Genomic DNA, 67,500 nt, shown 5'->3' with positions numbered 1-67,500 from the left:
GGCTTCTAAATGGCCATGGGTGAAGCTGTCACAGGGGCTTCTAAATGGCCATGGGTGAAGCTGTCACAGGGGCTTCTAAATGGCCATGGGTGAAGCATGGCCATGGGTGAAGCATGGCCATGGGTGAAGCATGGCCATGGGTGAAGCTGTAATGGTTCTAAATGGCCATGGGTGAAGCTGTCACAGGGGCTTCTAAATGGCCATGGGTGAAGCATGGCCATGGGTGAAGCATGGCCATGGGTGAAGCATGGCCATGGGTGAAGCTGTAATGGTGTCACAGGGGCTTCTAAATGGCCATGGGTGAAGCTGTAATGGTGGTGTCACAGGGGCTTCTAAATGGCCATGGGTGAAGCTGTAATGGTGGTGCGGCTGCAGCAAATGTATCCTGTCTGCACGACTCATTAGCAGACAGTGGGTAGAGGGAACTGCACTTAGAGAGGCCTGTGGTTGGTTGAGCAAAATCCTCTCTCTCTCTCTCTCTCTCTCTCTCTCTCTCTCTCCGTTTTTCCCATCAAGATGATCATTAGTCGGTGCATCAGGGAGAGGCTGCCGAAGCATTTGGGTTGCCATCCACCTCCCTGCACAGTACAGTACACAGTACAGTACACAGTACAGTACACAGTACAGTACACAGTGTTCTAAAGCATACTAGCCGCTCCAAGGAACAGGTTGTGTGTGTGTGTGTGTGTGTGTGTGTGTGTGTGTGTGTGTGTGTGTGTGTGTGCGTGTGCGTGTGCGAGACCCAATATGTTCCTCAACAATGATTTAGTGAATACGTGCAATGATTAAATGAGAAGATAGTTAGGGTTTTCCATCTGCATCTGCACACATCTGTCCGTCCGTCCGTCATTACGGGGGTCATTACAACCCTCATGCAAGTCAACAACTGTGCTTGACTCCTCATTGGGACACGTACACACGCACACGCGCGCACACACACACACACACACACACACACACACACACACACACACACACACACACACACACACACACACACACAGGTCAGGGAGGAGGGCCTTCTCTCGCTCGTACAATACAGTACAGTACAAGTAGTACCAGTAATACCGTACAGTACGTATAGTTGCTCACCGCGGTGGTTGGGAAAACTACAACATGACGTCACTGAGCCGCTCACTCTCTGTTTTTACTAACCGCCGCGGTGGTTGGGTTATCCCCTAAAAACTAGTATGCGCCCCGCTTAAGTCCTATTCATAGCGCAGTTTTCGGTGAAGAGGTGACCACCGATCGATCACCGGTCAGTAAAAACAGAGAGATGTGTTGTGTGAGCGGTGACCACCGCGGCGTGACGTCATGTTGTAGTTTTTGGTGGTCACCTCTTCACCGAGAACTGGACTATGAATAGGCCTTGAATGTGACTATATGAACGATATAGCTACAGTTGGAGGCCATCGATATTGTCCTTTTCTTTTTGCTGAGGTTTGTGTGATCTGCGCAAAAGGACAGTTAACCCATTTTGGGCGGGAACCCCTTTTGGTGTTTTAAACATTATGTTATAATTTAGCTATTGAAAAATAGCAGATCTACAAGCTCATAGCGCGCCACCGAGTGGCGCGCTATGAGCTTGTAGGTCTGCTATTTTTGAAAAATCGTGAAAATTTAGAAGGATTTTTTCAGGATTTAGAAGGATTTTTAAAAGTTTTGAGGTCAGGCCTAAATGGGTCAAATGATAAGGGACAATATCGGTGGCACCCAACTGTATACCTGAATTCTCTCTTGCAGCTTCAGGGTGTTTCTCTTGGTGTCGTCCAGCCTCTCCAGGTGAGTCTCCACCTCGTCCTCGGCCCTCTTCACTCTCTCTCGGAGTGCACTGTGCATCCCTTTCTTCTCCTCCTCCTCCCGCTCCTCCCACCTCCGCCTCTCTTCCCTGCGTTCCGCCTCCATCCTCTTCCTCATGTCCTCTTTCTCCTCGCTCAGCGCGCTCATCTTCTGCCCCCATTCCTCCCTCTCTCCTTTCACCGCCCTCCTCTTCTCCTCCTCGGCTCGGTCCTTGGCCTCCCTCAGAGCCCGCACCTCCTCTGACAGAGCCTTGACTCTCTCCAAGTCCTCCCTCTCCCCGGTCTTTCTTTCCTCGTCGCCCTTTTGCCTCTCCTCTTCCTCTCGCCTCCTCTCCTCCTCCCCTCGCCTCCTCTCCTCCTCGGCCGCGTTCCTTAGCTCCTCGCAGCGGGCCTGCGTCTGCTGGACCTGGTCCCCGGCCGTCTCCAGCTCCTTGCCCACCCGCAGGCTCTCCTTCTGGACGGCGTCCAGCTGGGATTTGGCCTCCTGGAGCTCCCCCTGTGCAGCCTGGAGCTGCTCCTCGAAGCTCTTCCTCAGCTCCGCCTCCGCCTCGCGGCCCCTCCCCTCCGTCTGCGCGCGGAAAATGTCAAAGTCTGCCTGCACCTGGAGACACAGAGGAACACGTTGTCTATAAACGGGGAAATTGTGCATTTATATAGTGCCTTTTTATCCAAAGCGCTTTTGCAATGCCCATTATATTCTCCAAGTCACACACACATTGACACACGGACACTTCCGGAAGGAACCATGCAAGGCACCACCAACCTGCTTATCGGGAGCAGCATCGCTTAGTCAGACGATCAAGAGATCTACTACGTACCATTCATATAGAAGCCTGGGAATGGAACCGGGAGCCTTCTGGTTCCCCCATGCGGCCGCTCTCCCTCCTGAGACCACTGCCACATGCAAAGTGTCCTCCAGACACAGACGGGTGGAGGCAGACGTACCTGCGCTCCAACTCTATGCTGCTCATCGAGAGACTCCTGGAGCTGTAGGAGGCGTGTCCTGAGCACCGACCCGTCCCCTTCGTGACACGTCTCCATGATGATTCGATGCAGCTCTTCCTGGTGGGCGTGGTTTACGGTTTGCAGGGCCGCCTCTTGCTCCTCGTTCTTAGTGTTCAGAGAATAAATCACCTGAGAGAGAGAGTTGTAACATTGTAATTTGTACAATAAAATAAATTGTACGATGTCACTCAGTCTATATATCTATAAATGCACAAAATCTCTCAGACAACGGGTATACAACAGGTAGGCCTACTACAGGTGTTGCATATACAAGACGGGCATGTGTTCCAGAACGGGCATCATTCCCATTGGGCAGGATCCTAGTTATAAAGATGATGACACATTTGAGCTCCATCGTTTAAAGCTACTGAAATAGTCACACTGGTCCTTTGGACAGCCCTTTTAACTATACTAAAATGTTCATATATCTGTAGCAATACATTAGGCTTATTACCAGTAAGACGCCTGATGTCCCAACCCATTTTGGGCGGGAACCCCTTTTGGTGTTTTAAACATTAGGTTATAATTTAGCTAAAAATAGCAGATCTACAAGCAGATCTACAAGCTCGTAGCGCGCCACTCTTGTAGGTCTGCTATTTTTGAAAAATCGTGAAAATGTGGCGCAAATTTGGAATATATTTTATTTCAGAGCGAACGTTTTTAACTCAAATCTTTGCTTCTGGGGATCCCTGGAACAACATATTTTCAGATGGGGTTCAGTGGCCTCTTACATACAAATGTTGGGGTCCTTGACATGAAATATTGAGCACCTCTGATACAGAAACATAGGTATTTCAGAAAACTGTCAGGATTTAGAAGAACATTTTTAAATTTAGACGTCAGGCCAAAATGGGTTAAGTGGGCATTTTGTCTTCTAGCTCAGCGGTAGAAGGTTTGGCCCTGGAGTGGGAGGGAGCCCATGCAGGGTTCGAATCCCAACGCAGGACATAAATCTTATACGCATCTTAAATAATCCCTGTAATGCCTTGGCTACAAAAATATACCATCCACTGTAACACAAGCTGGTTGACACAACATGGGCCAGGCTTCATGCAGCCAGGCCATAACTCTCCTGCCTGACGGCGTGTGTGAGGTCTGTGCACTCACTGCGTCCGTCGTTCCACGTATAGCATGTGACCAAACACGTGAAATGCACTGTTCCACTACACCACGTCTACAGTGTCATCATCTTCCCTTACCGATACTGACGTCTCACTTTATACCCCCTCGTAGGAGTACGTGACTGTGTGGGTGTATACATAGGACACACAGGGGCTCGTATTTTACCCAGACGCCCCACTGTCTGCGGCACACAGCTGGCACAGTACTGCTGGACATTCCCTGCGTGAGTACTGAGTGGTGTGTGCGTGTGTGTGGGCGCGGGGGGGGGGGGGGGGGGGGGGGGGGGTGTCACTGCTTCTCTCCTGATCCCATCGCAGCTCAGGCGACAACATTGCCTCCCCTTCAGTGTATTCCAAATAACCCCATCTCTGATAAGGATGATGAATGACAACACCCCAAATACCAACTGCACAGTCCCCCTCCCCCCTCTCTCTCTCCAGTCAGTCAAACACTTGCATGTCATACCAGACTATCCAATCACGTCATACAGTATAGCGGGTGAACTTTGGCCCATGAACCATGACGTATGACTCAGTGGAATGGAGAGGGACGCCAATTTGAGCACAGCCTTGAAGGCCAGCGTGTGTGCGTGTGTGCGTGCGTGGCTGCGTGCGTGCGTTTTGGTAAACCTGTCTGTTCTGCTCACTGAGAAGAGAAGGAGGGCCTGCAACCATAAAAGAAGGGAAAAGATTAACTGCTCCTGTAGACTGAGAGACAGACTGTGATTTAAAGATTAACTGCTCCTGTAGACTGAGAGACAGACTGTGATTTAAAGATGAACTACTCCTGTAGACTGAGAGACAGACTGTGATTTAAAGATGAACTGCTCCTGTAGACTGAGAGACAGACTGTGATTTTGTATCTAGTCTCACCCCAAACTCATGTTTCTTCACCTTACGGCTGGGCTGCAAAATCAGACATTTTAGAGGCCATATATATTCATGTCAAAAATATATTACTGTATTGTGGAACTATGGACGGTATGGAAGGTCAACTTTGGGCACAAACATGTTGTGTTATTACTTAATAACATAATATTGTATTTGTCATTAAAAAAAAGTGAAAATAATTTAAAATGACGATTTTTGAAAATATTTGCCTTTGTGGTTAAGGTCAGGAATGGATTTGGTGTAGATGGAGAAGGGAAAAAAAGATCCTGTGCAACCTGTAAAACCTGATTTATATGCTGTCTCTCTTGAAAATCTGTTATTTATGGCCAGGGCAGACGTACGACAAACTATAAATTAAGCTTTAATCCTATCTCTAGATTCCCTGTATCGATCTTGCAGGTCGATGATGTTATTCATTTTGCTTCACAGGACGGTAACCCTGCCTATTGACAATAACTTCACAGTCAGCAAAGCATAACATTTATATTCTGTCCACACTGAGAGAGCCCAAAACTGGGCTTTTGTGACAGGAGTGAGATGTTGAGGTATACACTATACAGGATGGACAGAGAGTTCTATAAGCTCACGCACACTCTCTTATGTGCAATGTATATTTGCACAAACAGTGCACACACACACACAGTCACACACACACGTGTGCGCACGCGGACACACACACACACACACACACACACACACACACACACACACACACACACACACACACACACACACACACACACACACACACACACACACACACACACACACACTTTTGTCTTTTCTGGTTTTAAAGTCTGCATTACACTCTTTTTGCTGTTCTATTGTTTCCCTTTACCCACTTAGTTGTCCTATTATATCCTATCCTATTATATATTAACGAAACCTCAGTCAGTCAGTCAGTCAGTCAGTCAGTCAGTCAGTCAGTCAGTCAGTCAGTCAGTCAGTCAGTCAGTCAGTCATTCCTGTCAGTGTCAGTGGGTTGAGCAATTGATCTGAACTTGAACTTGCACACGGGCATTGACCATTATTATTACAGTACACACACAGCCACAAAGCCCATTTTTCACTTTCCCCAAATGTATGCTGTTTATTAGCGAATAGCGTCTTTGAGATTCGGAGTCCGGGTTATGGCATCTGTTGTCACGGTTACGTTACATGGCTACACATGAGCAAGACACTTGCACTGCTCCCCCCTTCACTCACTTACTAAAATTGTAAATGCAGCCTTGCCCTCCTATGCCCTCAGTACCCGCATACCTGACTAACTATACCTAAAAGAAGTGAGCGACACCCACAGCCACAATACTAGAGGGAGCGAGAACAACGATCTGGTACCACACACTTTTAACCCATTTAGACCTGAGCACGATTCTACAAATGTCTTCTAAATCATGACAGTTTTCAGAAAAACCTCATGTTTCTATGTCAGTGGTTCTCAAACTATTTCATGTCAAGGACCTGAATGGGGGTCACCGACCCCCATCTGAAAATATGTTGTTCCAGGGACCCCCCAGAAGCGTGTGAATTCCGTTTGTGTCCGAGCATAGGCATGGTAACGCCCCGCCTGCCTGTGATTGGCCTACCGACACTGCCCGTCTTGACTGTCCACCGAGGTGGATATGCTGGATGCCTGATGTGAGGTTACTCTGTGGTGGGAAATAATACGTATGGTAGTATGGTATGATACAAGAGAACGCTAACTTGTAAGTTTTATTTTTGTAGAAGAGGCAAACTAATATTGTTTATGCCGTTTGCTTTGATGGAATAATTGATTGAACATGCATGCCATAATATGATTTGATTTGGGTGTGTTTTAAAATAAAGTGTTTGTGTTGAAAGTAAACATTAATGTACTAAAAAGGTCTATTTTCCCTTCATCTTTATCCTTTTTAGTGTAATAGTATTAGTTTACTATAATTAGATTAATACACGATAACACTAACACTTTATTTAGAACACACCCAAATCAAATCATAGTACAACATACGTGTTCAATCAATTATTCAATCAAAGCAAACGGCATAAACAATATGTTTGCCTTTTCTACAAAAATAAAACGTACAAGTTAGTTACAAGGCTGCATTCTGTCACTTGTGCCAAACTGTCATTCTCTTGTAGCCTATTATTGATTTCTCAATCTCACCACAGAGTAACCTGCGTCTCGGAGGACAGACAAGACGGGCAGTGTCAGTAGACCAATCACAGGCAGGCGGGGCGTTACCATGCCTCAGCCATGCCTATGCTCGGACACAAACGAGATTCACGCCCCAGAAGCAAAGCTTTGAGTTAAAAACGTTCGCTCTGAAAGAATATATATTCAAAGATTTGCGCCACATTTTCAAGATTTTTCAAAAATAGCAGATCTACAAGTTTGTGGCGCCGCACTCGGTGCCGCACTATGAGCTTGTAGATCTGCTATTTTTCAATAGCTAAAGCTATATATGCTTAAAACACCAAAAGGGGATCCCGTCCTGAATGAGTTAAAACAAACATGGGTAGATTGTCCTTCTACAGCACTGCCACCCAAGTGTTTTTTTAAACAGGCCTGAAAATCCACCTTTCAGCAAGGGGCCAAAGGAAGAGGAAATGATCACTCCTCCCTTAGTCAAGTTACTACCTAGTTAGTAGCAGTACTTGCGCGATCTGCTTGCGCACAAGTAGGCCATGATATGGCCTACTTGTGTGCAAGGCGCAAGTTGGCACCTCGACAGAGTGCATTTGTAGTTGTTATTGTGTATTAAGCGAGTCCACTATTGTCATCGTATTTATTCCTGGTGCTGTTTTTCCTCTGGGCTGTGATGTCACGTGAAGCTTGAACACTGTGGACCTATCTTACATCTTTATTCCCGGGCCCGTTTTCCTGCTGGGCTGTTACGCTGTGACTCGTGTGGGTTAACCAAAACACTGTTTCTTCAGGAACAGTATTTTCTAGTTATTTAGGAGTCAAGCAATATGGTAGAGGGCCGTGAGAATCCACTATCCATAACCACTCTCCTTGAAATCGCATTTCCATTCATGCGAATGGAGTCTGGAGACTACTACGGGACTACAGCGTTGACAGACAATTGGCTGAGCACGGAATGTGTATAAGAGCGCCCCTCAATTCACACGAGTGTGATTTTTGACTTAAATCGTCAATGTTTATATAGCTCATTGTGTATATTGCGTATATTTCTTTTTGGGCTTGACTCCGTCTTAGCTGCTTGCAGCTATATATTATTATTATTATTATTATTATTATTATTATTATTATTATTATTATTATTATTATTATTATTATTATTATTATTATTATTATTATTAACAGAGCTATGGGTAAAAGACCCAGAACAGGAAATGGGTATATCAGTATATGCCACCTTCAAGAGCCCTGGGACTATACAGTTATGCATAATATCGATAGAGCTATTTGGTCAACAATATAATTTGTGATATTTGATTTTGTCTATTTCACCCCGCTCAGAGGAATCAAGAGGTTTTTAATAAAGAAAAAAAAGGCAATACACGTCTCTCTCTCTCTCACACGCACGCACGCATGCACGGTCGCACGCACGGTCGCACGCACGCACGTACACATCAGGTAGAGTGTATAGTGTGCTGGATTAAGCAGAGAGCATTATCACAGTGCAAGCCAGATAAGCAGAGGGAATCACACGAGCACAGAACTGGACCTGACTGTCAAGCATCACACTTCAGCATAATACTCTCTATCCCTGCGTCTGTGTGTGTTAGTGGTGTGTGTATGTGGGTCTGTGTGAGCATTCGGAGCAGCCGGTCCGTTATGTGTGTCCGTGCAGTCCTCCTTTCTTCCCTTGGTTCGTCCGTTCCGCCATGTAAACACAATCCAGCATGCTACTGGTTTATCTTTAGCAGCAGCCTTCCACCAGGGCAGACCCCTCACAGACAGAGACCGAGGAGGGGTTAGTGGATCGTGCAAGTCGAGCACAAGTAGGGATATATAAGAATGGACGGAGAGAGAGAGAGAGAGAGAGAGAGAGAGAGAGAGAGAGAGAGAGAGAGAGAGAGAGAGAGAATTGAGTGTGTGTATGTCGGTGGGGTGGGGGGGGGTGGGGGGGGGGGGGTTGAAGGGGTGTATTAAGGATATGCCCATGCATTGCCCACATGTCTGTAGGCCTATATACTATATATATATACACACACACACACACACACACACACACACACACACACACACACACACACACACACACACACACACACACACACACACATATACTTGTGTTGTGTGTGCACTTGAGTGTGAGTGCATGTGTGGGAAGTGAAAGTGAGTGTTATTAAGTATATATAAGGTTACCACACTGACCCACTTCCACTCCCGCACCCCCCCCCCCCCCCCCCCAAAACCATTCCACATCCAATCCAAAACACTCAAATAAACCATGTGTCACATGGCCTGCAGCTCAGAGGATATATACTTAAAGTACATGGAGTAATCTGATTTGACCATGGGGGCTGCATCAGGGGTGTCAATGTTATTTAAATGGTCGCTCCAGTGCAGGAGAGAGAGAGAGCTCATGGGTTTTTGGGTGAAGTTTTTTTTATTGCTTTATTTGGTGGATCCCCATTAAAGGACCACTTCACTTCACTTTTCAACCTATCTTCGTATAATTGGTCATGATAAAATCATGATAAAATACCACATTTTCTTCTACTCTTTCTGTGTCTCATACTAGGTAAGGTAAACAGCCCTCCTATGAGACTCTCATAGGAGGGCTGTTTACCTTACCTATCCACTTCGTGCCTTAACCCATTCTGGGCGGGAACCCCTTTTGGTGTTTTAAGCATTATTTTATACTTTAGCTATTGAAAAATAGCAGATCTACAAGCTCTTTGAAGACCTTTGAATATATATTCTTTAAAAGCGAACGTTTTTAACTCAAATATTTCCTTCTGGGGAGGGGTCCCTGGAACTACATATTTTCAGATGGGGGTCGGCAGCTAATTATTACTTGCGCAAGCAGAGCGTGCAAGTCATGTTTTCGGCCAGGTGCGATGTTTGGGGCCAGCACACGTTATGACGTCATATGCTGGCCCCAAGCTGACCGCGCAGGTGTGTTTTTGTCATGCTACGAAGCATATGTCCCATGACGTGATGAAGATATGTACAAATGTCCCTTAGAATGCACGTGATATGATGTCATACGGACATACGGAAGCTGACCGTGCAGGTATGTTTTCCGTGAATCGTGATTTAGATTATGTACCAATGCCAGGGTATAATTGGTTGACGATGATGATACGTTTCAGTGTCAATTGACCCAGCCGATTACATTATACCACCAACCACTCCGTGCTCTGCTTGCGCACTAGTAGGCCATTTATGGCCTACTTGTGTGCAACAAGCAAGTAGGCACTCGACAGAGTGCAGTTCTAGTTACATATATTTTTGAGGTCCTTGGAATGAAAATATTTGAGCACCACTGACAGAAACAGGGTTTTTCTGAAAACGAATGGGTTAAGGCCTTCACAGAGCGCTTCCACTTTTCATGGACAGCTGAATAGGAGGGCTGTGGGCAGTTCACAAACATCATCATTAGGCAGAATTTTTATAAAGGAGATTAAAAAAAATATATATATATTTATTTGTTATTATCGTGAGAATGGTGGTTTCCATTTTCGCATTGCAACTTTTTCTATTAGCCTATTTCAATTTCTATTAGCTTGGATTCCCCATTGATGATGTCACTGGTGGATGGGTTTCTGGACTGCCCACAGCCCTCCTAGGAGACACAGACTGAGTAGAAAACAATTGTAGGATTTTATCATGATTATTAGTGAGAATTATATGAATATAGGGTGAAGTGGTCCTTTCATAGTTGAAGGCTATCTTCCTTCTGGGTCCACAAAATTGTTATTCAAGACAAAAGCAATGTGTACTGTTGTATACACAAAACATGATACTCCACAATAAAGCAAAATAGACACACCAATAAGCTAAATCAACACACACTAAGACTAAAAACTAAACGAATAACATGTTAAATATCAGAAGAAAAATCACACCCGTGTGAAGTGAGGGGCACTCTTATCATCACACATCATCTCATTCCGGCTAATCACAATTTGCGTCCTCACTTTAGTCTTCAATGTTTGTGTTTACACAAACACTCAAAACTGGCCATTCATTGTCAATATAAATATCACAATACTCAATTTAAAATTCATGAACTCATGAACAGAAGGAACTCAAACAGAGGATCCAGTCATATGGAAAAGTTTAACGTTAAAAAAAGTAAGGAGAGATATTAGGAAAGCAAGGTATAGAAAGGGCTAGGCTGGCACATTTTATGTCATCCTTAACTAGCATAGACACAATTGCTGAGCCCTCATCTGTGATGTGGGGTGTGTGTGTGTGTGTGTGTGTGTGTGTGTGTGTGTGTGTGTGTGTGTGTGTGTGTGTGTGTGTGTGTGTGTGCGTGCGTGTGTGCGTGCGTGCGTGTCAGTAAAGAACCTCAGATGCCACATTAAGCAGGTTATCACACAAATTAAAAGCATGCATGCTGCACTACATGCATGCATGCATGCGCATGCACACAGCACACACACACACACACACACACACACACACACACACACACACACACACACACACACACAGAGAGAGAAAGAGAGAGAGAGACACACACACACAGAGAGAGAGAGAGACACACACAGAGAGACACACACACACGCACGCGAGAACACACAGGAGAACACATGAAAATGAGATGTGCATAGTCATCAGTAATTGTCAGTATAACCTCTTCAACAAGCCATGGGTCATGGCTTGCCTCTGTAAGCATTATTGTTAAACAGGGGCATGCAGGGGACAATCCCCTTAGCCATTAAACAGCTAGAAGAGAGACCTACTGCTGTTGTTAGGCATCCATGCACTGCACATTAATATGTAGGCTAGGCTACACTTGCAAGACAGATAGATGGATGGATGGATGGAGGGAGGAACACCTATTGGATTTCATGTAGCATTCCAGGAGAGCTCAGGGCTGTAGCCTTCAGTTGCTGAGCCTCAGAAACTGTGCTGTCACACAGTGATTAACAGCCTATCTGGTATAGTCGCTGTATAGTGGGCCAGTCACGAAGAGCGACACCCAAGTTCTCATTTAGGAAGGGGGGGAAATGATGTGAGGATGCTAGATTTTTTTTAATTCGCTACCTTTTGCCCGTTGAATGGCTATATATATAATAAACGGAAAGGAGAAGTCGTGAGAGACTGGGTGCCAGTGTGGACATGCAGGACACTAATGAACATCACATTAATCAGACTGTCAAAGTGACAGATTGAGAGAGTGACTCTCCTGGCCAAGTAGCGCATGACAGACAGTTTCCGTTGCGCGCCTGCATGCTGTGCTGTCTCTGACTGTCCCCCATGCCGTGCATGCCTGCATGTCCCCGGCTGCTCTTACCTTGGTGAGCTGGGCTATCTTCTTGCACATTTTGCTGTGCATCTGGTAGTCGTACAGCTCCTGCTCGACGTTGGAGGGGAAGTCTGCCGCAGTCCCGCTGACGACGGAGCCCGGCCCGGGGGGCTGCGCAGCCTTGCCGGCGCCTGAAGCCATAACCCCCAAGGGAACTTCCTTCCCAGACGGGGACAGCAGTCACTACGGTCCCTCTGCCGCTCAGCTGCAAAAAATACAAATAAAACAAGCCCCACAAAACCCTTCAACTTTCACTCGTGTGCATCTCAGTCCTCTGCCGATGAAGACAGACCCCCTCCTCCTGTGAAAAGCAACGCGGTGAGAGAATCGGTGGGAAACATTTGATAGTAAATGATCGGCGGGGCTCTCCTCCTCGTGCGTTCCGTTCGGTTCGCCCCCCCGCTGCTGTCCGCCCGGTGCTAGCGGAGGTCACAGACCGGAATTCCATCGGGGACGCGCTCGCGCCGACCGACCCTTCTCTGCTGTCAACCGATCTTCTTTTTTTTTTATTCTATAGAGGGAGCGCTGGAGAGGATGAAGGCATGTGTTCCAACCACCTGTCTCGCGGTAGAAGAAGAGGGGCGGAGAGGGCGTGCGCGTATATGGAACGTTACCGGAGACAGCAGCTCGATGCCGAGCGCACTGCTGCAGTGCTGCCCCGCCCCTCCCTCCCTCCCTCCCGGTGCTGCTGTATCAATGGTCGTATCTCCACCAGGGTCTCGTTCTATTTAACTCAATCTGACACAGACATACCTTGAGAGAGAGAGAGAGGGGGAGAGAGAGAGAGAGAGAGAGGGAGAGAGGGAGAGAGAGAGGGGTTTCTGCATGACAAACTGTCACAGATATAATGGAACATGAAAACATTCTGATATAATCATGATCGAGCCAGCAGACAAACGGGCAACAACAGACAAATTCGGAATTCCCTTTCTGAAATTCTGAATAGCATATTATTGCCATATAGTCAGATGAACTACTATGCGAGCAGTAGCTCTACATCATGGTGGCTGATGATAATAGGCTACGGCCAGAATAAATAATAAAGCTATATAGGTTTGCTTCATGCACCTGCAGGTGCATGAATGGCTCGGCTGTATTTGATAGTTGCGCCTCTATATTTGCATACCGTAAAAACAAACGCCTCTCGAATCTCGATCGCCACATGCATGATGTCGCTGTAATGCACATTTTGGTTCAGGACAAACACACACACACACACACACACACACACACACACACACACACACACACACACACACACACGCACGCGCGCGCGCACACACACACACACACACACACACACACACACACACACACAGCGCGCGCGTGTGGACAGTCTGGACACGACGTGTCCTTGTACACTAGGCCTACTGGCCTATATACTGACAGAATCACTTCTTGCACATACAGGTAACTTACAGGTCATTTGTACAAATTGTAAATTCTCCTTCTACAAAACAGCCACATTGCAGGCGTGGAATGCCCTGACCCCCTCCCTCAAAAACTGCACTTACATCTTTTAAAACAGACCTAAAAATCCACCTTTCAGCAGGCCCAAGGAGAGGAAATGATTCTTCCTCCTGCAGGTGATCACCCCTCTTCCTTTTCCCCCAATCTGTACATATAGGCTACATTTTTTTCCCCCTGAAATGATTTTGATTTTTGTCACGAGAAACCTGACTAATGACAGCTCATGAAATGTATAAGCACCTAGTTTTGTTGTTATTGATTTTGAATTTTGTTGTTCATGATCATGTCATGTCTATGAATTGATTGCATAGGGCCTAAATGGCAACAAGACCACTATCCCTTTCTGATAAGTGTTTGACTGTAGCCTACCCTACTCTGTTCCTTTTTTACATTTATGTTCAATAAACTATTCAATCAATCAATCAATCAATCAATCAAAACCTGTATATACTTTGATGTGCCATTAATGTGAATTCAATTGTAAAGTGTGCACTGCTCGTATACAGTCAGTCAGTGCTGAATGCTGATCTAAAACAAGCATCCATGCGGCATGCGCTACTGAGTAGATAGGTAGGTTGTTTATATCTCATTCCCACCCCCACGGGCCGCTCGCTGCCAATTCTGACACTTCCACAGCTGCCAGCAGAGCTGCCAACACGCCGGCAGCTGAGGTCTTGTGGGACACTGTCACACAACACGATAACAACAACAACAACAACAACAGAAAGGTTACACACACAAATACAAATGTCATTTAATCAAAGGCGGGCTTGCTTGCATGTTGTAGTATGACAGGAATGAGCATTTATTTTAGATTGTGGTGTGTGTTGAGGAAATGAAAATGTGCTTGCTGCACACTGCACACTGCACAGCACTGTCCTGTAATTTCCGCAGCAACTAAAACACGTTGTAGCCTACTAGGCTTTTTAATGTTTAATGTTAAATCAAACTATAAAGCCAGATGGATCATGTATAGACTAGTTAGTATATTTGGTTTTAGATACGTGATCTTCATTCATCTTCTCATAGCAGCAGCACACTGCATGGGATTCACAGCGCTCAGCTCAGGTCAGCACTGCTGCGTTCATGTGTGCGTAAGCACGTACAAACCAGAGCTGTACGTAGCTCATATCAGTGTTGCCATGTCTGTTTGTTATACGCAACAACCAAGGGGGTATCTTGGTGGTGTATCGAACCCATTGCAAGATGCTGTACTACTCGAGTCGTACTGTACTCGTACTGTCGTCAACCCTAAGCCATTCCAGCCTATCAAAGTGGGCAGGGGTGAGGTGGGTTCGGGGAGTGAGGCCAAGTATACTGACCACTTGTTTTGGGAAGTCTGGAGCCTTGTTTTAAGGGCCTTTGAGGTGCTGTGGTACCAAGAGGTGCATGCATAATCGAGGAAACCTTGTAGAGGGCTCCTGTAATGGTCTTGACTCTTCAGGGTGTTTTTGTTGACCAGTGAGGAGATCCTGTGGCCTACAGATCTATAGGAATCTTGTTCTTTGGTTGACTTTTTTGATTACGTTGGTGGCCATTTTATCACTCTAGTGCTTTTTGTGGGCGTGGTCAAAAGTGGGCGTTACCAAAAGGTGGGCGTAGCCATGGCCGCCAGAAGTCTGTCAGATTTTGACAGCTTCAAATTAGTCACAAGTACAGCACAATAACAGTGAAGATTGCATATCTACAAGCTCACATTACACATTAACCTATTCAAAAGACAGTGTTTGTCAATTACATCTGTTTTACAGAAGCTAAGAACATAACAGTGGAATATATCTATATAATGAAACTACATGTATAAACTATGCATATACTGTATACCATGAAGTGCTATGACTACATAATGTGTGGGGTCAAACTAGGGGTTTTTCATGACTCTGAATCTGAATCTGAATCTAGAGACCTGGGTCTGCTGCTGGGCTTTTAATTATACTAGTGCCAGGGTGAGTAACATGTCTCAACTGTTGTTTTAATCATGTTCATTCTGCATCTAAGCGTATCTGTTATTCAGGTGGATGTTAATTCTTTATGAATCTAAATGTATCTGTCATCATTCAGGTTGATAAGTAATGTGCCCTAGCTGTGCTACTGACCTCATGTGGCAGGAGGGAATGTGTGAGTACACATGGACATTTCAAGGTATCAATTTGTTACAATTATTTATTTTGTTTATATTTATATTGTGTACTAAATGTATGTTGTTCCCACTCCTTTAGATCTAGTTAATTTTATATTTGATACTGATTGTTTGAGCCATTTATTTTACTGTGTGAATTCAAGTTTTGTCTTTTGTTTGTTTCCCCCAATATTGAGCCAGTATTTGTAGTTTTAACTTTATGTGTTCCACTAATAAATTAATGTATTTGGGGGAAGTTCATGTCTCATGTCTCACTGTGCGAACATGTTTGTGGGGAACTCCATTCTATTCCGTGATACCTCAAGGTGGCGTAGTCGTACAATTTTAACGTCTAAGCGTAACTTTCTTGCCGCACCTGGTTACACTAAGATGTGTTGTCTTTTTCTTTTTAAATAGCAGATTTACAAGCTCACGACGCATTATAAGCTTGTAGATCGGCTATCTTCCAATGTGAATGTTTAATAGGTTTAAGGTTTAAGTAAGTCTTCTTTTTAGCTTGTTTTCATATACCTGGTTGCTTATTTCTCTCAGTCACGGCACTCTTGGGGCATCTGGCAACACAGCTCACAATTCTCGCGAGTTTACTTGAATTTTGAAAAACAGGCGGCAGGGTGCAGCAGGGAAGTACTGTACTGCGAACGTCGAGTAATAACAACAAAAGTAAAGACTATAGCCTATTTCTGAAAAGGTAATTTTTTTGTGTGTGTTATAAACTCAGTATTCTGACGTACAGACGTGAGTAGGCGTTAGTTTTTAATTGTAACTTCTTTAGCCGATGTTGATACATTGTCACTGACTCACTGTCAGCGATCCCCATTGAGAGGCAGGCCTACATTGTTTTTCTCGGTGTTGTGCAAGAGGGAGCCTCTCTCAGAGGGTCCTATAGTTAATGAGTCACAGGGGACCGCCTGCTCGCTAACGTTAGAACACAGTGTTCGCTTAAAAGGCTGTACGGTTGTTTAACATTGAATATATAATATATATTTTTTTGAATTACGTGGGTTGTTGTCCATTGTCCAGTAAAGAAAAGATGACCGCTGACGGTGAAATGGAGATACAAGAAGCCTTTGAGCGCTCTCAGAAGGGCCACAATAACAAGGCTAAACTGGTAGCATGCCTGAAGAGCCGCTACAACAAGGTGTGTATTTTTGTTTTTTTCATTTATTTTTATTTTCCCTCCGTTTCTTTTGTATACTACCGGTATTTAAATAGTTTTGAGGAAAAATGCTGCTATTTGTCCCAAAATGACTTAATACCCTGTCCATATATACATTGTTATACTGTACATATAGCATGTAGCCTACTGTATAACGATGCTCTGTTTCCACAATGCTGTACCCCCTCCAACTCCAACTACTCCCCATTTTAAACTGTTGCTTTGGCAAAATGGCAATGTAAACATATGTTTTCTCATGCCAATAAAGCTAATTTGAATTGAATTGTATGCATTTGTATGCATTAGGTAGGAGTAGGACGGAAGTATTGTACATTTGTACTCAGCCTGTGGCTTTATTCTATTTATAAAACAAACATTTCTAAGCTTTTTCTAATTATCGTTTGTTAATAGCTCTATGGACCAGACCTAAGTTGATACTTGCATTTCCTTTTTTGTCTTTAAAATTGTTTTAGCTGTATACACTTTATTTTTTCGGATCTATGATAAAAGACTCCCATGAGCAGGAGTTGTACATTGACATCTCACACTCATGAAAATATGTTGTTCCAGGGAGTCTAAGGACCCCCAAGAAGCAAAGATTTGAGTTAAAAACGTTCGCTCTGAAAGAATATATATTCCAAATTTGCGCCACTATAGCTAAATTATATCATAATGCTTAAAACACCAAAAGGGGTTAATGTCCTGAATGGGTTAATGTCACCTGGGATGTGTTCCTTGCCCTTATAACTTATTCACATTTATTTTTATTAGCTCATTGTCCACGTGATTCACTGCTTGTTGATTTCTTTTTAATGATTTTTGTCTTCAGCTAGAGGACAAGACATTGTTCCACGAGGAGTTTGTCCACTGTCTGAAGCATGCCATGATTGTGTACAAGCGAGAGCCTGCTGTGGAACATGTCATTGAATTTGTTGCCAAGTTTGCCACAAGCTTCCAATCGCCACCTAGTGAAGAAGAGTCGATGGAAGAGGAAGACATGGAAGATGATCATCCTTTTCTGAGTTTCATCTTCAACTTCCTGTTGGAGGTATAACAGTCAACATCAACGTCCTTCCATCATCCTTCCTGACCATTTTATTCTCCCTCACCTTGATCGTTTTCCACTGTTATTTTCACACCCTCTCTCTCCCCAGTCCCATAAAGCCAACAGCCATGCGGTGCGTTTCCGAGTGTGCCAGCTGATCAACAAGCTGTTGGGCAGCATGGCAGAGAATGCCCAGATTGATGACGACCTGTTTGACCGCATTCATCAGGCCATGTTGGTCCGTGTCACCGACAAGTTCCCCAATGTCAGGATCCAGGCTGCCTTGGCCATGACGCGCCTCCAGCAGCCAAAGGAGGATGACTGTCCCACCACCAATGGTACACAATGTTTATGGAAATATGAAGGGATTAACTATTGTTTTTATGTATTTATATACCATATTATTTCATCTCACCTCACCTATCCCGTAACCCCGGAGGGTCATTGGGGCACCACAGACGATCTGTTGACCAGCTCTCTCCATATTATTTACTTGGTATAAATGGTCGGTCACCCATGGTAAACTGTGCTAAATTAACCACATTGTCTTGAGCCTGTAAGGCACAAACACACCGAAGGTGACCCAAGTGTTTCTCCTTAAAATACCTTGTACTACTCATTAAAGGTATTTCTGTATTTATCCATTTATTTTGATATGTTCTGTCTCCATTTCCCAGCCTATCTGTTGATACTGGACAATGATTCTAATGCAGAGGTGCGACGTGCCGTTCTGTCTTGCATTGCTATGTCTCCCCGTTCACTCCCCAAAGTTCTCAAACGCACCCGGGACATCAAGGAGAACGTCCGCAAGCTAGCCTACCAGGTAAGCACACATAACGCTAGCTAGCCTACTAGGCAACTACACATAATGCCAGCTAGCCAACCAGGTAACATGTACGCAAGCTAGTCTGGAGTCTTATCAGTTATAGTTACCGGTAACGCATTGCAATTTTGTGCTTGCTGTCTGATTAGAAATGTAAATGTGGTGGTTTGCATGCTGTTTCAGGTTCTGGCTGAAAAAGTTCACATCAAAGCTCTGAGCATTGCACAGAGAGTCAGCCTACTGCAACAGGGCCTTCACGACTCCTCAGGTTGGTACTGTGTGTGTGTGTGTGTGTGTGTGTGTGTGTGTGTGTGTGTGTGTGTGTGTGTGTGTGTGTGTGTGTGTGTGTGTGTGTGTGTGTGTGTGTGCGTGTGCGTGTGCGTGTGTGTGTGACACAACCAAAAGTGCTCTGATTAGTTTGGTGCTTTCTTCTCTCACTTTTTTTAGGGGCGTTGGCCCCTAATATGTCCAAGTTTGAGTGTTTGTGTAAACACAAACATTGTGTAACACAAACATTGAAGACGAAGGTGAGGACGCAAATTCAGATTGGCCGGAGTGAGATGATGTATGATGTATGATGATGATGTACTGTACGATGATAAGAGTGCCCCTCACTTCACATGGGTGTGATTTTTGAGCGGTGCCTAGTGCCTACGCTCCATTACAGAGCTGTGTGTGTCCATATGTCTGTCCCTGTGTATGTCCAAGCATGGAAAGCTGCACCACCTAAAGTGGCCAGCAGAGTACAGCACAGAGTAGTGGCAGTACAGAGCACAATACAGTATACAGACCACGGTACAGTAACTATAACAATAAATGTATAGTTGCACCGCTCACTTCACACAGGTGTGATTTTTAACCACCTGTCCTATTTGACTGATTGTTCTCATGGATTAAAGTTCTCAGTCGCCATGACTGATTTCAGTCATTTGGATTCCATAGAAGTCAGCATGTCTTCTATAGAAGTGTGTCCTGCACCAAAAATAGACTATCTACAAGACTACAACGTCTCATAGCTCAACGTGTTGTAAGCTTGTAGATACTAGATAGCCTATTGTCAGTTATTAGTTATTTCAGGCTTCCAGAAAACCCTAATGATCTCAGATATTTCATAACCACTGGTTAACGCCTTAATGTGCAATTCTTTCAACTGGTTAGCCGTATGACTACCAAAACATAACGTAATTTTATATATTGTGTTAAGTGTGTAGGACACATGGCGCTAGTGTGTGGTGGCTCCTTTCACGCTGTTTCACAAATTACATATTAGGAATTTTTCAATGGTGACTCGTGAGATTTTATTTTTGCTTTAATCCATGTGTCCTCCAGAGGCTGTGAGGGAGGTAGTTCGTTCCCGTATCCTGCCGGCCTGGTTGAAGTTGATGAACGGGGATGTGGTGGCAGTCCTCCACAACCTTGATGTGGAGAACTGTGCCCAGACAGCCCTGGACACACTGAGGGCCATCTTCACTAACACTCCCACCGATGAACTGCTGCAAAACACATTGCTGCTGGACAACAGGTAGACTCTCTCTCACACACACACACACACACACACACACACACACACACACACAGGCATCTTATTTTCATCTTCTGTGCCATTCTCACTTCACATTTCACTGAAGTGATTAATTCCTCAGAGGAAAGTGATTGCGTGCGTGTGTTGTCAACAGGAAAGTGATCCCAGAGGAATCTCTGAGCTGTGAGCGAGTGCTGTATTGGAGGGCTCTGTGTGAGTTCATCAAGGGTAAAGGAGACGAGGGTGAGGAGATGCTGGAGCAAGTACTGCCAGATGCTGCCACCTACGCCTCCTACCTTTATGGGTGAGAGAACGGTCCGAGATATTCCAGAGTGGGCATTCTTTTGTTAACTCATTTTATGAAAAACTCATGTTGCTCTAACAACCAATTAGGACCATCATCATCAACCCTGTTCTATCATTCATATTTTGAAAGTCGTAATGATTATTATAATTCACTGATATAGTTAAATAAATTGTGTTGTGATTGTGACTTGTGACCCCAGGTATCTGAAGGCAGGACCGGTGTTCTCTGAACCGTTCTTTCTGTATGTAACTGAGTGGCTAGCTTAATGCTTACACCACGCCAGCTAACACAGCCTAATATTTTAAGTAAATTAACTTGCTAAATTGTGACTTTGATAGAGGACTTAATATGACCTGCCGAAGGAGCAATGGATGCTTTTTCTTGTGGAACATTGTCAACCAATATTAGGTTGACAATATTTTTTTTAAATGTATGTTGAAACATACATTCAGTCTTGCTTAAATTGCCCCTTCCATCGGTCTGTTTATTAAGTTAACTTTCATATTCACGTCCTGTGCACACGCATATCTAACTTAAGCCAGCATTTAAGCTTTGTGATATTTAGAAATGTGTTTACTTTAAATTGCTTGAGCAGACTGACAACCGATCTCATTCCAACTGGTAAATATCTTCTAGTGACGTTTGTAGCCAGGATTTCAGGTTTGTGTGCTGTATGTGTGATTACTAGCTTTGTGCTGCATAGTGCATATAACCACATAGATGTGAAGGAAGTGGAGCCATCTAAAATACTAGCAAAGTGGATGTGCAGCTGAGTGGCATCTAATTTGCCCTTTGTTCTGGGCACTTTTTCTAGTCCTGTGACCATGACTCTGGCTGTTGTAGGTATCTGAAGGCAGTGCCACTGCTCTCCGAGGAACAGAGGGCAGACTTTAACCAGCTGGAGTTGGTCATGACCAAGGAGTTCATTTCACAACAGCTCATCCACCTCACTGGCTGTCTAGACACCAATGAGGAAGGTGGCAGGTAAGAGAGACAGACTTACACTACATTGTCTTTTATATTTTGAGTTTACTTGAAAATGTTTCTATATTGTTGCTTGCTTCAGTGTAATGCACCGACAGACTAACATACTGTAGTAGGCTAGTAGCTGGCTATAAAGAGGTTCGTAGAGAGTGAGGAGTATGTAAAGATATAAAAAATGTAAGGGGAGGGTTGAAGAAGAGAGATCTTTATAACATCTAACGATCTACGCTGACACTAAATCTAAACATCCACACAGTTTTGGATCAGTTGGAAATGGAATAGCAAAATGTGTTGGGGAGATGGGTCGGGAATAGTGGTTGGCAAACATTTTGCAGGCAGTCGTGCTGACTGGGATTCCCCTTCTGCGTGTGTGTTTGTAGGAAGCGTGTGTTGGCTGTGCTGCAGGAGATGTTGGCCCTGCCTCAGACCCCTCCTTCTCTGGTGTCCCTTCTCACTGAGAAACTACTCGACCTCATCCCTGACGACCACAGACGCATACAGATTGTGAGTTTCACTGGACTCTCTCACTCAGAAGATTATACACCCACTCTGTCACTGTATAGCCACGTAGCACATCCATTCAGTCCAGACTGATCTCTGTATAGTAGCAACTAGGGGTGTGCTGAAATATCGATATTGCGATATATATCGATGCGTCCTCCCACGATAAATTATCGATTATTAAAATATTGATATAAAATAAAGCAAATCCCACTCACATTCCACAGCAACCAGAAGTACTGAATTACTGGATGGTGATTTGTCCAAACAGCAGTGGACAAGTCCACTGACACCAGTGATAATGGTCAGTTGGTGGTGTTTGTGAGGTATTATGACGATACCAGTGATAATGGTCACTTGGTGGTGTGGTCACTTGGTAGTGTTTGTGAGGTATTATGATGAGGGTATGAGTCAAAGGGAGTTTATTGAGTATTCATTTAGTGTTTGAGTGGTGCAACCAGTCCTATAGACGGCTATGTGTGTGTCCCTCCCTGTGTTCGAGCACGTTCAGTTCCAAGTATTTTGTAGTTGCAGATATCGTTGATGAAATTTCATACAATATATCGCAATATATAGAATATCGTTATCGAGGGCCTAATATCGCGATATATATATCGTATCGTGAGGTACCCATTAGAGACCTGCAAGCCCGCCGGGACCCGACGGGGCCCGGCCCAGCCCGCCAAAACGGGCCGGGCCCGGGCCGTCTCTGTCCCTGACCAACGGGCCGTGGGCCGGGCGGGCTCACGCGCCGTTATATTAATTTTCCGATGTGAATTTCACCCAGACTGGACTTGCTTCAGCAGCGCGTCAGCATGCTGCTGTCTGCTCCATAGTGACGTGACAATAACCCCCCCACCCACTAAGGCTGTACCTTAGCCATTTTTTTAGGACTCGAACTTCGGCAGGAATTTTCGAGCGAACATCCGGACCATTTGTTTCTAATTAATTAAAAAAATAACCTTTGAGATCCGTCTCGAGCAGAGCGCAGCGCGTCTCCCCTGCGCTATCAATCTCTCTCGTCTCTCCCAACACACACACACACACACACCGTCAAGTGGCTGCGCGAAAACAGCTGATCTGCAAGCTCATGTGAGCTTGCTGGCAGCTCCAAAACAGCGTATATTGCTCGTTATTTGTTCCACCTGTGTATTATTCTCAGAAGCGCATTGAAGAGATCATATGCTAATATATCATGGCTGCTAAGAACGGTCGGGTTCCCCCCGTCAGCGATCATGCTGGTGTGCTGGTGTGTGTGTGTGTGTGAGAGAGACGCGTCAGACATTCCATTCAATGGAACTCTTTTGTTCTCACAGAACAAGGTGAGAAAGGTCAATCACCTCAGCTGCAGGCCAATCACCAAATGAATGTGCAGTTTGTGCACGGGAGATGGGACAGCAGAACTAGGAGATATTTCTTTAAAAAATCATAACTTCTGACAGGAATGCACTAGAAACTTACTTATTTTTTTTACATGCTCATATCGCATTCTCGCCGAGATATATTTTCGAGTTAATAAAAAAAGGGAAAAAATATTTTTTATTTAATAAAAAAATAAAAATAAAACAAACGAATGGTTCAATCCCATTAATTAAGATTCGAGTGCCAACCCTAACGAGCGAACATTCGAACCTTGAATGTTTGGGGACAGCCTTACCACCCACACACACACACACAAGCACACTAAAATCTGGTAAAAACTATAAAGACTTTGAAACAACGTTTTACATTCTCTCTCTCGCTCCGCGTCTAAACTCTCTCTCTCTCTCTCTCACACACGCACTCGCACAGCACACACACACCGACTCCGAGTAGGCTACCGCTATAGGGTCTCCTCTGCAGTCCGCAATAAAAACAATTTAAATACGGCGGGAGCATTATTACCACACTAAACAAAGTTGGATTTGTACAGTGCAGAAACTGCAGATACATAACGTAAGTGTTCTTATTATTGTGGGTCTGGGTTTTATAATGCAGCGTGAGTCCGCGATAGCCGATCTACAAGCTCACAGCGCGTTGCGCTGATTGACAGTGCACGTGCAGCAGTAACTGTATAAAACTATAATTAAGTAGGCTACTTTTTAGTGTGATGTGTGGTGTTATTGACTTCTTGTTCTTAATGTGGGTTTATCAGAGCGCCAGATAGTGCAGCTGTAAGAGTGGCTGCTGCTGCTGCATCCGTGCACCAATAAAGCGACCGCAGCGGCACGCATGCTAGAAATAATAAATAAAAATATGTCGGGCTTCGGGCCGGGCCCGGGCCGTTTCTGGACTTTACCAACGGGCTTAGGGCCGGACCGGGCCTTAACTCCACGGGGCCGGGCCAGGGCCTATATTTTAGGCCCGTGCAGGGCTCTAGTACCCATATCATCCCACCCCTAGTAGCAATATCCATTCAGTCCAGACTGATCTGCTTTTCCGTAAGTGGAGGTGTCAACACTAACAATTCAGTGTGTGCGACCCATTATCAAAAACAATCAAACATAGTTTTTCTTTGGAAATAGACCACCATATAAAAATACCTGCCCAGTACACCTAACAAAATGGTTGTATGCGTGGTTTACTGATGATGATGTCAGTGGCACTGATTCTGATGTGTGAACTGTGTTTCTCAGGTGGCCGAAATCATCTCGGATGTGAGGGAACCCATCATGGAAGTGAGTCAGCCTGTGAACGAGGATGAGAGACGCAGGCAGCAGGTCAAGGTAAGGAATGAAGAAAAACGTAGTCTGTATCCTGGATTCAGCTCCATAGTGTTTTCGTTATTGCCACCAAACACCAAGGTGATGTTTTAAGCCTTGTAGCCCTTAGACTGCTTGAAACATCACCTTGGTGGTAATAAAGAATACTTAGTTTGTAGCTGGAACCTGGATCCAGTTTGCTATATTTTGTGACGTGGCTGTTTCTAACAGACAATGTTTCCTCAAAGCTCTAACAAATGAGAATAGCAGTCATTAGTAAATGCAAAAACACTTCTTGAGGTTTATCAAGCCTCAGCCTGGGTGGTTTATTGCTATGTAAAGCTATTAAGATGATCAAGGACCCCAACCAAGGACTTAAAGCAGCTATCATCTGGCAAGTCATATAGCCTCAAAGCGGCAGCGGTGGCCGAACGGATTGCTGAGCGGTCTTGATACCGGAAGGTCGCCAGTTCGAATCAGCGGTCCGACACGTTAAAATTACCACCGCTGAAGTGCCCTTGAACAAGGCATTGAACCACTACGATGAAATGTTCTATGAGCAGGGCCTGGCTGGAAACAAGTTCTTGAGCTTAGCCCAGATACCCTGGGTAAATATAGTAATCATTTCATTTCATTTCAAAGCCCAGACCAGCAGGCACTGGGACAGTGATTTCCACCAGTCAGCTTATGAACAATAGAAGCTTGTTGGCTGCATACTACACATAGACTTATATCATTGCAGGACCTACAACAGTACACACACACACACACACACACCATTTATAGGATGCCAAATTGGAGAGATTTCTCTTAACCAGTGTTAGCCAGTGATATTCAACTGGCGGCACGCATGCCAAATTCGGCCCATGGAGATCTTTCTTGGAACACATTTCCATGACTTAAGCCCTATTTTCTATTTTATACTGTTGTATGACAGCGTGATGCAAAAGTAGCCAATCTGCAAGCTCACAATGCTAATATCACAGCAAACTGACTTTGAATAGTGGGCTCTGATTGGTCACCCACAACTCTGGGGTGAGTGAAATGCAATTCAAACTGAGGAGTGCCAGACCAATCTCCCAAGGGATTATGTTTTCCTTTTCCTTCATCTGCTTTCGTCCGGTTTCCAGGCTAGTACCGGTATTATTAAACACAGATCCCACAGACAGGCTTCCAACATTTTACTTTATAAATTGTACACAAACGCATACACACAGATGTACACAAAGATTCATCTAGTTACTTAATTGCTATTCTTTTTTTGCTACAATGTCAAAGAAGAGCCAAAACCTAATACATATAATCTTGTGTAACTTTACTGTATATGGGATGGGATCTGTGCCCACTGCCCATCCCTTAATATCCTTCTCTCACCCCATCTTACTCTTCTGGTAAGGAGTGAAAAGTGGTCCTGTAGAAATCCATCTTAACCCAGGAGCTTAATGATAATGCACCCCCCTCCCTTCACCACCACCATTTTTCTTCCACTTTCCCTCTCCGTTCCTGCTAATGGCCGTAAAAGCTAGCCCTCTAGGAGGCCTGCCAGACTCGAGGAGTGTAAATATGCCCAGGGGTTCAGCTAGTGTTGGATATGCTCCGTTTATTCTGTTCTTTCCATCCTTGTAGCTATCAGAGGTAAGGCTGCCTATTCTGGGAGTCAAGCCTCTCTTAGAGATCTTAACCAAGGACTAATAATGTGTTTTCCACCCTTTCCTGTGCATCTACCATTAAATTCTTAACATTTCTCCATCCTTCCCCCCCCCCCCCCCCCCCCCCTTTAACGTGTATCTCAGTTAGCGGAGGTCAAAGTGCGTGTCTTGGAGACCAAGGAGGCCCTGGAGGAGTCTATCGCAGCCCAGGACTTCAGCCGTGCGGCTGAGCTAAAGGTCTCCATCACTGAGATGGAAAACCACCGGAACCAGATCATCCAGGAAATGGCAGAAAGCAGCCAACCGACTGACGAGGAGAACCGCACTGAGAAGGTACAAAGGAGTCGTGATGACGTGTAAAACCACTGCCTCTATTCCATGCTGGTGGCTGTTCTCCTTCCATAACTTAAGTTATACAGTTTATATCTTAACACCCCGAACGCCCGGGGTTATTTAATCCATTAAATCATAGCGCCCAGCGATTTATAGCAGCGGAGCACTTTTACAGACGAACCGGATGTGGCTGAAGCAGCTAGATGTAGCCAAAACACTCTAGAGGCGATCAACAACAACGGGAGGTATGATTAATTCTACCGCGACTAGCGACGGGACCGCGGTGGGCCACATAATCTTTGCTTAGAATTGGACGGAATGATTTTTTTTTTTTTTCAACAATATATTTATTTTCCTTTTTACACACAAATGACAATACAAATATACAAAAAACAACAATGAACAGTACAAGACAATTACTGATATAAAGAAAGCAAAACAACAATAACCAAAAACAACAAAACAAAACAAAAAACAACAACAGCACTACTCCTCTTCAGCTCCATCCATTAAATGTGACAAATTATTGTTCTTTATGTATCTCATAAAACGGCCCCACACCTCCTGAAACATTTCTTGTTTGTCCTTAAGAATGTATGCAATCTTTTCCAAAGGTAGACATAAAGACAATTCTCTGAACCACTGTGTAATACTTGGTTTGTCCGGCCTCTTCCAGGTCAATGCTATCACTCTCTTAGCTTGTAAAATACATATATCTATAAACATTTGTTCATTACGCTTTATCTTGTGTCCCTCCGGATATAGACCGAGCAGGAAGAACTTTGGTTCTGGTACAATATTTATTGACAAAATCTTCTGTATTTCCTGCTCCCCCAAAACTCAATCAATTTTGGACAGGACCATAGACAGTGGAACAATGTGCCTCTATCTTCACCGCATCTGGTGCATACATCTGGAATATTACAATTATACTTATTAAGTTTAACTGGTGTGATGTACACTCTCATAAGCCAATTGTATTGTAGAAGTTTTAGACGAGTATTCCCAGTCTGGGATTGAGCTTGTGCACAAGCCGTACTCCATTGTTCCACTGTTAAATCCTCCTGAATATCTGTTCTCCAGGCATTAAGCCTATCTTCCGAGGATTCCGGAGAAAAGTCAACCAATAGGGCGTAGAAATCTGATATTAACCCCCTTCCGAATGGGTCATTAACCAAAGCTTTCTCCAGCACAGACATGGATGGGGCCAGCATGGATTGCCCCAGATTAGTTCTAATAAAGTCCCTCAGTTGCAGATATTTAAAGAAGTGTTTGCGAGGGAGGACGGAATGATTTAGATCAAGTGTTATTAACGTTTTAAGATTTTCGGTCTCGTCGGCTAAACGGGGGGAACATTTTTGATGACGTCCCACTGTTGCGCAACATCGAATGTTGCGCAACAGACGCTCCCAGCCTGTGGAGTGATGCGATCGGTTTTGTTATCAATAATCTCCGTCCTTTTGATCAATCTTCGTCCTGGGCGCTGGGCGTTACTAATTGAAAAGGAGGAGAACTTCGTTCTGTGCGCTCAGGGTGTTAAGTAGTTGGGCTATTATTATTATTATTATTTTTTGTCTTTATTGATAGGTTGAAAGTAGACTGACAGGAAATGGGGGGGAAGACACGTGGTAAAGGCTGTCTGGATCGGGAGTCAAACTTGCGGCACGCCGTCAGGCTGGCTCAACAGCCTAGGTGCCCAGACGGTTGAGCTAACCGTCCGGGCCAGTAGTTGGGCTATTTCTGAGCCTTTATTTGACAGACACAGTTTTGGATAGAGGAGAGAGAAATGCAGCAAATGATGTGGCAGGAGGGGATCGGAGCCCATGTGGTACTAGGCTACCCAGTACCCAGCCATCCAGCTATTGGATCGCCACATGGCTCACCTTTTTGTATGAATTATAAATGGCCGAGGCATGTGTGTTTGAGTTTGGTTTAATGTGGCTTTTGTCTATTCCAGAATGATCCAGAGACTCTTCTGAGGTGTCTGACAATGTTGTGCGAGCTGATGAAACAGATGAACATCAAAACGAGTATGGGGCCCACCACAAGTGAACTAATGTTATCATTGGTAAATACAACAATTGTAACATGACTAATGCATTCATTTAGAATGAAAGAATTCAGCACATTCACTAGTTTTGTTGAACATAATGTGTTGCAGAAGTAAAATATTCAAATGCAATAATATCCCTCTACTCCCGTCAGATCCTGCCCAGTATAGCCAACGCCCACCCAGCTGTCCGTAACATGGCGGTGTTGTGTTTGGGAACCTGCGCTCTGCACAGCAAAGAGCTGGCTAACACACACATGGTTCTGCTGCTGCAGGTAATGTGAACATGAGCTCATAAATTGATGTTAAGGGTGGAAAATAAAATTGATTCATAGATTAATCGCGATGTGGACAACGGACATGGATGATTATGAATCGATTCACAAAAGTCGTAAATGAATCTGTTTTCATTATGGGATCATTAGAAAGCACTGTTTATTGGTCACACAGTGAGGGCAAAGTATAAATCATGCATTGCAATCGAGATGCATCAGTAATCGGTTTATAATTGAATCGTAGCCCTCTGAATCAGAATTAAATCGTTGAATCGGTACTTATCTGCTATTCTTGTTACTGCAGTGTAGCTGCACATAATTGTTTTCCCCGCATACCCTGTTGCTTACTTCAATCTAAGTTAAAGTAAAGTTGAACAAAACAAGCACAAATCTTGACCATCAGACACATAAATAATATTGCTGTAAATTTAACACAAATACAAATAATGTGTGTGTGTGTGTGTGTATGTGTGTAGATTGCCCAATTGGACGAGATTAAGATCCGCATCAGTGCTCTGCGGGCCATCATCGACCTGCTGCTCCTCTTTGGCTTCCAACTCCTCTCTGACACACCGGCTGCTACTCAGACGGGCCTGCCCCCCCACTCACCAGACACAGACAGACAAGAAGACGCCGAGGCACCGGCAGTGGAGGAGAAGAGCCACGAGGACACGGCACAGAGCATCCTTCTGATGTTATCAGAGTTCCTGGACAGTGAGGTTAGCTTGACTTTTTGGTTTTGTATTTAATACGCAACTTGTATAACGTTCTATGCCTTGGCAAAGGACTGGGGCAAATGGAATTTGTCCTGAGTATAAAAGAAGACTTTATTCTTTCTGTCCTCATGGATTAAAGTTCTCAGTCGCCACAACTGATTTCAGTCATTTGGAATCCATATAAGTCAGCATGTCTTCTATAGAAGTTTGTCGTTCACCAAAACCAGGCTATCTACAAGTTTACAACATGTCGCGCTGCAACGTGTTTTCAGCTTGTAGATAGTCTATTAGTTATTTCAGTCTTCCAGAAAAGCCTAATGATGTCAGACATTTCATAACCGCAATCGTTAACGCCTCAATCTGCAATTTCTTCAACTGGTAATAGCTGTATGGCTACCAAAACATAACGTAATTTGTGTTAAAGACGTAGGGAAATGAAAATAAAAATGTCACACTTTTAGAGCATATCCGTGGTCTTCATGTGTGTATATATATATATGGACATACCTAACAATGGGAACATTTCCATCCGTGTATTTTTATATCAAAAAACGAAAACGTGCTGCGTGATGATGTGTCGAGGCCCGCATACATAAAAATGAATCTTGATTATATTCCCATTGCTGCGCGTTCCTCCAACACAGCTGTTTTTTTTTAATTATAGAACTACTACGTTTTTAATCTCATTCAAGATGACATCCAGACATTATACGTTAGAAATAAGCCACTAGCTTTGCTGCCCGTCTCTCTGTAACTTGTAAACAAACTCAACGCACACGTGATGTCGCGCACTCGCATGTAGCGGCGATGCGTCCCATACCCTGAAGGTTTTGACGTTCTCATTGGTTCAGCTTTCTGTTTCAGAGTATTTTTCAGTTGTGAGGTTTTATTTTGTGTCTTTCATACCCAGGTGTCTGACCTGCGTACAGAGACGGCAGAAGGCCTGTCGAAGCTCATGTACACTGGCCGCATCTCCAGTGCCAAGATGATGTCTCGTCTTATCTTGCTGTGGTACAACCCCGTCACAGAGGATGACACGCGCCTACGACACTGTCTTGGTGTCTTTTTCCAGCTCTATGCCCGCGAGAGCAGGTTTGTGTTGATTTCTCTTAGAGACGCCTGGATAATTTATTTACAGTATTGGGCCGGGATTGATATTAGGGAGTGTCACATTCTCTGCACTGATCCCTCAAATGTGGAATCAATGTGTAATGGAGGCAGGATATTTTACAGTTTAACAATAAACGTTAGTGTAATCGGAGCCTATATAGCTTGTTGTTTATCAGAAATGGAAATTCAAAAACCAAATGTTAAAATATTTTGTGTTGTGTGAATGTGTCTCAGGGCCCACCAGGAGGTGGTAGAGGAGTGTTTGCTGCCTACAGTGAGGACTCTGATGAACGCTCCAGCCACATCTCCACTAGCCGAGGTTGACGTAAACAATGTTGTCGAGCTGTTGGTCAACTTGACTCGCTCAAGTGCACTTATTAAACCCTCAACTAATACCGAGGTAAGGTAACTTCTAACTTTCCTTATGTGACCTCTTAAAAAGGGCAGATAACCATTGGAATTTCTTTGAATTTGTTACCACAAGATTGTATTCATTTGGAAAGGCGCTAATTTGCACATTTGAATTCTATTCTTTATTCTCATTAAAATGTATGATGGGCAGTTGACTATATTCGGTCACAGCTTAACATTTGGCGGCTGAAATAAAATATGGCTATCATGTAAGATAACTAGGCCTACAGAGTGTGAATAGTTCCACTTAAAAAAGGATTATGCGTAGTAGTTGTATTGATTAATAATGAATGCAGTACATATAGGCCCACATTTAATAAACCTCACCTGCCTGTCTGTCTTCAGGAGGTGTGTGTCCATGACTACCTGGCAGCCCGCCTCTGTGGTGAGATTCTGAAGGACCCTACAGCTCCTGAGGTGCGTCTCTATGGCAGCACTCTAAACAACCTGGAGCTCAGCCGAGATGAGACCACCAGACAAGACCTGCTTTTGCTGCTGCAGCAGATCACACAGGTATGCGCAGATACTCAGCGGCCAAACCGTTTATTTTGATCTCATATTTTTGGTTTATTAAAAATGTTCATATCTTATATTAAAATTGGTTTAAAGGAGTACATCACCCAAACAAAAACTACTTATTTTCTAACAATTACACACCCCATGTCGATGAAGTCTTGAGTTCCTGGAGATTTGTTTTTGTCGCATTCCTTAGCCGATAATTTGATGACCGGTGGAGTAGAAGAGTCTCCTACGGACTTAGTCCCCCTACTGATGACCCCATCAGTAGGGGTGTACACTGTACTAATACTGTACTGTACTCAGACAGTAGTGTAGACTCTGTACTGCACTCTTACTGTACTGTACTCCACTCTGTAATGTACTGCCACTTGAAGGTAGGTCACCCAGTGGTATTTCAGTTGTTGAGGGCCAGGCCCTGCACTCATACACATATACTATTCCAATTAATTTGCCTTTGATTGTCATATTGTAGGAATGTCTATTTGTGTACTTACTTTCAACTTTCTATCAGGTGGTGAAGGATCGGGTTTGTCTCCGTGCTATTGAGAAGGTGGTTGATCAGCTGGTAGATTCTAAAGAGCAGACTGAGTTCCTCAACGCCACCGCACTACAGCCGTTGGATGTTAATGCGGACGGTACACAAACAAACCTCTTCTCATATACACACTGTGGCAATATGCATTTGCTTAAGCCTTAACCCATTGAGACCTGAGACCAGATTCTACAAATGTCTTCTAAATCATGACATTTGTTCGATGTTTGTTCGATGGTTCTCAAACTATTTCATGTCAAGGACCCCAAAAATTATATGTAATTGGCCGCCGACCCCCATCTGAAAATATGTTGTTCCAGGGACCCCCAGAAGCAAATGTGGGCTATGTAAAACGTTCACTGTGAGAGAATATATATTCAAAGATTTGCACGTGTTTACAGCTAAAGTATAAAATAATGGTTAAAGTGGTTAAACGCTGAGGTGACACAGATGCGTTCCTGGTCTTGAATGAAAAATAAGTTTTTCACACTTTTAGAGCATATCTGTGGTCGTAACAGATGCCAAAACAATGGGAGAATTTCAATTTTTATATCAAAATTCCATAAAAGTCCAAATTTAATTACTTCCTTTGAACATAATCGTGCTGCATGAATATAAAAATCTTGATTTCATTCACCCGTTTGATTCCCATTGCTGCACGTTCCTTCAAACACAACTGATTTTGATTTTTAGAACTACTTTAATTTTTATTTTAATCTCATTCAAGATGACATCCAGATAATGTATTACTCATTTTAAACTTAATCAGCACGCTAAAATATGTATCTGAAAACATTATAGGTTAGCAATTAGCCACTGACATAGTAGCACACATGCTTTGCTGGCCATCTGTCTCTCTTGTAAACAAACGGACTCCACGTGTGGATGTAGTGTAGACACTAACGTCCCATAGCCTGAAGGGATGCACCCCATCTTTAACCATACAGAGTGCACCAGTTAGTTTAACACTACTTTGAAAACTTGTATCCCTTTTTGGTCATGTGATTATAGCCAACGTTTTTCTAATATTTGTTTCTGTTTTTTTCTAAATCTTAAAAAAAAGCTCACCACAACGCGCTGTGATGCAAAGCGTTGCTTGCAGATTGGCTACTTTTGCATCACGCCGTCATACAACAGTATAAAATAGGACTTAAGTCATGGAAATGTGTTCATAGAAAGATCTCCATGGGGCCGAATTTGGCATGCGTGGCATGCCGCCAGTTGAATATCACTGGTTAACAGAAATCTCTCCAGTTTGGCATCCGTGTGTGTGATGGAAGAAATTAACATTTTTTTTGTTTCTCTGCTATATTTCCAGAGGCTGCAACAGAAGATGCATCTAAATCTGTCAAGAGGGCCAAAAGAGGTAATGTAGACTAGACACTAAAATGTATTATAGTATTTGTGTACGGTCAATATGTCTATTAGTCGGTAACAGCACGGTTACTGTGGTTACCGCCATGTGGGTCTATGTCATCTTCATGATAAATTGCACCGCTCACTTCACATGGGTGTGATTTTTGGACCTGAATTCTGTTCTCATCTATAGTACCTATGTAATAGTTCACACCACATATGGAGGTAATGTGAGTTTTTAAATGTGTGTGTGTGTGTGTGCGCAGGCCAGAGAAAAGCTTCCACGGCCAAAGGGGCCAGAAAGAATAACAGAAGAGCAGACTCATCGGAAGAGAGGTGAGCTTTCTATTCCTCTTTCTATATCCATTATGTCTACATCACTCTTTCTTTATCCACATTATTATTATTTTTTTCTTCTCAGTGATGGCGAGAATGTTCCAGAAGCTGTTCCAGAATCTCTATCGTTGTCCACACGCCCGTCTCGGAGGGCCAAGACAATTGCTCTAGAAAAGACCAAGCTGGACCTCAACCCACTTATCGACCAAGAGGCCAATTCCAATTGAAGTTGGAATTAACTTTTGGTGTTCAATTATAGCACCCTGTACAATATAAAATGTTATACTTTAAACTGTATTTGCCTTTGTAATGGCTCCTGTTGCCTCTTCATGAATATATAAATGTAGCTGAAACATTTCCTGGCTTAAGAGATGCGCAATGGATGTTTGGCAACATAACATACAAAATAAATAAACATTTTGTTTTAATCAATAATGAATAATAAAAATGACTATATACTAAACTTGTTGGATCATTTGCACAAATTATTAGTTATTCCTGTGCCAGTGTCCTATTCCAGGGGTTTTCAAAGTGGAGACCTGACTACCTCTGGGCTGCAGAGTAATTTTTTTTTATTGGATTTCCTATAGGCAGACCTTACATCGCGGCATAAGAACTGTTCCAAAAATAAACTAATCAGCTGTTGATGTCTGTTTGGGAGAAGAAAAACAAACTTGCACTGATGCTTCATATCCATATGAATAAAATTGATTTATTTTTGGAACACAGTTCTTATTATATGATGCAATCTAAGATTTGCCTATTGGAGGAAAATTAAGGGGGTAGGCCAAGAAAGTAATTGTCAAAATTTGGAACATTGTTCATAATGACTTACTTTTGGTACTTTGTCTTGAGTATCTACATTGTGGTATTGATACTTCTACTTAAAAACGGACGTGTCTATGGTGGCTCGGGCGGAGCAGAGCTATTTTGTGTGCCGAGACATCCCGACTTTACAGTAGGGCAAGTGTTGCCAAGTCTGCTTATTATAAGCAACCTTGGGCTTCTTTTTTTTTTGTAAAGTTTGAAGAGGATAAAACCAGAAAAAGCACCAAGACTTGTTTACATCAAGGACCTCCATTTTCAATTAATCAGAAGTCAGAACATTTAAAGACATGCAAATGTACACGCAGCAGCCTAGGCTGTAGGTTTCCCAGATCACCATGCTGGTGGCCCGGGCCTCCAAGATTATTTTTAGCCCAGTCGCTTCTTTTGGGCTTGTTACCATAGACCTGGTCGCTTATTTCTCAATTCAAAGGAGCTTTATTGGCATGAGAAAACATACGTTTACATTGCCATACATACATTTACATTGGGCGGCGGTGGCTCAGGGGTAGAGTGGCTGGATGGGAACCGTGAGGTTGCCAGTTCGAACCCGGGCTCCCCCAGAGTTACTGTCGAAGTGTCCTTGAGCAAGACACTGAACCCCAAATTGCTCCTGATGTGCTAGTTTGTGCCTTGCATGGTTTCCGCTGCCATCGGTGTATGAATGTGTGTGTGAATGGGTGAATGTAATGCACAATATCTGTAAAGCGCCTTGGATAAAGGCGCTATATAAATGCACCATTTACCATTTACCAACGCAAGTGTCAAAAAATATAATAAAATGTGAAAAGTATAGTTGGTTGGGGTACAGCATTGAGTAAACAGAGTTATGTCACATTGCATCGTTATATAGCCCTACATGTTACATGTACACTACAGGGTATAAAGCTTTTTGAAAGAATAGAGGGTATGCATGTGACATCAGCATACCCGGAAGTTATGCTGGAACGCCTACTAAGTGGCAAAAACTACTTTCTGGCCTTGACAGCCCATACATACATCCAAACAGAAACGTCCTATTTGATTGCATTAAATAACTTTAAACAACATTAAATTCACTTTGTCTCTTACTTTGCCACTCGATCTGCCATTCACTTCATGCATAGGCATACCCTCTATAGCACCAATCTTTTGCAGTCATTTTGGGACAAATAGCATTTTTCCTCAAACTATAGTAAACTAATAGTATGCAAAAGAAAAAAAGCTTAAAAGTTAAAATTTGTGTAAAAGTAGCAGCACTGTTTAAGTTTACATGTACAGTGGGTCTACAGCAGTGTTTTCAACCAGTGGTGCGGGGACCACCAGTGGTCCCTGAAGGGATTCCAGGTGGTCCCCAGTTAAATGATGGAGTTGGTAACCAAATGGACTCTTATAGATCTTTAACTCCAAACCAGCAACGGTCCATTTGGTTTCATTTTACGCTCTCAAGAGTTAAATAATTGTTAAACATCTGCATTACTTAATGGACAACAAGTCTACACTATTAGAGAATGTAGAAATTGAACAATTGTTATTTTGATCATATTATATTTTGATGTTTGCCACATGGAATTGTGGACAAAATCAACAAAACATTCTATAGAGCTATGGGCCAGAGCTAGGTCGGTGAGACTGGTGGTATGTGGTTTGCCAAATAAATAATGGGCCTTGATATGAAAAGGGTTGAAAGCCACTGGTCTACACCTCCTTTTATATACTCTATGGTCTACACAGGTCCGTCTAATACAGTACTCACTCCACTCTCACACAATATCTGGCAACACTGAGTAGGGCCGCTAGGGCGGGCTCTAGACCGGATCTGAACGCTGGGCTTTCCAGGTGCGGGTGAAGCAAGCCGAGGAGACGATGGCTGTGGTTGGAAGCTGATCCTAGCGACTGACTGTTGCTGGTGACGTCCAGAGAGAGAGAGAGCAGGGCAGGGGGAAGGAGGACGGCGGGCAGAATGGCGGCTGCACAGTGCCGTAGCGGCAAATGCACGGCAGAACGGAAGGGTTTCAGGCGCGAACTCGACTCTTGGCGGCATACGTTGATCCACTGCGTGGGTAAGAGCCGAGTGGAAGTGGGAAAAGTTGACATTATTGGGGAGACACCGCAGGCTCGGGAGTGTTTTGGTCAATTAGCAAGCGTGACAGCTGCTGCTGCTGCGGCTAGCTAAAGTGAGCTAACCAATTTAGCAAGCTAGTAGCCTGGCACTAATAGGTGGCCAGCTACACTGGCAGGCTAACGTTTTGCTATTTGCCGAGCTAGCCATCTCTGTGTTGGCCCATTTCTTTGTCCCCCTTGAGCTACTCTCAGTCGGCTTGCGTAAAAACAAAACAAAAAAAAACATCCTGTGATCGGATGGAAAAGAGTGTGACAATGTTTTGTTTGAGTGCATCAAATGTAAATAAACAGTATGTTGTGTAACTAACTAACGTTTGGTTTGGCTGGTAAACGTAATTTATTACTAAGGTACGGTGTCAGGCGGTGAGTGACAGTATGCTACGGCTGCGCTAGCAAGCTAGATATTATTATAACGATATTTTGGGGGAGGGGAGTGTAATGTTGGATAGTACCGTTTAATGAGACAATAAACAGATCCAAGCAGGCAGCGGCCTCCGGTAACGGTTGGACACGTGACTATTTGATCCTTTGAACAAGGCTTTGTTGTCAACGTTACTGTTTTCTAGCTAAACTAGATTTAATTAAGTGTTGAGGAACATGTAGTCTTGGTGTTATGCGCAGAGCTTATTCGGCAGTGGTCTTAACAGCTGATTAGGACTATATAGGATCAGGTGTAAACCCTCCTTCATCCTTGGACTATTATTGGTCTATTTATTGGAAACGGAGGGAGAGAGATTTTTGGTTTCTCGTGGAATGACATCTCCATCTCACAAATACTTGACTAGAAACAAAAAAACGGCAAAATTGGTATTGTAATGTGCTTGTGTCAAAGTAATGGCTTGCAAAATATAAAGTTACATTTGTAGAAATATCACGTGACAAATGTGTAAAAAATAAATGGGCACAGAAGAAGGTTTACATGTTGATTGTATCAGCAAATTGTAAGGCGACATTTGGGTCTGTAAATCTTTAAGACAATGCATGCATATTGTCTTGAACTTTAACTTGACATTGACTTGTAATACAGATACAGTAACCGTGTAAACCAAGAGACTTTATTTCGCATTTGCACGACTATAGGGGGCCTTGGGACACAGCTCCCAGGGCCATCATTTAAAAAGATAAAAGCACATAAGAGACAAGAAAGAACATAAATCATACAAATAAATAACACTATGTGCTCCTAATATGAATAAAATAAGTAGGCTATTTCTTGTACAACCAAGGCAGTTCAGTGCATGATTCAGTTCAGCTCTAGTTTTAGTTTTCAAATATTGCACCACAGTTTTAGACAATATTGCACAGTATAAACAGTCCATCGAATTTGTCTTTTCATGTACGATTGAGGTGTGTGTAGTGTGTAATGTTGATAACCCAATAATATCGTGTATGATGAACACAAAAACATACCTTCTAATAGTTATACAAGAGAAAGAAAAAAATATTTAAACATTTTCATTACATCTCTTCTTCCCTGAAGAAGACCTAGGTCGAAACGTTGGATTCTTGTCAATAAATATACAGCATCGTGGCTACGAGTGCAGCCTTTTTTTTATTTTTCCTTGTTTATTGCCTTAGCCCAGCACCTCACCAACACTGGTGTGCGCCCTTTCCTGTTTTGCATTACATCTCTTCTGACATAAATGTGAAGAATGTAAGCTTCCTTTTTGTTATTTGTTTTTTGTCAAAACAAATAACGTTAGGTAATTGAGTGTGTTCATTGTTTCTTGCAGGATTTGAAAGCATTCTTGAGGGAATCTATGGCCCATTGCTGCTAAGAGACCTCAATATATTTGACGGTGAGTTTTGTTTATTTTTACGTGGGTATTCTAACAGAAATTGTCGTGCATGCGTAGACTACTGTTATAATTAGGATCTGCTATGGCTCTTTACTCGAAAACTACGTCTCTGTCCATTGTGCTGATCAGACATCTGAGGTTCGCATCTGATTTCTGAAATTCCATCGCATCGTGATTGAAATATTAACGTTTCTCAAGAAGGATAGCTAGCATGAGCTAATGATAACCTTAGCATTTAATTACAATGGAGGTCTGCGATCCTCCTCCGATCGGGGAAAATGGAAGTACTTGAGTAGTAATCTCCCCACTTCCGGCCCCTGAGCAAGTTATTTACCACTTGTGGCCACACGGCCGCAGTCTTAAAGGACCACTTCACCACTTTTCAACCTATCTTCATATAATAGGTCCTCACTAATAATCATGATAAAATGGCGCAATTTTTTTCTACTCGGTCTGTGTCTCATAGGAGGGCTGTGGGCAGTTCAGAAACCGTCTTCCAGTGACATCATCGATGGGGAATACAAGCTAATAGAAACTGCAGGCTTTCTAGTCCTGAAAAGTTGCAATGCGAAAATGGAAGCCATCGTTCTCACGATAATGAAAATCTAAACATTTTTGTAAAAAAATCTTGTTTAAAAAGAAATCTGCCTAATGTTGATGTCACTGGAAGACGGTTTCTAAACTGCCCACAGCCCTCCTATGAGACACAGACTGAGTAGAAAAAAATCGTGCCATTTTATCATGATTATTAGTGAGGACCTATTATATGAAGATGATATTGAAAAGTGGTGAAGTGGTCCTTTAAGTGTTAATGTATGCAACTATGCATGAAACGTATTGTAGACTGGTGCATTGCCCATCAAGGTCTTGTCTGATTAGTTGTCTGCTGTATTGAAATAACAATGGTATGTTGTGATTGTAATGGTATGTTTGTGTTTGCGTCTTTCAGACTGTGAACCTGAAGAAGTGGATGACTGGACAATTGAAGCCAGCTGCTCTTACTGTTCGTTCTGTAACCTGCCGCTGGATAAACTCACTGTAAGATTTGGATTCAGGCTAAGCATAGAAACTGCCACTGCTTAATGCCAGTCAGGCAAAGATCAAGTTCAGCTTTTACGATTCAAAATGTTGGAATCATTTACTCCAGTGGTTTCCACTTTCCAAACAGTGAGTCATGAGATGATATCAGGTGTGCCCTGGGATTTTGTGACAACCAAACATTATTTAAATATATACAATTATACAAAAAGTTATGAATTATTTACTACTAGCCCTTACCCGTTGTGAGATATCCCCCCGTTTTCGCATTTTTAATTCACTAATAAATGCATTATTAATTTATAATTTGTTAAATTGGAAAAGGGGCTTCGTTATGACCTCCATATTATTATGGTCAATGTCTGTGTGAAAAGTGGGAGCGATTGGTGCAGGTGGTGAGGAGATACGGCGGTGTTTCTGACAGACAGACATTGACTGAATTATAGTATGATGATGATGATATCAGTAGCCTACTTTGTGCTCACCAATTTTCACCATAATTCTATATCCTAAGAATATATTATAAACCACTGGGGTCCTGTTTTTGACCATGTCATCATTAGATTAATAATAATAATAAGATAAAATAAAAATGATATATATATATATATACACACACACACACACATTATTATCCAGCCCCCTGAAGGGTTGTGAGCTTGTAGATCGGCTGTTTTCGCTATCAATAATTCAGGTGTGCCTTGAGAGATTTAGATACTCCCATTGGTGTGCTGTGGGCAGTGGGCTACAACATGTTGAAAACCACTGGATAACAGATATTAAGCTCAACATTAATCTAGAATCTCTGAGTTTGATCAATGCCTCCGGATGGGGAAATAACAGCATTCCTATTTTTCAGTAATGTAATCTCATTCTCTGTCTCTCATAGGATCAGTGTCCTGCAGCCGCCTCCCCCCTGTCCTCCCCCTCAGAATACTCTCCCTCTCAGGCCCCAAATAATTCTGAAGGCAACCTAACGGCCCACACATTTCTCCAAGCTGTGTTTCACAAGAAAGGTGAGTTTATATCTCCTGACCTTGTCTGGTGCTGAAATCACTGCCATGTCTCTGTGCTGAAATACTCATCTGTTAAAAGGGATTCTACACATTCTTGAGCTTATATTTGATCCCTGAAAATCGGCATGTACTTTTTATACTTCGGGGTTGACCTCTGTCAAGATCAGGTACGGCTGGGCACAGAAGTGTTACAATAGAATAGATACTTTTCATAGACATGTCATAACCAAGTGGCTAACATCCGGCTTGTCAATTGAGGCCATATAGGAAGTCCACAGTTCATTTTAAAGGGCTGTATTCTTTTTTTTCCCCTGCCAGTGCTGGTGTCGGAAGCAATAACACTATTCAAGCGGATGGCTTTTTGGACGAACTTACACTTGATTTTATTAACACTTAACACCTTAAAGGACAACTTTAGTTTTTTTCAACCAAGGTTCATGTTTTAGGTTGTTATTAGAGAAGATGAGGGTTATTTTTTTTCATTTGCTACTTTCTTTCGTTATAGGGATTTTAGCTGTTTTTGACAGGGGGGGCTGGGGCATTCGAGCATGGGGCTAAATATGTATTTTTTTACAAAAATGTTATGATATTTGGCGCTTGATTAGAGCTTAATTTGACTTAGTTATTAAAATAAACGTTGATCGCTTAGCATCCCGGACATCTGACAACACAACACAGTGAAGAAAGCTAGCGGATGTTGTATGTTGAACCGGAAGTGATCTCGCCAGATTCGCTCTATTTGGTAAAAATCTGCATAATGGTGAAGTTACCGCCACCATCAGGACTGGGTATAATATTATAGGATTACCGTGTTAAAATGAGATCGGATGTCACAGATTGTTCTATTGGCATTAAAATGACGAATTAAACATATGAATAGTGCAGGTAGAAGGCACAATCCACTGTTAATTAGGGTGGCCATAAGGGGGTTAAAAGTATTTATTTGATTTACATCAGACCACCAGGTCCAAAAAAAGTACTCCATGAAGTGTAGATTTGTGTTTTATGTGTATATTCAGCGGGCAGCATTATTAGATTAATAAACCTACGTTGTGACGTTCTCTCCACTCGTCTCGACGCAGCCGCAGGTCATTCAAAGTTATTTCCATCAGACGAGTTCCAACAAAGTAATCCATGACTGTATACAGATAGGGAATCTTGTAGTTATAAGCACAACGTCGTTAAAATATTTATAAAGATATAAAAGACAAAGTTTATTCTGCCGTAAAAAAATCTTTCATGTGTTTTTCTAATAGTGTCCCATATGTTTGATTTGTCTTATTTAATGTCACATACATACTTGCCACATCAATATACAACCCACAATGTATACTGTGTCAAAAGTGCCAGCATCGTAAATCTCAAGTTAAAGTGGCCGCATCGTATATAGGTCACGGTCGCATCCCTTGAGGTTTTCAATACCCAGATACATTTTGTTTTGTTTTATAGGCTATTTATTTGTGGAATATTATCCAAGAATTCACTAGGAGGTAGTTGAAAATGTCAGGATATGTCACTCTTATTTCCCCAACTACATCCAGCCAAGTCAATTATACAACAACAACGGTAAAACACACCGTCAAAATCATTGAAAAGGCTCATTTTGTAATTTTAATCCATTACACATTCAAAGTGCTTTGTAATCCAGTCCTCTGAAGGTATAGCTGCTGTCCATTCTTGTTTATCAGAGTCTGGACTCGCCCTTCAGGGAATGTTTTCATTTGTTTTGTTAGACAATGCAGGTTAAAAGTTCTAGGGATTTATCCTATGATGACTAATAGAACAGCTTATATTTATTTAATAATGTATTTATTCATCATTCTATTTTTATTGTATTGTCTTTATTTGGGTTACTGTCATTTGGGCTAAAGAACTGATGATGAAAACGGCTGGATGCTCTACTCTGTTTTATGTTATCCGTATCTCTCCCTTTCTTTTGCCAGATGTGCCCTTGAACTGCGATACCAACATCCCTCTGGTTGCTCAGGAACTGATGAAGAAGATGATCCATCAGTTTGCCCTGGAGTATGCCTCCAAGAGCCACCTCCACACCACTATGAATGGCCCCTCTACCGACGACACCTCATCTCTGTCGGACGATGCTGACCCAGACGCACCTCTGGACCTCACAGTGACCCGTAAACAGGAAACCACCAGGGAACCTCTGCCAGGTACTCGTCTCATTTATTTGGAATGAACGAAAGACTCTTTCAAAGATAATGTGATATCTATCAAGTACATTTGTGTCAGTTACTTCAAAGTTCTAAGGCTGTGAAGCCTGTGACTTATCGTGGTAATTCCAAAGACTGTCATGGATCTGCCGACACACGGACCTTGAGAATGGAACCGTAAAAGGGAGTTGCCACCTCACAGGACTTTGAGGAGAGTTCCTCCCTCACTAGAAGATAAGGATAGTTGGAGGACCAAAGCATATACTTTGTCGATTGATAAACATTTGAAGTTAAACACTTGGGCTTAGAAGCTCTGTTATTGCTGTATGGAAGTATATTCATACTGCGCACATATAAACCAAGCCAACACATTTAATGCCATCGTCAAACATCAGGCCATTACTTGATGACTTGCTGTCCACAGCCAGGTTTTATACCCTTCTCTCTCTCTTCCAGATGGTGTGCTTGACCTCTCCAAGAGGAACTCTGCCTGCTCAGTGGCATCATTGTCATCCAATCATAAAGCCTCAGGGTGAGTGCTGTAACATTTATTTGAAGTGCTTTCCTGTATGACTCATATTAAAATTAAGGGGGGTAACGATGAACTCTAGTATGAAATCTGGTTTAACCCATTTAGGACTGAGGCCGATTCTAAAAACGGCTTCTAAATCCTGAAAAACGTCATATTTATTTAAAAATGACAAAACATTTATGTTGCTATATACTGTACACACACGTTTAAAGGAGAATTCCATGCTAGAAGGCTTTCTTACCTTTATTTGTAGTTGTTACGTCCCCACCAAAGAGGTCCAGGTGTTATTATGTGCATTATTGGCTATTTCCCTTAATATAAGCCCTCCAATGGGGGTTGGGTTTTTGTGCTAATTCGCTTATTTCCATCGAAAAAAAAGTGTGCCGCTTGGGATACTATTTATATTATGAAGAGAGGATATATAAAAGAATTCAATGCAATTCAATTCATTGAGGATTTATGGTAGGGGAAATAGCCAATAATGCGCTTTTGCACAAAATAACACCTGGACCTTTGGTGGGGACGTAACAACTACAAATAAAGGTAAGAAAGCCTTCTAGGATGGAATTCTCCTTTAATATCGAATGGGTAAAACATGCCACTGAGCGTGTCAAGCTCCCAGTTCTGACTGGGTATGATCATATTTCCCCCACCGTAGTTTTGTTTTGAGACGATAGACGTTCGATAGTTATTTATATTGTTTTGTTTCGCAAAGAAGTTCGCTGATAAATGCTTGTCTGTCTTGATTCATATGAACACACTAGGTTGTCAGTGGTGTGCTTTGTTCTGTAGTGAGGAAGACATTATTATGTTAGGCCTTGTTTGTGCTTTGGTGTTGGAAATCTATGGGGTTGACTCTTTTATCTCTTGTTGAGCGGTAACGTCACAACAGTGTCACAGTAATTTGCCAGCAGCTAAGGATTGAACAATGAGCAGAACACTGGACTACGTCACAGCGATTTTACCTCCTTTGTAGTGACCTCCAGTAATGAGTCTGATTACTCAAGCCTCAAGCTCACTGAAGAATATCACAAAACTACAGGGGTTGTGTGCCAGTGCCAGAGTAACCACAGCCATTCACAGACTGTCCCACATGGACGTGAAGAGGCTTTGCCACACACAGAATGTGTGTGTGAGACACGCAGCAGCGTGCATATGTAAGAGACAAGAAACCCTGAAACAAACACATACAGACATGAGACATAAGAGATGCAGTGATGTTACCAACACAAGGAATAAAGGAGTGGACCCCTCGCTCTGCCCCCCCACTCTCTCCCCTATGCCAAAAACCAAACCCCCCCTCCATCTCCTCCATCCTGACCCTGCTGTTTGGTCCTCCCATCCCTAGGAGGCAGCGCAGGCAGAGGGAGGAGTACGTTGAGAGGAGCTGGGAGCTGTCCGAGGGGCTGCTGTCCAAGGCCCTGAAGGATGTACGCTCAGGGAGGCTTGTGGAGCAGCGAGCCGCCCTGCTCTATGGGATACCGCTCCACACACTGAGACAGGGCCTGGAAGGCAGCCTGGGGCTCCTGCGCTGCCTCACGCCGGGAAGTGGCGATGGCAGGGACGAGGTCACTTCGTACAATGTGATGTCGTCGATGCTGGGCGGAGAGGCGCGTCTGGTCCTGCAGAAGGTGGCGGCTTGGGCGGAGCGGGCCGAAATTGGGGGAGCAGTGGAAGAGAACGGAGACATTCGCTCCCTCTCGTCCTCCCTGTCCTTACATCAGCAGAGCAGTCTACAGAAGACCCTCTCCCTCACTTTCCCCCACCTCAGGGATGCCCTTCAGCCTCCGTCCAGCCCCAATCCCAGCCTGGAGACGGCCACGCCTCTCCGTATCCCTCAGGTCCGCTCTGTTTCTGACCACAACAGGCCAAGCCTTGTTGAGCCTTACAACGAAGCCCTGCACCACCACCTCTCACTAACGGAGGGCACTCCCAATTCAGTCGCATCCACTGCTGCTGCTAGACCCTCGGCTCTCTTCAAACTTAAACCTCTTTTCTTGCCAGACCTCTCCATTGGAGGGGCTAACCAATCACCTCACCGCCTTGGCCCACGGGGCTCCTCACTTGATGATTCCGAAGAGGGGGCTGATCGCCGTGATAAGGCCAAGGAGCCAAGGAAGAAACGTGGCCGCTACCGTCAGTATGACCATGATCTACTGGAGGAGGCCATAACCATGGTGATGGGAGGCCGCATGAGCGTGTCCAAGGCCCAGGGGGTTTATGGCATTCCCCACAGCACACTGGAGTACAAAGTCAAAGAGCGCACGGGAACACTCAAGAATCCACCCAAGAAGAAATCTGCCAACTCCTGTCCGTCCAACTCCAATTCCTCTGGTTCTGGTAACATAACTGGTTCCACTAACTCAGGGACTATCGCCCCCGCTGCTGCCGCGAAGAGGTTCTAGGCCTAGACATGCCAAGGGCTCTAGAACTCTGCACCACATGGGACTCTTCACTCTTACAGGATAGATGTTTTCTGGAGACACTTGTTTAAACACAACTCATGCCTTTTTATATAAAAACAATTACTATTCAGGTCTTTAAACTGTGTGTCTGTTGTAATGTGATGGTCACACATCCAGCTGTGTTTCTCCGTCCTGGTCCTGTGCTCCAGCTTGTACATAATTAAATTGCAGTTATTTGACATTTTCAGTCAAACCAAACTTAAACCTAAACTAACAAGTGAGAGGACTCGAGCCACGGTAATATTTCTTCAGACACTGAGTGACATTGATTATCTTGTGATGATTTTTTACTAATCTTTTTGCTGGTAAGATTGAAAGCATCTGGAACTGTGACTACATATTGTCCTACTTTGGCTAGTGAGAAACACAGCTGCAGAACCCTCAGTGTGACTGTCAGATTCTCTGGCTATTAGGTTATTCAGGTGTGATTCAACTCTTAAGCTCCAAGTTATTGGGGCGCCGATGATTGTCATTTGCAGCTTTCTCTCTGGGTAGCTCACCCAGGCTAATGAAGTGACTTATAGAGCCATTTTAACACATTATCAACTCACTGCTATTATAAGAAACAGATAGCTGCTCTGGTGGCTACACCCTCGTCTGGAGATGAAACTTTGTAAGAGATTAACATAACCACTTAAATCCTCTATACTTCATTGACCAGGATCCCCCCCCAGGGCTCTATACTTGATCCCCTCCTATTATCCATTTACACCAAATCCTGCTGAAAATAGCCTATATCTATAAACTCAAAACACGGCGCATTGTGAGCTTGTAGATGTAGATCTGCTATTTCTGCTGAATGTTCGCCCCCAGAATATGGACAATAGGTTTAATGTGTTAAACTTTAAAGCCATTTTGTGTCTGCACATTTTTCCCTCCATTTGTGAAAGCTAGTCTGAAGATTTGTATTGGGTCGTTGGAATGCATATGTGTGAAGCATGTTTGAAAAATGTGCTCTGATAAGCTTGGGAATGATCCATTTTTGTGAATGTGTATTGTTTGTAAAAGATGTTTTATTGCAGATGGATTATTTACAAATTCTGTAGCTGTATTATTACGGTCAACCTCATACATGACTGCTGCTTAAAACTACAAAATTTCATAGGCACAGAGACGTATAGTTAAAATACAAATGCCTTTTTTATCAACACAATTGTGATTCTCTGGTCACATGCAGTGAAAAGAGTAAACGGATTACCCGTGAATAGGGTAAATTAATGACGCTCATTGTGACTACAATTTACCGTTTGTGGAAAGCTAGTGGCATAAATGAAAAGACTCAACCTATCACGCTTAGGTTAGATTTTCTGTGTCTGGGAAATCCTAAACGTTATCTCTTAAATCATTTCCAAATCTCAAATGGCTGCGTTCCATTAGTTCTGCTATACAACCAAAGCAGAAGTTCAGGGTTACCCGATAGCTACTCACACAAAGCTGCTTTCTCTTACCTTGCTGGGATGTCAGACTGCCTGTCTCTCTCTAACCTCATTGCCACATATACCTCTGGGCTTAACTTATTGCCTGCCCGTAGCCCAATGTCCGGTTTCATATCAAGGCCTTCATATTGTCTTTTATGCTGAATATGCTGGGGCACGAGCTCTTCTTCAAGGAACATTTATGAGCTCTGTCTCTCTCAAGGAATAACGCATACGTGTAAAATCACCAGTGTCATAACACCTTAAACTTGCCTGCTCTATGAGAGCAGAACACCAACCATACTAGGTTCCGATGTTTTGACTGACTTTGATTAAATAACTAAACTTAAAAAAAAGAAAAAAGGGTATATTATGAACTCTACCCCATGTTCTTAGCTTTGTATTTATCCTCGTTATTTGACTGTTTTGTGTTTGTTCTTTGTAATTTAAAGGCTAGCAGTTTTTTGTCGTTCATGATCTGGTTCAGGTTCAGTGGCATTTCAACCCTGTATCCCTAGCAACTAAACCAATACTGAATGTCTGCTCATAACTACACCAGTGCCTGTCTCTGGGGCTACTGCAAAGTGCAGCACGTTGTCTCTACTCTGGGAATTATCTGCTATTTATATCAATAGGCCATTTTATTGATTAGCCTAAGTAACTTAGTCGAAAAATACTTTTATTGGTACACAACTATGGTTTTATTGCAGTTTATTCTTGTAACACTCCTCAATACCGTTAACAGCCTTGTTTTTGAATTGGGCCTACTACTTTTATTATGGAACTCTGACAAATCTAAGAAATTACATAACAGAAATCGGTTATTTATGCATAAAGTAATTATTGCACTATGATTTATTTTAAGCAGTTTTTTTTTTATTGTGAAATGTTTTGTGTTGCCGCATACTTATTTATTGATTGTGCTTCAGAACTGTGATTTTTAATAGTTTGATTGTGGTAGTTGTTCATTTGTAATACAGCACTTTGATGCAATGTGAAATGTGTATTGCTGCAATTGCATGAAGGCTTTTAAATGTTAGCCTGTATAAATAATTTATTTTGTCCAGAACTTAATCCCCTTAAACATTGTGGTTAATTAGTGCTTATGTTAAGATTAAATTCTTGATATGACATTTTGTTTTATTTTAGGCCGCTACTGCCAATCTAAAAAGAGTTACACTACAGAGTAATTGTGTAACGTGTCTCAAAATATCCAACTCTGTTATCCCATTGACTTTTCTAATAGAAATGTAAATCCCTGAAAATACCAAACTCAACATAAGTTTGTGGATGTTATTATCATGAGCGACTTGACTTAGTGACAGTGTATTGCTTGCAAGAAATTACCTAATTTGGCAATTAGCAATGTTTTTTGTTTTATTGTTGATTTGTTGGTGGTGTTGAAAGTTACCTTGGTTTTGAGCGTTGCTACAATCGTTCCCCTCTGCCTTTAGCAGAATGTTATCTTTTGCCTTCAGCAACTCATTAATAACTAATAAAAAGGTTCTGTAATATCGCATGTTCCTGTGGTTATTTAACACAAGTTGTTAATTTGGGGCCTTAAATATGGATAGTCTTAAGATAATGTAAGTATATTCTGTATAGTTCTTCTGTAACTTTGTATGCATTTGTTGCACTCACTGACTAATGAATTATTTATTGTTGTGGAATAAGTGCAGAATAAAGCCTGAGCTACATTTAGTGTGTTGTGTGTCGGAAATAGACAATCTACAAGCTCATAACATGTCCCAGTGCTTTGTGTTGTGAGCTTGTAGATCTATGTTCCTGCCCTCAACTAAGTACAAATGAGGTGCCGCTCAAGTGAATGCTGTCGGAGAAAGTTATCCCATTAAAACCGGGAAAGCATCTGTGTAGCGCTGACTATTAAAAAATAAATATACAAGCTCACAGCACGGCATGAAGTGATGCACTGCAAGCTTGTACATCTGCTATTTTTGATTAAAAAAAATAGAAAAATGTTGAATAATTTTGAATTACAGTTGAATGCAGTTGTATAATCACCCTCAGGTCTTAATGGCTTATTGGCTTAAGTGGATCTTTCTGTATGTGCACCATTTCTGCCCATAGCAATAGGGTTTAGCTAATATGCATAAACTATCTTTTACACCCATTTTTGTGTTTCTGCCTCTAGCTTCCCGTTGGCTGTTACAGAAGAGTCGAGGGATCCCGCTAAGCAGGAGGTTCTGCGCCAACGTAGCTCTGCTCTGGAAGCCGTTTTCTGCTCACTCTGTCCAGCTCATCGTTCACTGCTCTACCAAATCCTAAAACTGGCGCACCAGGAAAGACTGCTGCCTTTACCCCAAAAGAGGCCCGCCAGTCAGAATGAGTCTTACTGCTGCCACCATGGGGTAGTACTAAAGGACAACGCCACCCCACTCCCATTTGGTTACGGTGATTGTAAACCCTGTGGCACCAGCCCTCACTACCCGCTTTCAGACTGTGACCACACTGGTCCCAAAAGCAACACTTTGCCCCCAGCAGACACTAAATCCACTTGTAGCGCCCATCCCTGCCGTTTCACTGACTGTAAAAACCAAGCCGCTCATGGTTCGGGCTGTTGCTGTGTGCAGAGCTGCAGTGTGGCAGCCTACCCCGTGATATGCCTGAAGAGCCTCCATTGTATCGCCTGCCAAAGCCTGGCCGTCGGTCGTATGAACAAGGTGGTCTGTTCATTTGCCTCCTCTCCTCCTCCTCTATCCACGTCTCCCTCGCTCTGCTCCACCTCCTCCAGGTTATGCGCCTCGTCGTCTGTGTGCCCCGCCTCGTCGCTCTGCTGTAACCACCCGTGTCACCGCTATTCCAACCATGCCTGCACCCAAGCAGTGGAGGGAGGGCCTGAAGACGGGGACCCGCCTTGTCCCGTGCTAAAGAGAGAGCAGAGTCCCTCCCCTCCCCCGCTTTCCCCCATCCCCTCGGACATCAACAAGGAAATGGAGGAAAAGCCTCCTTCCTTGCAACACCACAGAGATGAGGAGGGGGGGGACATGTCCCTCCATCTTGAGGTCGAAGATGTTCCGGTGCATATAAGCGGACAGGACACAGATTTGGCCACTGCAGACGAGTATGTGACTCCAAAAAGAGATTGGGCGGAGCAGAGCTCAAGTGGGAGATTACTGCAGGATGTTGTGGAGCGTTTCAATGAGAAACTAGAGACAATCAAACCTCTGGAGAAGGACCCACCTCTGAGTTCCTCAACTGTCCACAAAATTGGAAAGCAGTGCCCTCTGACGCCCCCGGCCAATCGGAGCATTCAATCTCCTGCTGACGAGCATTTGAGTGACATCATCACCACGGTCCTTCACAAAGGCAGCGATAGTGACTATGACCTCAGTGAGCTGCTCCATCGCCATGACAGCAGTGAAGCCAAGTCTCCTAACACTCGCTCTCGCCGGCGACAGGAGGCGCTGGCTGCCATGACGACACCTCTTGATCCCGCCATAAACCGACGACACACGTTGCAAATCAAGCGGGAGCTTGCTATGCTTGACCAGTCTTATTGTAAGAGGAAGCTGTTGCTACCAAAGAAGGTGCGATTGAAAGATGGCAATAATGTTACTTCAACAACATTCAGCTCGGATATAAGCCCTCCCGAGGAAAAACCTGAACGAGAGACTGGGATCCAAGAAGCAAAGGAAAAGGGGATTGTCAACATCAGAGCAGTTTTAGGCACAGAGTGTGACATGCTGGGAGTCACGGGGGGCAAAGAATTAGTTTGTGTGACGGAAATGAAAGAGGGAAAAGGTTGTGCACAACACAAGCTGGTGAAATTGCTAAAGGAGTCGGAGAGAGAGGAAGAGGAGCCGAGTGAAATAAAGGAAAAAATAGAGACTGTGATTGTTACAGAGGAAATTGAGATGAACACCATTAAATTAGAGGTGACAGAAAAGGAGATAGCCACTGAGAGAAAAGCTATTTTTTCTCTCTGTACCCCAGTACCCACCATCGAGCTGCAGAACAAAGCTGACATCCTTGTTTGGAAAAAAGAAACCCCAGGCTGTAGCAGTGCTTGTGACAAAGATGGTAGTAACCAAGAGCATGCATCATCGGGTCAGTGTGATAGTGACAATATACCAGCCAGAAGTACATGTCAGCACAGGCTGGTCGGCAAGACGAGGAAAGCCATGAGTCAACCTGGCAGCTCGAGACAAGCGGGGAGATCCAGGAGAAACATAGTCCCTCCTCAACGGTTCTCTTCATATGTAACAGAGCCCAGGAAGATGTACTTTGTAGCTTGTTTTTCTGAGAGTATCTTCAACCAGAGACCAACAAAGGACAGCAGTTTGAATGCTGTAAACTCAGACACCTGCTCTATAAACCCAAGTGTCATGGACCACTTACCTGAATCGAGAGATGCGGCCGTGCTGTCTTCACCCCAGCCCACAGGGGAGCTTGCCTTTGAATCAACACCTGATAAACAGTTTAGATCATCTGAGCCTGAGGAACAACGGCATGTCAGTCCAGAAACGGTGGTCGCCACCGAGAAGAGTCTTTCTAAACCTAGTGCACACTATAAGAGAGATGGTGGCACCAGATTACAGTCATTACCAGTGCTACAGCAGAAGTCTGAGGCTTACAGAACACGGCAAAAACACTCAAAGCTACGTAGTTGCAGCTCTAATAGCACAAACACTTGTGTTCGGACTCATGTCACAGACTACACGAGCCCAATTAAGCTCATGTATGTATCTCGAGTAATGGATGAGAAAGGTTTAAAATATAGCCTGAAGTCAGCTGCATCGGGCTCTAGTGGACGGCTAGAGGAAGCATTTGACCCATGTGAAGAATCTTCATGGGCTGGCTCACCAGAAAAGGCCAAGTGTCCAGTTAATAAGTTTGCCAAATCGCCAACAAAATCCTCACCACTAAATTCTGCCTCGTCCTCTCCAAAATCTGTGTCTACTCCATCCAAATCTGTCACCACACCTCCAAAATCTGTTACCACACCACCCAAATCCATCCGCACATCACCCAAATCTGTCGGCACATCACCCAAATCTGTCGGCACGCCACCCAAATCTGCTTATTCACCAGCCCGTTCACTGTCTTTGTCTCCTAAAGTAGGTGCCCGCAGATCAGGGGACTGTACGCCGCCCAAGCGTACAGAAAACCACAGACCAGACGTCCCACTAGCTGTCCATGAAACGACTCCACCAAAGAGGCGCCCGGGTCGGCCCAAGAAGCTGGGACCACAGCTGGAGAAGAAGGTGAAGAGGCCCATCGGTCGACCACGTAAACAAAAGGGTCCCGATCAAGTGAAAGGGGGGTCGAATTCAGAAACATTGAAAAGCAGTTCAGGGTCCGATATGGAGGAGAAAACAAACAAGAATCTTAAAATAACTGTATTTTATGGGCGATCAAGAAGGAACAAAAGGCTGGTGTCTGAGAGTGATGGCCAGCTCCACACCGAGCTCCATGAGGATCAACAGTGTCTGGACAGAAGTGATGACTCAGTCAATTTACTGCATGTCTCTGAGGCCAAGCCTGCCTTACAGGAGTTGAACTTGGTCAGACCTGTGAAAGACAAGGAGTGTGCTCCTCATTCCAGCAGCAACATCAAATGTCAGAGGCGTCAGGATGCTGTACCCATGAGGAAGCCAGGGAGACCAGCAAAAGTGAAGATTTCTGGAATCTCGGTAACGTTTACACCTGTATCGCCACGGCAACGCAAGATTCAGATTAACCGGGATGCCAGGCAATCTCCAGAAACATTAAGTCATAAGAAAGTACAACTACCAGATGTCCCGTCTGCCAAAGAGCCCCAGACAATCAACCTACAAACTAAGACAGAGGCAAGAGATCAAAGTAAAGATAAACAGTCAGATCGACCTGTAGCAGTACGTCACTCTGTGAGGGTGAGGAAACCCTCAATCTACCTGTTGCACTCTGTGGCCACTTCCACCCCAAAGTGCTACAGCCGTAGCACAGCTCTCTTGCGGCGCTCTAAACAGCTTCTTCTGAACAAGGCCAGCAACCAAAGGAGACGAGAGGAGGCTCAAGGGGATGAAGGAACCTCAGGGGGGAAAAACCAGATTAAGATGGGGAGAAAACGCACATGTCAGGATGTGCACCGGATGGCTAAAGTGTCTGTAGATTCCATCTTTCCTCCTGGAGACACTCTAAGGTGGTGGGCAGCATCAGCTGATGAAAATACCTTGAACCAGGAACTTGCGAGAAGGATACGACTGGTCTCGGACACCTGGGTCTCAGACACCATCGAAAATCAGGAAGAAGCAGCCTTTAAAACCAGATTGGGCATAAAAAGCAACAGCTCTATTGTTAAGACATCAAGACATTCATCTGTGGTCCGAATGCTGTTCGACTGTCCCCCTAGCAAACCACGGTCCTGTAGTATGCAGCAGCTTTGCTCCTGGTTTATGCAAACAACAGAAACCCAGTCTCTGTCCATCACAAAGAATACAAGCTCCAGAAATCCTTATGAACTCATGCACTACCCCCGTTCGACCAGCAAAGGAAGTCCCTGTCATAGTCCCCAAGCAGAACGACTCCGCAAACACATCAAAAAGTTTGCCAAAACTGTGCCAAAGAGTCCCTCTGAGCAGCAGCGGGCTCAACAAAGGATGTTGGACAGATACAAGTCCATGTCATCATCCAGCCTCAAACGGCAGTTGTTCACTTCTACATTTGAGTCGGGAAGACTTAATCAAGGAGCCCCTTGGTGGAGAGGCCGAAAACTTGCGAAGTACCCAGCCACTCTGCTACGGGCACGGGCAAGATTCTTGACTGCACAAGAAAGAAAGAAGTGGCCAAAGAGGCAGAGGAACAATCGAAGGGAATTAAAATGGAGATCAAGTGGTTTAAATTATCATGTGTTCACACAAATGCGACCCAGAGATAAAGCATTCTCCAGATCAGCCAACGATTTGGTTGACTGCGTAGAGAGTGATTATACCACTAGCTCGGGTGACCAAACTGATCCCATGAGTGTACCCAAAGAGCAAAGACTCAGCTCTAAGGCGTGGAGCCCTGAGACACTAAAAGAATGCAGAGTGTTTCTGAAGAAGATCAACTCCCCAGGCCCGGACAACGAGTCGGCTGCTGAGGAAGAGTGGGACTCTTGCACAGTGACACTGGATGATGGGTCATCTTCTGCCCACCATGTTGCAGGGAAGAAGAGGGAGCTGGTGGGGGACAATAATGCTGTGAAAAGGGGAAACCGGAAGAAAAGAAAAAAGAGGACTGCCTCTAAAGAGTCTGAAAGTTGTTCATCAAAGGCAAGCCAGGAGCAGGATGAAGTTGCGGCAGAGAGACAGAACGGCAAATGGAAAAGTCCTGGGGTTGTGTTTGAGCCACCACAACCACCACCTGCCAAGATGTTGAGACAATCGCGAGTGAGGGGCCTAACCGGACCTAGATGGTGCGACTTTGTTTTTGGTAAATATTGATTTTTCTTTTGTAGACCCATCCTTTACAAATGATTTATTTCTCTAATGTCTAAAGGCCCTGACACACTGAAAAAGTCGCTTGCTTTGCTGCTTCATTGTTTTTACTTTTCCTTTGCAAACATTTAGCTGGCGATGGAAAAAGCTATATGAGGACAACAACGTATAAAAGTAGCCTACTAGTTAAAGAGTGCTTTGCAGGTGGTCAGAGTGCAGGCAGAACAATCCAAGTGTGCATGTGAATGTCCCTCGTTTTATTAGGGTTGCGATATCATTAATAATCATTAATCATTAATAATTATGGTGCCGCCGAATGCATAGACGATTTGACTTGCGAACAAGTGTCCTAATTAACGATTTCAGTGTGACAGGGCCTTTAAACTTGAAATAACAAGCAACTTAATGTATCTGCCTCTTTCTCTTATTGACAGGAAGCTAAATGAAGCAGGAAGCCTGCTCCTTCTTGAAAAAGAGACTGATGGTTAAACCAGGTGCCTTTGGATGTTGAGCTGACCACACAGACTGGCAACCCCATTCTGGTCCATTCAGCAGTTATGTAGCAGAAGTCTAATTTAACAAAAGCTTGAGGTTGCACTATTTTTACTGAGCTGTGTTTTCTTTTTTTCTTTTTCCTTTTTTTCTTTAAGTATGTACAGAATATTTTTTAATGTTAACGTCCATTTTTCTCTGTTTGAAAAGGTGTATTGTTGATCAAATCATCAAACAGAAGTTTAATGGCATAAGCGCTTACAGTGAGCCCTGTCAAATTGGCTGTGTTGAATGAAGGACAAAGCTTGATTTGAATCTGCATTAGTACAGTTCCATCTCCCTCAAACATACCTCATTATTAGGACCAGTGTACAGCGAAGCAGTGCATTGACCGCCTCACTGTACATGATCCCGCTTATTACATGGCTAGAAATAATTTGGCACAACATATTGATTTCAAATATTTTATTGGCGTACAATTTTCCACTTCCTTAGCAATGTCAGCAGAGGCAGAGCAGTAGTCTGTTATTGAGAACGGCAGTCTTTTGAGGGGAAAAAAAGACCACAGAATGCTGAATTGACCAGTCGGAGTGGAGCTTTCAACAAAACTGTGTAATAACACATTTTAATATGCCTTTTTTTTTTGTTACATGTTGCATTGCAGACATGTTCACGTTAATATATTCTCAAGCATTTTCTAGTTCACCATTTATATTTTTGACACCAATATTAATTAATGATGTTCCGTTGTAAACCGATGGACTAAAATGGACCCTTTCCCTAATACATGGCAATAGTCACACATAAGAATGAAAGTGTCAATGAGCAGCATATTGTAAGACTAATAGCACAGCCATACATGGTGTAAATACTTACACGTCATATAACCCAAGTACTGAGAGCTATGTGATGACAGTGAGGAGTGTGGCATGATGGCAGTTGTAGAATGTAGGTTTCCATTTCTATGTTGGTTTGTGGGATCTGTCGTTTTTAACAGGAGCACCTTTATCATTGTCTCCTTCCTTTTGTTTTTACCCAAAGCATTAATTATTTACTTATATGTTGACATCAGACTTACCTGTTGCACTACTCAAACTGAGATTAATCCTTTAGTTCCCACTACACCCAACCTCCCCCCCATACTTTGCACATCCAGAGTCCTACTACCACCCCTACTGTAAAAAACAAAATGATTGTCTCTTAGGTGCAATACAAATCCAGATTATCTATCACTATGTAGTAATAATGTAATTGCTAACAGACGAATGGATGTCATTGAGCTGTAACTGTCACAAGTACTGCTGGACTAGGATGTCATATTTCAGTTTATCAAGCCATGTGCTGGGATCGTTCAAAGAGCTGGTTGCAGTAACATTATTTTTTTTCATAACTGCTTCTTTCCCCAGAAAGTAATGTTTAACAGGCACTTATAATGGCACAAGTCACAATTCATAAATATTTCGATATTATTTACTGTTGAAAATGTGTGGAATATGTCTTGTTTAGGTTTTCCTTTTTGCTGACTAAAGTGCAGTAAGAGAACCCTACCTCCATTGGCCTTTTCCTCGAACACTAATCTTGGGTCAGACTTGTTTTCCTGCTTTTGATGAAAGGTAGTGTAAATTGATCCAAGATATTCGTCTTTAGGTCAAAGCTTCAACTTTCAGTGTATTTTGTGCCTGACTGTTCGGTTTGTAAAAAGTAATTTTGACCGTCATTTCAACATGGGAGGACACCTAAGTCTTGTGATAAAAAACCACCAACTTTAAACCTGCAGTTAACACTCCTGGTGCTAAACTTCTGTTGTATTCCCCCCTCCCCCTCCCCCCCAAGTGTTTTTATACTGTTCCTTGCAGATGTAACTAAGAGTTGTCTGTGTCATTAGAACAATTAAACATTCTTTTGAAATAATGGTTTTTAAGTTTTATATAATTGACTGTTGGGTAACTTGGATAGCAAGCAAATGGATCAATTATTTTCTCTGAGAAGCTGAAGTGAAAGTGCATTTAAAAATAAGTAGAGGCGCGTTTGAAGTCGCTCGGTCCTTTACATGCACATGACTAGTCTACTACGTGGACCCTCCACACTCCCAGTAACGAATTTTAATATAGGATAACATGTCACTAGTGTTTTATATTATATTGAATAATATAATTATATCCGTCTTGTGATCTCTATTAAATGGACTTCAGAAACCTGAATGTAGAGAACAGCTTTGCAGTGAAATAGGCAGTGATAGAAGTAATTGTGAAATATCCCTTAACAACCGCTAGATGGCGGAGTGGTAGCGCTGATGCAGTTCTGTCCCTGGAGTTGGAATGTTATTTAACTATGGGATATGGTCATCGGGTGAAAACGCAAACATACAGAAGAACAAAACAGCACAGAGTAGGATGAACATACACAGACAAAATTACAAAGATAATTCAAAGTGGACAAGCAACATACAATGTCGGGCGATTGTGTAATTGTGTGGCTCCTCTACAACCACCCACAACGTTTCCGTATCCGCTTTAGACCGGATGTGGAAAGTAAACTGCAAAGCGAATTGTTCCCACTTCCCAGTCATCTAGGGAAGTAAGGGAACTTGAAACTAACTACAACAATTTACACACACACACACACACACACACACACACACCTCTGCTGCAAACAAACAGACAGTAGTCTGGGTTGTTAGGAAGTGAAAACTGCAAGTCTGCAAGTGTGTGACAGTTTGTTTTGTTTAATTATTCTGAATCTGCAGCCAGGTGAGTTGCATGGCTACCTATGCTAAGCATTAATTAACGTGGGGTACACGCTATGGGGACACGTGGCGTGTCACTTTTTAAAAAAAGAGACATTTACAACTGAAGACCTATATTGGACTAACTAAAGCCAAGGGCATTTGAACACTGATGCTTGCCAGTCGGGTGCAGTACTTAGTTTAGACAGTTTTTGGTTTAGACTAGTCATTGGTTAGACCAGTCATTAGTCCTACAACTACAACCTATCTCAAACCCTAACCCTAACCTCCCACGGGGCAGCACACCTAAACCTAACCTTAACCCATGTCTAACCAATGACTATAGCCTAACTAAGTATGCACCCCTGCCAGTCAAATGTGGGACAGTCTCAATTTGTGGGACGCCTGAAAAGTCTTGGAAATGAGGGACTGTCCCACGCAAAGGGGGACAGTCTGGTCACCTACTTGGCTACTGTATGTATGCTGGGTCCTATACATTTATAGAATAAATATATACAGACACAATGTTTTGTTTGGGGTGTCACAGCAACAAATCATTGTATGAAACTTACCAATGATGGGTTAATTCAATTAGTGATATTGAACCAAGTGTTAAAACCTGAATTGTACATCTATAGATTTCTATCTCTCAATTTATTTCAAGAATCAAGGCATACTAGTCCAGGCATGTCCAATGTCCCCAAAGCTTTCTTCCTAAAATGTAGGCTATTATTTATCCATGACCGATCATATAACCATTATGAGCCCCTGCCCTTTTGTCTCAATGTGCCCTTTGCAAAATCCTGCCCAATATCCTTTTTTTCCCTTTAGTCCACATAAGGGCATGTGGAAGGGAGGGTGGCCTACTGGCCTGGGGGCCAATAAGGGCCTTTCAAGACAAACATTTGACAATAATTCCACTATATCATAATTATTATTTATAATTATAATTGTAATGTGCTGGCTGCCATCAATCAGTTTTTGTTTCAGACTAAACTAATGAGAACGTATTGCCTATTTTACTGTCCAATGACATGAAATGGCACAAGGGACCCTTTTCTTGGGTTTGAGCCCCTGTCCCCTCAGTGCTCTCTGCACGGCCCTGATGCAGTATATACGTATACAGGCTGTGTATGTTTGTCTGCTGTTGCTAGTGAGTTTGTGACAGGGTACAGTGTACAGTATGTGGCTCTTGGTCATCTCACTTTCTTTCTTTCTACCTAGCTTACCATACTTTTACTCAAAGCTTATGGTGTCTCTCTCAACCTGCTCCACAGGTACAGTATAGTACACTCGTCAGGGTGATGACCCCATACTCCCGAGTCCCAACCAAGCTCAGCTTCTTCTCAGCCCTGAGTCCATACTCCTGTGACATGCTGTGAATGCTTGACCCGGCCTAGAGCTTGTCCTATAAGTCCCTGACCACTGCACTACACCAGACTGCTACGTGCAGTACTAAACATTCAGGCTGGTCGGTGCCATTGATACTGGGAGGAAAGCACTGGCCAGCTAGACAGATGTATGGAGATGACTGGAGAGTGACACCCCTGGAGGGCTCATCGTGAACTAGAGTTTGTCCCAGCTGGCATCACTTACACTTGATGAAGTCAAGTAGAAGAAGGCTAAAGGTAGGAACTTTGCTTGTTTGCTGCTGCTGCTGTTTCTTGTGTTGTACGCTGTGTGTACTAGTGTGATTCAAGCTGTACTACTACTACTACTACAACTACAACTACTACTACTACTACTACTACTACTACTACTACTACTATTACTACTACTACTACTACTACTATTACTGCCATTTTGGGACCCAATGACTGGGTGGCAATGAATCATGTTCAGTAACTGTTTCTGGCTCTGGAATTTAATGCTGATGTGAATCTACAGTTTGTATGTTGTGCTGTATCTCCCGTTGAAGGTGTAAGTTGTAACAGGGTACAGTATATGTGTACGTCATGGCTCTTGATCACTCAATAATCTTATGATTTAATTTATTTCCTTTTGGTTTGAGCTAGAGGTTTTGGGCTTTATAACAGCCATTCATTCCAAATGTTAATTTTCAATTGAAGACTGTTAAACAGTAGGTTATGTGTGTTGTGCTGTGGTTGTATAGTTGCTGAGGTCTGTTGTGAGTTGTTGTGACAGGGTGGCTGTATTGATTCATGACTGGCATGGTGGCAAAGAATGTCTATGTAGGCCTTGCCTCTATCTAGGCCTGTTCTTTCTTTCTCTCTCTCTCTCTCTCTCTCTCTCTCTCTCTCATATTATGGCACTTATTTAGCTATCGATAAAGAATAAAAAAGTCTGCACACCAATTTATGCTCCCAGACATATATTTACTTCCAGCACTAAAATTGGTGGATATTGATAGCTTTTATAGGTGTATACTGTACATGTTGCCTTTGGCTACACTATAGTACTACACAGTTTTGACCATTAATGTAAAATAATTAGTTATAGCATAAGGGAACAAAATGTTTATAGCGCAGTCGCACTAATTACACAAAAATAAGGGAACAAATTTTGTATCATGCACGAAAATAGGATTTTATGGGCTCAATGTTGTGGTGGCCTCATATACCAACTGTACTCAACGTCCATACTGCATGAACTGCCTGCTCTTTAGAGACATTTTAGTTCTTTATATAGCCACTTGGTGGCAGCAGAGCACTTTGTGTTTTCAGCAGCTGCGCCATAAAGATTGTTAACAGTACTGACGTTACGACGTAGAATCACAGGTTGAGTCACTTTAATACTCAACCTTCACGATAAAACAAGAGCCCAGGTGGCTCTATTGTTTTAGCTCTCTGATACTAAAATACTTCATGAATATAGGCCCCCAATAGATCCCTGGACCAGGCTCCCTCTAATTCAGTATGACCGCAAGGTTTAAGGAGAGAATTAAAAACAGAGACAAGGGCACACACAGATAGGGAAGGAGGGGGATAATGAAGAAAGAGAATACGAGAGAGAGTAAGAGAATATATATATTTATATATATATATATGAGTGATGAGAGGAGCAGATAGAGAGATGAGATTGAAGGTTGAGCTTGAAGGAGACAGCCACTCTGTCACGGGTCCAGCTGGAATGAGTTGTCACGGTGACTTTAGGGCACGGTCGTTATGTAGAGATGCTGATGAAAGACAGCGGTCTGGTGAACGGCATTCTGGGCCAGAGCGTGACCAACAGCATACAGCCCAACCTGCCCTGGGGACAGAGGTGTTTATAACCAAGGTCAGCGTGTGTGTGTGTGTGTGGTGTGTGTGGGTTTGATTGCAAGCCCAAGCACGCATGCATATATCCAGTTATATACATTTTGACTATGTGTATGTCTGTCTGCATTAGTGCATGCATGTGTCTGTATAGTGTGGAGCACTATCAGCAGTGTCTAGTGTGTGTGTGTGTGTGCGTGTACGTGTGCGTGTGTGTGTGTGTGTGTGTATGGAGTGACAAGGAAATGAATGGTGACTTAGCACTAACACGGCACCCAGAGGGACTTTTAACACCTCCACCACTACCAGACCTCATTATGGTTACACCACACACACAGCTCTCACCGCAGGGAGGGACACTTAGCGGTGTATGCATGCATGCATGCATGCGCATGTGTACATGAGTGTGGACCTATTTTAGTGTGCGTGTGCGTGTGTGTGTGTGTGTGTATGTATGTGTGTGCTGATGCACCTGGATCTTGTTATGTCGTTTAGGAAGGGGGCACAGTAGCCAGCCACACACTTTAATCCCCCCCCCCCCCCCCCCCAATATCCCTGCCTCTCCTAACACAACAGCTACAAATAGACTGGGTCGACAAACTACCAGGTAATAGAGGATAACTATAGACTGGAGGAACCAAGAGGACACATTGTAACTGCCAATGGAAAAACACAACTAGTTGAAGACCACGTTATCCATCTTTTTTGTCTCCTTTTGCTCTCTTCTCCACCACATTCATCACTGATTACGTGCAACTCTTCTGTTTGTGTCTGCTCCCCAGCTCCCCACAGAGGGCTTGTTGCTTTTTGATTCGCTTCACAGCCAATTCATTATGAACCACTTCAGAGCTGACCGCGTCACACCGCTGTACAACAAGGGTATAAATCAGGTTTAAGTGGTTAAATAATACAGGTGCCTTCTTAAGAGGCCATTCAACATCAGGCCCATGTTCTCCTCCACAGGCAATAAAACCAAACACCTCCCTATTTAATCTAAAAACAGGATTTAGCTGGTATTAGGGGGTGGTGGAGGGAGGTACAGTTGGGTTCACGCTAATGATGGACGATTAAAACTGGCTGGACTTGGAGTGCGCTCTCTTGCCCTGCCTTACGTGCCCTAGAACCGACTGTGACGCATTATACTGTAGATATATCTGCCTTTGTTAATGAAGCCTTGCTTGTCCATGCAATGCTGCAATGATGCAGATGTAGCACCCCCACCCTCCAATTTTCAGCCTGATTTTATTTGACCACATTGTGGCACGCACAGAGGTCTGTGGGGAACTCTGTTAACGATGGGGGCTACACAGACTGGGCTAAAAAAGAATAATTCAACAAGTTTAATTTCCAAAAGAAGCGTACATTACTGTTATTCTTAAGGTGGTGATTTGTGATAGTTGATGGACTCAGTGTGCTGTTTTGTGCAAGCACTTGGACCCGACACCTTCAATCATTTGCACATCAAATGAATCAAAATGAGTCTTTTATTGCAGCAAAACCACAGTCCCTGCAGATTGGGAGCGCCCTGGGGTCTCATTGTAGCAATAATCTCCCATATAAATTATGACATGCACAGGCATCCGCCACACCACACATTTAAACCAGATTTATACTAAGGCGCTCGAGAGTGTCGCCACAGCAATAATAGCTCTCAGTGCATCGCAAGCAACTGCAATTTTGTGAGCTTGTAGAAAGAACCCGCACACGCAGAAACACAGAACGCCATCGTACGACCGAATAAAAGTCACCCTAGAATGACCCTTCTAATGTGACATCCAAAAATCACTTGCCGGTATTAAAAAAAAGAAAGAAAGAAAAAAAAACCCTTGGCATTGTATTTAAAGCATATGAGGGGGCAAGGAATCTAAATGCAAAAGAAAATAAATGTGGAAATGATTAGGTCCTACATAGGTGTGCAAACTCAGTACCGATGTGTGTATGAAATTATGTGTGAGAGCACGCGCACGCACACACACACACACACACACACACACACACACACACACACACACACACACACACACACACACACGGGTTGCTCCCGGATCGGTGTTGTTGTTGGAGCATGGCCATTCTGATTACTGCAGAGGCGCAGTTTTCTCCTCCATACAGCATCTAGTATGAACGCTCAGCTCTGCTTCCCATGTCCAAACATAAGGCCACATTCACTGTTGTGCAAGACGTTGTATAAAGAAATTGGTTTATAATTCCCATCTTAAAATAAGAGCGGGTGGTGACTATATGAAATAAAACTTTAGTAGTAATCTTGTGTTTCTTTTGCATTCCTTTCTGGAAGACCAGGTCCTGGCCTATGGGTATCCTGACTTGTATATATAAATCATAGATGCGGTGTTCTGGAACAGTGATAAGCTTGAGAATGAACAGGGCTAGATGGAAGGGTGGGAGTGGGGTGTGTAGGTAAACAGGAGGCAGAAAATAAAGACTTTAATCACACAGATCAGGGCAATTTGGTCGGGAGGGAGGAGGGATGGAAGAACCATAAGGTCTGCGTGCGTGTGTGTGTGCGTGCATGCGTGCGTGCGTGTCTGTGCACATATGAATTACTTTAGAGCTGCACTGCTGTGCAGGGAGGCTCCAAACCACCACTGATGTGAAGAGGCCTTTCATAACTGCCCCATGGCCAGCTGGTTTCAACTGACTGACCGATGCTGAGACAGGGAAGGAGAGAGGGAGAGAAAGAGAGAGGGAAGAGAGGTCAGTTGAATACGAGGGTTGTGTGGGGCCAGACCTCGCCCCAGGGAGGACGGCCAGGGGTAGAAAGGAGAGGCAGGGAGGGAGGGAAATCGTCAACTAGATACACATGCAAGGTCAAGTGTACTCCTTCATCTGGCATATTACAAGTTGGGGGAGCTGTAGTTGAACTTATCAGCCTGGATGCTACAGTTTCTCTCTCCCTCTCCTCTATCTCCCTGACTGTCTCTCTTTATTTCTCTGTTCTCCCCCCCCCTCTCTCTCTCTCTCTCTCTCTCTCTCTCTCTCTCTCTAACTCTTTCTGTTTTTTCTCTCCATCTACCTGTGTCTAAAAGTTACCACGGACCACTATCTGAAAACCACTCCAAATGATCTCTCTCTTTCACATGTCACATGCATACATGCACAACGTCTGGTTGTTTTTTGACATATAATACAAAAATCACAACTGTGAGAAGTGAGGGGAACTCTTATCATCATACCATCTCATTCCGGAATTTCCGGCCAATTCACAATTTTGCGTCCTCACCTTCGCCTTCAATGTTTGGCAATGGCCAGCTTTGAGTGTTTGTCATTGTCAATGGCATTCAATGTTTGTGTTAACACAATGTTAGTGTTTGCAGTGCACAACAAACCCTAAAAAACCTGCAAGAAAAGAAAAGAAAATAGGCTTCTTATACTTATACTATTAGTAGCATTGAGAGAGCAGACAAGGCACAAATCAAATAAAACATAAACGCTGGCGCCCTGAGTCTGTATCGCTGTCAGTAGCTCTCTGATGTGTTTTCAGGAAGTGTCAGACGCTGATGTTATTTATGAATACCCTATAAAACCTCTCCAGCTCAGCCAGATACCGACTTCTCCGACATCATTGGCTGAATGGAAGAGGGCTGTGTTGTGATAGGTCTGAAATGGCTTATCATTGCTTATCTTAGAATAGCCGAAAGGATGTCTCATGTGTGGGCGCGCGCCGCACACATGCACACATGCACACATGCACACATGCACAAATACACCCACAAAGAGAACAAGTACTGTCCTCATATTTATAATTCCAATATCCCCAAGTTTGATGTTTATCTAATGATAGTGAAATGAAATAGTAGTGCGAATTTGAAACCGCCAGTGCTCATATAGCACTCGTAAATCTGGGAGGACTGTGTGCGTGCGTGCGTGTGCACCCGTGCACGTGTGTGTGTGTGTGTGTGTGTGTGTGTGTGTGTGTGTGTGTGTGTGTGTGTGTGTGTGTGTGTGTGTGTGTGTGTGTGTGTGTGTGCGTGATGTTCTTAAATCTTCTGTTTGATGTATGTACAACAGTATATGACGTTCTCTCTCTGTCTCCCATCATACATGATATCTGCCTGTCTTTGTGTCTCTCTGTCTGGACTTTCAGTCAAACCACACAGCACTCTATACTCAATCTGAAACCTAGAGAAACCTAGAGATGTCTAGATATATAGAAACATTATCTTACTACTAAATAGGGATAGGGATCGAGAATCGATTCTATGCACGGAATTGATTCTGACGTCATGGAGAATCTGAAATCAATAAGGTTGATTTGGCGGACGCTATTAGCAATTCTCTTATGGATTCTACCAGTACCCGATTTGACGTCATGTCTCTCAAGAGACGATGGTCAACTATGTCGTTGAAATCAAATCACTGGCACAAACAACCCATACTTGTTGGATTTCTTGCTAACTACTAGCAAAAACAAGGAACATGAATTTAAAGGACCACTTCACCACTTTTCAACCTTTCTTCATATAATAGGTTCTCACTAATAATCATGATAAAATGGCACAATTTTTTTCTACTCAGTCTGTGTCCTCATATGAGGGCTATGGGCAATTCAGAAATCCGTCCACCAGTGACATCATCGTTAGGCAGATTTTTTTTTAAACAATATTTTTTTACAAAAATAGATTTTTATTTTTGTGAGAACGATGGCTTCCATTTTCGCATTGCAACTTTTCAGGACTAGAAAGCCTGCAGTTTCTATTAGCTTGGATTCCCCATTGATGATGTCACTGGTGGACGGGTTTCTGAACTGCCCTCCTATGAGACACGGACAGAGTAGAAAAAAATGGTGCCATTTTATCATGATTATTAGTGAGGACCTAGTATATAAAGATAGGTTGAAAAGTGGTGAAGTGGTCCTTTAATGGCTTGCATGCACATAGTGCTTCAATGTTGCGCATCCGTGTGCTTATGAGTGGATCATAAGCAGGATTGATTAAGGAATCAAAATCGATAAAGATTTTATGATCCCCATCCCTACTAAATAGTACAAAAGTTAGGTTCTCTTGATCATTTGAAATTCTGATTTGCAAACTAATACGTTCACTTGGTTAACTGCATTGTGTATGATTGTATTTTATCAGTGTCTCTGTGGGCCTACAGTAATCTCTCAAGACAGATTCAGAGCTCTGCCGCAGATTCAAAGGAAAACCTTTTTTTCTCCTTTTCTTTTTTTGTGATTGCTGTGAGCCAAACAGCCCCTCAAATCAACCAAGGTATTCTAAAGAAGGTTAAGGCCATGAACATAACTTTCCTGCTCTGTCAATTCCAGCTGGTACAGGTAGGATCGTCACACCGGGAGGCAAACTGGGGCCTAGATCAGTATGTAGAATGGGTACACGTCAAACAAACTGGGGCCTAGATCAGTATGTAGAATGGGTACACGTCAAACAAACTGTGGCCTAGATCAGTATGTAGAATGGGTACACGTCAAACTGGGGCCTAGATCAGTATGTAGAATGGGTACACGTCAAACTGGGGCCTAGATCAGTATGTAGAATGGGTACACGTCAAACTGGGGCCTAGATCAGTATGTAGAATGGGTACACGTCAAACTGGGGCCTAGATCAGTATGTAGAATGGGTACACGTCAAACTGGGGCCTAGATCAGTATGTAGAATGGGTACACGTCAAACAAACTGGGGCCTAGATCAGTATGTAGAATGGGTACACGTCAAACTGGGGCCTAGATCAGTATGTAGAATGGGTACACGTCAAACAAACTGGGGCCTAGATCAGTATGTAGAATGGGTACACGTCAAACTGGGGCCTAGATCAGTATGTAGAATGGGTACACGTCAAACTGGGGCCTAGATCAGTATGTAGAATGGGTACACGTCAAACTGGGGCCTAGATCAGTATGTAGAATGGGTACACGTCAAACTGGGGCCTAGATCAGTATGTAGAATGGGTACACGTCAAACTGGGGCCTAGATCAGTATGTAGAATGGGTACACGTCAAACAAACTGGGGCCTAGATCAGTATGTAGAATGGGTACACGTCAAACTGGGGCCTAGATCAGTATGTAGAATGGGTACACGTCAAACTGGGGCCTAGATCAGTATGTAGAATGGGTACACGTCAAACAAACTGGGACCT

The 67,500-nt window shown here is 43.4% G+C and overlaps 3 protein-coding genes across 5 annotated transcripts in view; 2 read left to right on the top strand and 1 right to left on the bottom strand.

Moving 5' to 3' along the window:
• fam184b (family with sequence similarity 184 member B) overlaps positions 1-12,839 on the bottom strand; it is a 33,464-nt gene extending 20,625 nt beyond the window's left edge. For both annotated transcript variants that reach the window (XM_079498710.1, XM_079498711.1), the window contains exons 1-3: positions 12,244-12,839; positions 2,745-2,933; positions 1,726-2,400 (exon numbers count right to left, since the gene is read on the bottom strand). In XM_079498710.1, the coding sequence (XP_079354836.1) occupies positions 1,726-2,400; positions 2,745-2,933; positions 12,244-12,396 (1,017 nt within the window). In that variant the 5' untranslated portion in view covers positions 12,397-12,839. The remainder of the gene's footprint in view (positions 1-1,725; positions 2,401-2,744; positions 2,934-12,243) is intronic.
• Positions 12,840-16,412: 3,573 nt separating this feature from the next.
• Positions 16,413-34,591, top strand: ncapg (non-SMC condensin I complex, subunit G). The gene is made up of 22 exons (XM_079498913.1): positions 16,413-16,553; positions 16,886-17,003; positions 17,851-18,069; positions 18,176-18,404; positions 18,744-18,889; positions 19,073-19,157; positions 20,219-20,411; positions 20,566-20,715; positions 21,562-21,702; positions 22,083-22,206; positions 24,819-24,908; positions 26,678-26,866; positions 28,824-28,934; positions 29,072-29,191; positions 29,668-29,910; positions 30,818-30,999; positions 31,252-31,417; positions 31,774-31,941; positions 32,459-32,582; positions 33,798-33,845; positions 34,102-34,171; positions 34,257-34,591. Exons 2-22 carry the CDS (start codon positions 16,896-16,898, stop codon positions 34,396-34,398), a joined length of 3,048 nt encoding a protein of 1,015 aa, XP_079355039.1. The 5' UTR covers positions 16,413-16,553; positions 16,886-16,895; the 3' UTR covers positions 34,399-34,591.
• A 2,150-nt stretch (positions 34,592-36,741) lies between these two features.
• lcorl (ligand dependent nuclear receptor corepressor-like) lies at positions 36,742-57,356 on the top strand. 2 transcript variants are annotated; one of them, XM_079499786.1, is made up of 8 exons: positions 36,742-37,038; positions 38,833-38,898; positions 39,848-39,936; positions 40,826-40,952; positions 42,896-43,123; positions 43,580-43,655; positions 49,688-54,948; positions 55,388-57,356. In XM_079499786.1, the coding sequence occupies exons 1-8, from the start codon at positions 36,939-36,941 to the stop codon at positions 55,393-55,395; spliced, it is 5,955 nt and encodes a 1,984-aa protein (XP_079355912.1). In that variant the 5' UTR covers positions 36,742-36,938; the 3' UTR covers positions 55,396-57,356. The 2 variants fall into 2 exon arrangements, with proteins under 2 accessions (XP_079355912.1, XP_079355913.1); XM_079499787.1 differs by lacking the exons at positions 49,688-54,948; positions 55,388-57,356 and adding an exon at positions 45,004-49,047.
• The last annotated feature ends 10,144 nt before the right edge of the window (positions 57,357-67,500 follow it).

The sequence above is a fragment of the Electrona antarctica genome (assembly GCF_951216825.1).
Source record: "Electrona antarctica genome assembly, chromosome: 4".
In the NCBI taxonomy this organism is placed as follows: Eukaryota; Metazoa; Chordata; class Actinopteri; order Myctophiformes; family Myctophidae; genus Electrona; species Electrona antarctica.
This window is presented reverse-complemented; position numbering and strand designations above follow the sequence as displayed.

Excerpts from the sequence above, each read along its gene's own strand:
- ncapg (XM_079498913.1), top strand. The coding sequence starts at position 16,896 with ATGACCGCTGACGGTGAAATGGAGATACAAGAAGCCTTTGAGCGCTCT. Across the intron at positions 18,070-18,175 it reads TCTTCAACTTCCTGTTGGAG|TCCCATAAAGCCAACAGCCA; the intron begins GTATAACAGTCA and ends CTCTCTCCCCAG. Across the intron at positions 29,911-30,817 it reads CAGAGTTCCTGGACAGTGAG|GTGTCTGACCTGCGTACAGA; the intron begins GTTAGCTTGACT and ends TTTCATACCCAG.
- lcorl (XM_079499786.1), top strand. The coding sequence starts at position 36,939 with ATGGCGGCTGCACAGTGCCGTAGCGGCAAATGCACGGCAGAACGGAAG. Across the intron at positions 38,899-39,847 it reads AGACCTCAATATATTTGACG|ACTGTGAACCTGAAGAAGTG; the intron begins GTGAGTTTTGTT and ends TGCGTCTTTCAG. Across the intron at positions 43,656-49,687 it reads TCCAATCATAAAGCCTCAGG|CTTCCCGTTGGCTGTTACAG; the intron begins GTGAGTGCTGTA and ends TTCTGCCTCTAG.